Source organism: Pseudonaja textilis, chromosome 2 (assembly GCF_049901715.1).
Source record: "Pseudonaja textilis isolate UNSWEBS1 chromosome 2, rPseTex1.2, whole genome shotgun sequence".
Taxonomy (NCBI): Eukaryota; Metazoa; Chordata; class Lepidosauria; order Squamata; family Elapidae; genus Pseudonaja; species Pseudonaja textilis.
Genome location: NC_141991.1, coordinates 102,061,471 through 102,133,559, shown reverse-complemented (window position 1 = coordinate 102,133,559; position 72,089 = coordinate 102,061,471). Strand labels below are relative to the sequence as shown.

The 72,089-nt window shown below is 38.4% G+C and overlaps 1 long non-coding RNA gene across 1 annotated transcript; it reads left to right on the top strand.

The window, feature by feature from the left end:
* The first annotated feature begins 26,592 nt into the window (after positions 1–26,592).
* LOC148126980 (uncharacterized) lies at positions 26,593–48,629 on the top strand. The gene is made up of 3 exons (XR_015741780.1): positions 26,593–27,027; positions 41,529–41,616; positions 48,348–48,629. It is a non-coding gene; the product is annotated as an uncharacterized LOC148126980 (long non-coding RNA).
* Positions 48,630–72,089: the final 23,460 nt, after the last annotated feature.

Below are 72,089 nucleotides of genomic sequence, written 5' to 3'. Positions count from 1 at the left end.
ACGTCATTATAGTTGTGCTTTTAAAGTTGTAGCAATGTTTCAGCAGAATCTCATCTGCCATCATCAGTCAGTATGTTGGTTTACATGGCAGTCTCTAGATTGTAGAGCCTAGTTTGCATAAAATAGAGGGATCATGCATGGGGTAAAATTGCATTTCAGTTGCACTTTGTCAATAGTCCAAAATGTACCAGACTGACCAGAACTGCAGTGTTAGGTCATCAGCCTTAGTCTACATCCACAGGAGTCTCTGAGTCTACAAACTTGCTTGCATCACCAGAAAAAAACCCAAGTATTTTCTGATACAATCTATTTTTAATTAACCCATACTGGTTTCTACTAATCACCTTGCTCCTTGAGTGCTTCAGTGCTTCCAAACCTTTTCTAAAATTTTGCTGGTACTATTGTAAAGCTGCTTGAGCAACCTAACCCTTTAAAAAAGACTGTAATAACATTAACCTGTTTGCCAATCTTTTAGCATCTTCTGTATTTCAACCCATATATGGGCTCAGGAGAGGGAATTTAACACAATTGAAAAGATTGGCATTTCATGTCATGTGGAAGAAGGATCAAAGCATCAGGACTGGGATGGGCTATGAGATATGGATCAGCAAGTAAGATTGCTGTCATTTCTTACCTGAATCACTCTAAATGAGCCAGCAAACAAAATTTATTCAGAAATGGGTCTCTTAGAACAAAATTGCCTGGACTGATGTTTGAAGTCAGAGCACTGGAGCAGTACCATGTGATTAAGCACCCTTCATTAGCCTCACCATACCTTAAATAGTCTTTTAAAATTAAACCCTTGTGTTTCATTTCCAAATATTCATTTCTGAATATTGCCATTTAGTTTTTCCAATGACCTAAATCTGGTGATTATTTTTTTAAAGGAATCCTGTGAATAAATGGAAAAAATATTTATGTTTTATTCATTGCAGCCTCTATCCCTGGCTAATTTACTTACATTATTTACAGAATTGTATTAGTAGTTAGGGCAACATCCCTTGTCCTATTAAATGTTAATTTCAAGCTATATCATTGCCTAAAATCTTTACTGCATCTTGAGGCAGGCAGCAGGTCATTCCCATTTTCCATCAGTTGTTAATGATTCCCTGTCTAAATGAAATAACCTCTCTCCACTCACTTCTTCTTTAGCCAGCTCAGTTTGGTATGCTATTCACTATCTTTGGTGCAGCGTGTTTCATTTTTGATCTAGCATGTAACTTTCTAACTGCTATAAGTCACTGGTTGTCAGTTCTCTTTTTAGCTTATAACAACTTTTTTTCTTCTTCTATTTTTCTTACTGGGATTATAAATAGAGCAATTAACTCTTGTTAGGCTCTCCTTTAGTTCCATGGGACAAACCAAATGAATTCCCCTTGCTTCAATAAACATTTTCTTGTCCAGAGGAGACATTGCCCACAGTTTCTTCCTACTGTATAATCATTTAGCCATTTAGATAGGTGTGTACATGCCTACATAATATAATATTATATATGGAACCTTTTCTTAGATAACAGTGTTCTGCTGGAGCTTTAGAAATGAATCAGAGATTACAGAACAATAACAATGAAATGAATGCAGTAAGAAATACAGAAACAAGAATGCAGGGGTTCCATATGCCTTGTCATCGATAGTAATATTCTGCAATCTATTAATCTAGCTACTCTACTGTCACACACGGAATCAGGATAAACTGATCTGCTCTTGCTCTTCATTCATCAGGAGTTGGCTTTCTAAAATGCTTTTGGATCTGTTGGGAATGAGCCTATGGATCCTTTGTCCAGGCAATATGAGAATAGAGACTACCCAGTAAAAAACAAACAAACCCATCACTCTATTTCTTCCGAAATTACGGTATTTTATAGCTTCTCATCTGTCAGTATTTTTCTTCCATGCAGATTCCTTTACATTTCTTATGGACAAAGCTTATGTGATAAAATATTACATAAAAATGTTTTAAAGGAAGCAGAAATGCTTTGGTTTCCTATAAGCTCCTCTTCATAAAAGAGCCTGCCAGTAATTGTACCTGTCAGGATGATACTGCCTATATGCTGTATATGATTAAGAGATGCTGGCTTACTGGCAAATTTAATTTCAGTCTTCATAGCCACATGGATGAGTTTCTCTTTTTATTGTAAACACATGGTTTGTCTGATTGCTTTCTAGTTTTTGGATCGTAAACAGCTTTTTCATTAATTAGAATGTAGAGGCTTGGCATATTTTTCTGCATTTAGTATCTTGGCAGTGGAGGCCTTGTCTACATGGAGGACTTCAATAACCATCAGAATGCCTCCCTGAAAATATCTACTAAAGGCGTATAACTATTATGAGTTAGTAGATCAGAGATGTATTTGTATATGTTTATGTTTGCCCTGTTTGGAGTAAAGGACTTCAGAAGAATTTAGTGAGAATTTACCCTTTGATTTACCCCCATTAGAAGACCATTGCACCAATGAAAAGAGGTTCCTTGCCAAGAAAATTGCATGGGTTTGCCCAGACAGTGTCTGAAAATCAGGCATGATTGAATGGAAGAAAAAAAAATCCATCCCTCCATGTAAACTTGTTTTCAGAAGAGAGGTAAACACAAATGTATATGATGGATCACCCACTAAGAAACAGTATACCCCCATTCTGGATGGGAGTGGTAACCTAGAAGAATGTGATAGTGTAATGTGTCAATTTGAAATGGAGGAAATGGGATAACATATACCCAAAAACTGAATAGGAAGTCACAAGGCTTAGCAACAGTGGTAGAATACCCACATATGGATCAATTGCAGAAACTCCAAGTAAGGGCAAAAGGACATTTGGATTAAAATAAGGTATAACTCCATAAAAAGTAATAGCTTTGTGAAATTTTTATTTCTCTATTTCTGGTATCCAATTGTATAAAAGATCATGCTTTGCTATTGTTCAGGGTCTCAGCTCCTTTTTATGGCTGGGACCCTTTTGCTAAAGCACTTCAATAAAAGTTTTGTGAAAGTCCATCACTCATGTCTGGGTCTGAATGGCTTCTGCGTCAGGCTGACCCATTTTTTGGACAACATAAATATTCGTCTTGAGGAATCATTCCAATAAGGTAAACAGGTCAGACTTCTGAATCTTTTTCTTTCTCTTTTTGTATAAAAAGGCAAAAGTTTCAAGTGCTTAAAAATTCCAGTTTTTTAAGAATAGAATAATAGAATACTTTATTGGCCGAGTGTGATTGGACACACAAGGAATTTGTCTTGGTGTAAATACTCTCTGTATACAGAAAGGAAAAGATACATTAGCCAAGAGTCGAGAATCATAAGGTACGACACTTAATGAAAGTCACAGGGTACAATAAGCAATCAAATCATACTAGGAAACAGTCAATATAAATCGTAAGGATACAAGCGACAAAGTTACAGTCATACAGTCACAAATGGGAGGGGATGGGTGATAAGGAGTGATGGGAAGATTAATAGTAATAGTAGTGCAGATTTGTAAATAGTTGGACAGTGTTGAGGGAATTATTTGTTTAGCAGAGTGATGGCTTTGGGGAAAAAAACTGTTCTTGTGTCTAGTTGTTCTGGTATGCAGTGCTCTATAGCGTTGTTTTGAGGGAAGGAGTTGAAACAGTTTATGTCCGGGGTGTGAGGGGTCTGTAAATATTTTCAGAGCCCTCTTTTTGACTCATGCAGTATACAGGTCCTCGATGGAAGGCAGGTTGGTAATAATTGTTTTTTCTGCAGTCCTAATTATCCTGTGAAGTCTGTGTCTGTCCTGTTGGGTTACAGAACTAAACCAGACAGTTATAGAGGTACAAATGATAGACTCAATAATTCCTCTGTAGAACTGTATCAGCAGCTCCTTGGGCAGTTTGAGCTTTCCGAGTTGGCACAGAAAGAACATTCTTTGTTGTGTTTTTTGATGATGTTTTTGATGTTAGGTGTCCATTTTGGGTCATGTGATATAGTAGAACCTAGAAATTTGAAGGTCTCTACTCTGGATACTGTGTTGTCTAGTATTGTAAGAGGTGGTAGTATGGGAGGGTTTCTTCTAAAGTCTACCACCATTTCTACAGTTTTGACTGTGTTCTACTCTACTGGTCCCCAAATCTATTATCTTTCCTGAACAAGGTGTTTCATCCGTACCAGTTATCAGAACACATTTTAGAAGGAAAGAAAATACCTGGCAGGCTTGTTTGGGGCCATCACTGGCCTAATGATTATGATGTGCAGTACACCTACCCCAAACCTCACATGTGTTCATAGAACATGGAGGCATTCACCTGAGAACCCCGATAGAGAAGGATAGGCATTTTATTTCATTATTGGTGAGAATAAGCAATGGCTGTAACAGTTCTCTAACACCAAATTGGCAGAATACACATGAAATGGATACTCAAGAGGAAGAGCCACATATCAGTGGGAAAAGGGAAGATCAATACCAGAGTATCTGAATAGACAAGAACCCATCTGGAATCCTCACAGTGTTTCTGCGCACTGGCTCTCAGCTGGCTTGGAAACTCAGTGTTGTACATCATTCCAGCTTTTCTGAAAAAAATAATTCTAGGACATGGTTTAAAAAAACACTCTCTTTTATTGCACACACAGGTGTGCTGCAAGATTAAGTTATTTTTGTGGCACAAGCATGCTGAGTATTTGCTTTTTCAAGATCATCCAGGAAAGCATAAAGCAAACGGAATAATTCATCCATATCCAATATGGTCAGAGATTGCTCATCTCCTCTCAGCCTCCAACTTTAATTACAAACTCATGCATCAGGAGCTGTAAAGGAGATTGTAGAAAATCTACACACCATCCAGGACTGTGTTAACCACTAACCACAAGTAAGCCCATAATATATTCCAAGTTTAAATCTGCCATCACATCATTCCAATTGCCCTTGCAGAATTTTATTGTGCTTCCACAATGTAATTTACTTCAGCAAAATTGTCATTTTTATTCCTAAATAGTAAGCTGCCACAGAGCTAAAAACAACGCTTCACAGGGTGACCCTGAGGTTCACACATCATTACTGAGGTCCTGTTTGAATTGTGCAAGAACACGGGGGCTGCATAATAAAATCTTGATTGCCCGCCGAAGAGAGCCATAGAGAGACAAGCAATTTCTTATTGTGCTTCTGGAGTGCTGCATTTTGATTGCCTTGCCATTGATGGCAGAACTGGGAATCTTTTCTTCAGGTGGATGGTACCTTTGTGCTGCAGCCCAATCCAAACACTCTGCAGCCTAGCTGTGCTTTGCCAGACAGTGTACATCTGCAGTGCGGTGTAAATCCTTCCTCCTTCTGAGTCTAGACCTGGTACACTCATCTCTGGCTTGCTTACTCTGGCTGATGCAGAGGTGGTATTCAGCAGGTTCTGACCAGTTCTGGAGAACTGGTAGCAGAAATTTTGAGTAGTTCAGAGAACCAGCAAATACCACCTCTTACTGGCCCCGCTCCCATCTATTCTCTGCCTCCCGAGTCCCAGCTGATCGACTGGGTCTTCTTTTGTTGCCCTGCACAGGAGAACAGAGCTGGCAAGCAGGTCAGTGGGGTGGGGAGGGAATTGGGATTTTGCAGTATATCCTTCCCCTGCCATGCACCAAGCCATGCCCACTGAGCCAAGCCACGCCCACCAAGCCAAGCCAAGCCACGCCCACCAAGCCAAGCCACGCCCATCAAGCCACAGCCACAGAACCAGGAGTAAAAATTTTGAATCCCACTACTGGGCTGATAGCATTATTTTGACTGTGTTGGTTAATTATACCCTTAATGAGGTCATTTGGCTGATGCAAGTGATGCATCTGCCACAGTTCTATTTCTCTAAAGGTAGCATATATCTCCTTCCTGTTAATCTGATAGCCTTCATTTACACTCTCAACGCCAGGCATTTATGGTCTTCAGGAAAACCCTGCTGTCCAAGGCATGACTTGTGAATTGTGACTTGGCAAAAGAACACTGTTAAGCTTTCTTGGTGATGATATCTGTCCTTTGGAATGATCTACCCTTGCTGCATAAAAATCCCAATATCTGGATGTTTTAGAGATTCTGTAAACACTTTTCACTCTTAGGTTGGTCTACTTCAGTCCATCATTCCCCATTAGAAAATTCCCATTAGTACTGGTCTCTTTAATAGTTTGTTTTTACCGTCTGGCATTTAAGGCTATTTTAAAATTCATGTATGTGAATGTGGTTTTTCCCCCCAATTAATAAAAGAGACATCCTTATTAAAAAAAAACATATGCAGGAGGCAGTAGCAAAGAGATGAAACACCTTCTTAGTAATTCCAAAACAAATGTTACATATTATTCTATGCATATGTGACATTCCCATTTGCCTATTTACTTGACACATGATCATGCAATAGGCATCAAAGGAAAACTCTGGAAATGTAATACACAATGGTTTATTGATGTAATATCTGAGAAGATAGCCCTGTATGCAGATGATGTAGTAATTTTGTCTATCTCCCAGGTGGGAATAAGAAAGGCATTGAGAGCATTGGCTTCCTATTGCTTAAAAGAACGACATGTTGTAAATTATTAAGAAAACTAAAGTACTGGTCTTTGTACAACACAACAATAGAATACATAAATGGCAAATTAATAGACCCCCAGTAGATTACGTACATTTTTATGACTATCTTGGGGTGCAGTTCCAGGCTTCCTTATCTTGAAGCACACATTTCACTTTTGGGGCAAATGTTATCCCCAGTGTAGCTCCACGGGCATCTTAGGATTCTTCCATTCCAAGGAGGCACATTTTATTTCTGGGGTTTTTTTTTCTGTAAAGGTTGTTTCTCAGTTTCTTTATTGTGTTCAGATTTTTTTTTCACAGACTTAAATACCCTGGAAGCTCTCTGTTCTAAATGAGTAAGAGCTCTCCTTGTAGTTGCAAGATGCATCAAGAATACCACGTTACAGTTAGAGATAGTTTTGGTTTTGCCACAGCTTGATTTTATCTCCTTAATTTATGGTTAAATTTTTTTTCCTCCTGTAGGTCTGGTTCCACTGGTTTTCCCGATACTATTTTACATCAACTTGGTTAACTAAAATTCATAGCAAATTTCAGTCCTTAGGACTTTTTTTTGCCCATTGAGATTTGAAAATGCCAGGACTTCCACGTTAAGCAAAAGCCAGTTTGGTGTATTAGTTAAGGTATCAGGCTAGAAACCAGGAGACCAAGTTCTAGTCCCATCTTGGAAAGAAAGCCAGCTAAATGACAGTGGACCAATCATTTTCTCTCAGCTCTAGGAGGCACCTTTGAAAGACAAGTCCAAGCAGTCACCAGGAGTTAAAAACTGATTTGAAATTATACATGTATGTGTGTGTGCATGTGTGAGTGCGTGTTGTCCCCCAAATGAAAGTATACTGTTGTCTTATCTCTCCTCAGTTCTAGTTTTGAAATTTTTTCAGGTCTTCACCTTGGCTGGGTTAAATGTAGAACTCAGAGTCCATGGGGGGCAGTATAAAAACATTTCCCTTTAGCAGCATTTATGCCCCTGTGGAGATGGCTCTGTGGAATCCCTAAGCCACCTGCTGCTTTGTAGTTCTCTTTATGGGGAATCCCAGAAGACGTATCTCTATCCTATTTTAAAGAACTACCTTGCCATAAAAATCTTAAAGTTATCAGCCAATTCTTCTTTGTGACTGGGACTCTGATAGATCTTTCCAGATTTTCCACCACTATTTCTTCTAGCTATCCTATATAAACTGCCTCTTTGGAGCCACTGTGCAAAGAAGTGTGTGACATGGCTTTAAAAAAGTTTTTAAAAACTCTTCAGCATAGAAGGAACCTTACAATCCTCTCCTTGACTTTTGGGATGTTGTCATCACATTGCTGCTTGCCCCTGCACAGCCACTCAAAGAGTCACAGAAAGTTACCCCCCCCCCCACCCATTTTCTAGACATCAGGTTTATCACAGAAGACAAAGGCCAACTAGCCAAAGAAAATATGCATTGCTGAATGAAGATAGAGAACCAACAACTTGGAATCATTCAGTACTCAATGTAATAACTCACCGCCTCTGTTTAAAGGAGATTTGTATTTTCCTCCTATAGATGAACAGTAGTAGCCTTGATCTTCCAGGCTCTTGGCAGTACAGTCAAAAGCTCCACAGGTTCTGCTTCTAATTATGTTCAATTTCTCTTAAAATTGCAAATGAAGTCCCAATAAATTGCAAATGAAGCCCCAATAAGCTATCACAAATCAGGAAGAAAGGGAGATTTCCCCCCACCCCCAGAGCCAGACTGAAGAGAAGTTGGAAGCTAAATAGATAGTTTTGCCAAGAATGATTTGAGAGTCATTTTGTGGCACATATTCCTGCCATATGTAAGCATATCCTGAAGGCTTGGCTTTACCAGTGAAATGGAAGCTGTGCATTCTAGTCAGCTGAATCCTAGCTTAGTGCAAAGTTTTATTCCTTCACCCTGTGAACTGGACAATTTAGAACAAGTCAAGTGTTCTGTTTCTATTTAATATTTAACTCTTATTCATTAGAAAAACCCTTTGCAATGTAAAATATGGGATTTTTCTTTGTTATATTAGGAAGAAGCCAGTTCTCTGCAAGCCAGATTTAAACACATAGAACTTAAATGTTTTCTTTTCATTTCAAAATGTCACTTTGGAGTAGAATATATACATTTTGGGTTGATTATAATATTAAAAGTCTTTTTGGTGGAATAGTTCTGAGGAGCATTACAGATGCCTTCACAGGAATCCTCTATCATCCCTAACAATGCAAGAGGGTCAAGGAATACTTTTTTATTACTGGGAATGACATCTTCCTTTGCCCAGATCTACAAGTACAACTAATTAAAGAGTCATCTTTTTTCATCATACTAATGGATGGGCAACATCCTTGACTATACACAAATGTCTGACCCCCAGGATCTCATTGGCACTCACTCCTTATGACAGTTGTTCCTTGTTTTCTGTTCCAAAAATACAGCGAATATGGGAACTACAAGGGCAGCTGAATAGACTGCCTCTCTGCCTGCTTTTTCATTCAGAAGCTCATGCCACCTGGCATGTATTTGGAGAAGGTGACCTAGGCAAGCCAGACAATCCAGGGCCGTGGTAAACAAATACTGCCAGATCAAGGGCACAGAAGGTAAGAATGGTAAGTAGGTAGGTTGTTTGCATCTCTGCATTTGCAGAGGGATGCTACACTTGTCCCTCTTCCCCAATATCTTTCGCCTGAAATGGCTACTTCGTTTTTTACTCCTTTTTGGGTCAGTAGAACCAAGTACATATAAAGCACAACTGGTGTATAATTCTGTCTTCTGGAAGTAGTGGTAGAATGATGGCTGTAGACATATTGGGAACCTATGAAGTGTTAACTGTAGGGGTGAATAATGATAATCCATACTTCTATTGGGATGATTTCTCCATCATATTTGATTGTGGGTCATTGGAGGGCAGCCTCAAAGGCACCAGGGTGCAGTTCTGTCATCATTGAAGGTGATTCAGAAATAGAATCAACTGCAGCTATTTACTCTCTTTGGTTTACTAAATGGTTCAACCCAACAGATAGCAATATGCTCAAGTAAGCATGGGCTACCCTTCTTTCACATGTTTGTGTAATACAATCCCTTATCAGTCTTGCATTAGAAGAATATTCTCATCAGATCGTGGTGGTGCAATGCATAGAATACAGTATTGCAGGCTAATTCTTCCCACAGCCTGGAGTTCAATCCTGACAGTTGACTCAGCCTTCCATCTTTCCAAGGTTGGTAAAATGAGGACCCAGATTGTTGAGGTCAACATGCAAATAATGCTTCTGCATTGTAAACCACCCAGAGAGTGCCATAAAATTCTATGGAGCAACATATAAGCCTAAGTTGTATTGCTATTGCTATCTCTGCATCCCTATTTTCTTTCTTTCCCTTCCAAGTCCCTTCTTCAGCGAGAAACCCATTCCCAAACTGGTATGATTGCTCAGATCTCTGGTTTTCAGATCATATTCTACATAATTATCCACCCTGAAAATAAATACAAACTGGCTATCAAAAAAGTTTGGGATTTTCTGACAGAGAAGATAGGGGACCTGTTGCTTTTTGAATCCTGCAAATAAAACCCTAGGTGCAGGGTAGTATTTCTGCATCCACCCCTCCACTTCTTTTTTGTAGTTTATAGCCTGCCCAGAATTGGCAGAACCAAAGACATCTGACCTCGCAAATCATTGAACTGAGAAGTTACTAAATAACTGCAGAGCACCCCCCTTCATCCCAGCTCGGAGCCTGTAAATTTTGCTGAAATAGAGGCTTTGCAACAGGCCAGAAACAACACGGCAGGCTCCAAATGATTTCTGGTTTAACTTGATCTACTGAAAATACTTTATCCCAAGAAATGCCAGTTTTTTACCAGTAGTCACAAAAGACTCTTCTTAATGAGAAAGATGAGGGCTTCTATATACTGTATCTTGTAACTTAACTTTTACTTAGAAGTAAATCTCATTGGATATCCCATGCTTCGTCACCATGTACATGGGTACAGGGCTACATCCTGAGACCCTTGTATATATTTGTCCTTATTATAACAGACTTCATTATTTTCTTATTTGTTATACTTCGAATCCAACAAGACCAATCACTCTTTGTGTAAATCTCAAAAAAGCATAAAAGACAATGAAATAAAAATATATAAAGCTGAATAAATTCAACAGGGTTTCAACAGAAGAAATGAATATACAATCTGGAACTATTTTCCTAAAACTCACGCCTGCACATGGCAGCCATAATTGTTTCTTGGTAAATGCTTTACTGTGCAAAGGGGATGACACTCTATACCTCACTGAGGCATTTTGCTTCACTCCGCCAACATCTTCTTGCCCATTCTATAGCAGAAAGAGGTTTCTGCACTTGGAAGTGTCATCAAAGTGACACGAAGCAAGCTAGTGCATCAATTTCACTTTGTGTCAGAAGATGTGTGTGTATTGATTCCCTAGGCCTGTTTAAAGTGATCCTTCATGTTGTAGTAAAGAATCATTGAAGAGAAGCCCCTCCCCCTTTGAAGCTCTGTCCAGGCTTACAAAAATCCTATGTAGTACATGAAGTACATATAAAAAAGACAGTTTCATTTTCATATCTTTCTTTTCCCTTTTAAATATACATATGCAGTAGGAGCAAAGCCAAATAAATCACCATCACGCTTCCATTTGGTTGTTTATTATTGTTAGGCAGAGTTATGGAGAGAAAAGGAGAATAAGATAAGCAATAGCAGCTTTGCAAGTCTGCTGGTCCAAAAGAGTCCACAAAGTATATACGAAGTGGAAGGATTGAAACAAAAATACCAGTTTTGGTGCAGTATCTAATAAAACTGAGTAGCATCAGAAACTGATCTGCTCCCCAAAACAAATGATGACAAGAGATCAATCAGGTTTGATGCTGGTTCCAAAACACGGGTAATGCCCTCAGAGCTCACAAGGTTATTACCAGAATCAAATAGAGAGCAAAGGTTAGAGAGAAAGCCTGTAGAGACTTTGGTGGCCAGAAGAAGTTACAGAAACACACTCTCACACTCTCACACTCTTCAACATTCCAGATGAAAATGAGAACCTTGATTTCGACATGAAAAAGTGAGGTCACTTTAGGACTCATGGAGGTTTTTGGAAAGTATGAACATGGCCTCAAGAACTTTGCAAAGATGTTGCCAAAAATTGTCCTAGCACTTTCATGCCTTTAAAGATATATGAAGATGTTAAAGTAGAAGATTTTTTTTTTAAAAAAAGCAAGACACATAGTAACAGTACTTGCTGAAATACTTACCTGTAGGTTTTTTTTTTCAAGTTCATAGATGTAGCCTAATATGTAATATCAAAAAGGAGGATGACAACAAATAGGTGTTTAAGCCCACCAATAAATTATATTTCATTCTAGAAAGTTGGTTTTATTTTATGCTTATCTGCATTGCTTTTGGAAAAAATGGATTACCAATAATCAGCATAAACAACATTCCATAATGCCAAACCATGACATAATGGGAGCAAGGTTTTCAAGGATGCATTTATGACAAAATTTAGTCCCACAAATTTTCATTTTAGGACTGAAACAGTGGTTCACTGACTACACATTGGTCAGTCTGAATATCTTTCCTCCCATTGCTGGTTTTTAAATTGTTCTGTGAACATGAAAATTGGTTTCTTTGAATCATGCATCCAAAATGCAACCAGAAATTTTGCATGGTGTTTGTTTTGCAGTTCTCCAAAGAAGCCCAATTACATTCCTTGAAATTGGGATGTTTTAAAATTAGACATATCCCTTTCTAATTACAGATGTTTGAGAATACTAGGCAGGTTCTGCTTTTAGGCTGCAGGTTGTTTCGCTGATAAAGCTGACGTCAATATATAAAGTGAGGTCCAATAAATCTAATTTTGTATTTGTCTCGTCCAATGTAATGTGTATATTTTTAACATCTTCTTTCGATGTTAACTCTGTTTTGCTAATACTTTTTAATTTTTCATTTATCTCTTGTAGCACACCATGTAACTTGGAAAAAAATTTTCTCAAATACTTCCATAAGGAGTTTAGCATTAAATTCTTCTGATTCCCATCTTTCTTTTAACTCTCTCTTCAGAGAAATTATATAAATATATGCAATTTCCCTCTTATATCCAGTTGTTGACCCCCTCAACTTCCTAATTTAGCTTACTGCCTTGGGACTTCCAAGTGTTCCCCCATCAAAATACTAGCATAGTTTTGTTAGATTAGAAAGGCATTTTCAGACAGACATTAAACCCCTGCCCCCACTGTGCTATCTTTTACAGCACTCTGCTAGCTTGCTAATCTGAACATCAAGTGGTCATTATACTATTCAAGTCAGCTTGAACTTCTGGTGACTGTAAGGATAAATCCTTCCCACCTTGCTCTGTTTGTGGTAATAACCCGTAGGCCTTGGATATCCACCAGCCATTTCTTTCTTTTCCTCATTATATTGGACAGGCTGACAGAGGGTGGATGGAACTTACTGAGATAGACTCCAAAGCTAGTCTCTGAGGCCCTTGAGTGTGGCTGGTTCTCATATTATTGGAAAGGAGAAATCATTTTTTCTGCAGGCACATTAGTTGGCAGGTGGCCCTCTTTGGAGTGACTCTTTGCATTTGATTAGGCATACCCGGAGGAAGACTTCTGGTACTCTAAACAATGCCATCGTGATTTGAAGCGGCTTGCTGTGGAGGCTTATGGGATATTGCCCTATTTTTAGTGGAAGCCAACCAAATTGCTTGGCTGGCTGACTATTAGTATGAGGGCAGTTTTGCCATTTGCTATGGAAATCCCTAACAAGACAGGAACTCTGGACTGTTGCCAGTGCATTGCCCTTCTTGGCTGGTCTCCCATTTGGTCATGCTAAATGAGTAGGCAAATAAGCCTTTTCATGAAATCCAACACCCACCCCCGCTACCCTCCTCTGCTACCCCCTTTCCACTTCCTTCAAGCTGAGAGAGCTAATCAGTTGTTTTGACATTACCAAAATCCAGATTTGACAGGGAAACACCTCCAAAGTTCAAATCCAAGGACAGGATTAATGAGGACTTCAAAGAAATGTATTACAAGCCAATCTTACTAATTCAGTACACCTGATGCTGGCAACCAGTGAGCTAATTGGAAAAGATATTCTTTGGGGGCCATTATGTTTCAGTCTTTAATATTCACAAAATGGCAACTCACAGGAGGCTGGCTGCTAGGTAGATGGGGATAAAAGGGTTTTCAGGCACTATATTGTACTAAAGAACCACGCTGTTGCCTACGTAATGAGATTGTGCTGTAAGAGTGCCATAAATAATAGAGTTCAAGTGGGAGTTTCCTCCCCCCCTCCTCAAATATGAGTGTAATATTACAAATCCTTGAGAGGCTATTTGTGAATTGAATAACCTGATTAGCATGGCTATCGCATGGCCAAAAAATGCACAGCTTGCTACAGAAATGTACTTAGCACAAAAATGTATGTTCTTTTAGCAGGCACTACCCCATAACTTGTACGGTGCTTCTGCCCTTTCGGTTTGTGGGTGATTGGTACTTTCAGAGCATTGATTAGTTGCAAAAGCTCATGCTTGGCCAGCTACCAGTTGGGTGATCATTATATCCAACCAGGAATATTTTTTTTTCAAAAAATGTTTCTTGTTATTAGAAGGTATTCCCCAATAGAGACAATTTTCCAGACATCTGCCCAATACTGCAGAGATGGAGATTTGGGGTTTTTTAGGTACATCTTGTTTATGTGATGGCATGATGGGACAGATGAAGCAGGTTCTGAGACCTGATTAATTCTGAGGTTCTCTCTCCAAATTCCTGTTGTCACCATCATGTTTCCTCTTGCTAAACTGGGCTGTGAAATGTATGTGAGCTTGGGTCTCCCTCAATCTGCTTCCTATCCAGATGCTTTCAAATCCATCCTAGCCAAATCCATAGTTGATATAAGTGAAAACTTTCCAAACAGTCTAGCAAATGGTTATTGCAATTCTGATAACTTGCTATCAATGTATTGCTTTATCAGATTTGGAAAAGAAGTTATGGATGGAAAGATGCATCTGGTTTTCTGATTTTTTTTGGGGGGGGGGGGGTAATAAAAAACAATGATAGCCACTAGCACCATTTTTTTTTACACTGGCTTTCCTGATCTGGGTAAACACGTCCTGAAAGTTTTTACAGTAGTTAAAAAGCAAAACCTTTTGGGAGAATTTATACTTGTCATCCAAAACAAGCTTGTTCTACACTGTCAGCTTTATTATTAGAGATTTTCTCAGTCTTACTTGAAAACTCTACATCTCTGTGAGACAGAGAATTTGGTTATATCTGTCTCCAACTGTCTTTTTGCTATGGTGACCTCATGCTTTTACTATTAAATTGTTCGTGGATAAATATAAAACTATTCTGATGCTAGTTGTTGTGACCTGCCAGAGGCCAGCGGAGCTGGTGGCAGACTTGGACAGTGAGGAGGTTGGGGAGGACCAGTCCTGGAGTCTGGGGAAGGTCTGAAGAGTGCTCTGCATCAGAGGCAGAGATGGGGCCAGGGCCATCTGACAGTTATCAGCTGCCTTCAGAGTCAGAGATCAATGGGGCAGAAGAACAGTTGGAGCCTATTCCCAGTGTGCGCATGTACAGAGCTGCCAGAAAAAGAGAACAGTTAAGAAACAAGGGTCGACTTGGGAGTAAGGGCACAGGTGGACATTGAATGGCCCTCCCATAGGGAATAAAGAGGAGTGAAAGGGGAGTAGGGTTTGCAGGAGACAATTAGTTCAATTTATTAGGGTGAGGATCTGTTCCTGACTTCTTCCCAAGTAATTTCTGCTACAGCGTGGCATTTGGAAGATATCGGCCTGGCAACTCTCCAAGCCTGATAAAGGTCTGTAATTGTGAAATCTCATGAATGAAAGACTGTTTGCTAGGACTTTGCTAGAGAGGAATTCACTTTAACCTAAATAAAAGGGACAAGGAGTCTGCTTCATGATCTTGAGAAGCCTAGGTCAGAACACTAGTAGAGAACAATATTACAATACTATAATGTGAAAAAAACATGCATATACGTTACCTTCCTAATAGTTTCCCTTTCTCCTTAAAAGAAGATAAAGAAATATGTAAGTCAGTTGCTAGCTGCATGTGGCAAAGAGGTATTTTGGAACTTAATCAACATTTTCCTTAAATATGATTTTTGTATCTCGAATGAGTACAAGCTCCAGAATCAAATAGGTTGCATCATAGGATATTGAAGGAACTTGTGGCTCATCTAATAGTACCTATCCATTATCTTTGATAAATCCTGAAAGATAAGATATCTGCTGATTGGGGGTGGACAAATATTCCCAATTTCAAAAAGGGAAAAATTCTGAACTATAAAACTATTAACATTGATAACAGAGGATCTTCCTCCATGTATAATGAACAGATAAATTTGAAAGCAAATTGAAAATAATACACTTATTAAAATTCAGCATGGATACTTTTTTTTAAAATAGTCCTGTCAGACTCATTTTATTTCATGTTTTGATCAGTTAATCATTTTGTAAGATTGTAGGAATCCTATAGTCAGAACATGTCTTGATTTCAGAGAAGTATTTGAAAATCTACCCATGATATGCTGATTAACAAGCTCATTAAGTACAGCTGTTAGTGATCTTGAAAAAGCTTGGATGATCTTGAAAAAGCTATGCAGGGCTGGATCTGGGTAATACTTGAATGGGAGATCATGAGGAAATATGAAGCATGTAGGGTAGGCATATTACCCTGTCTCCAGCCCAGCAGAGTTGGGTCACATTGTTTAAAAAAATTCAGAAGCAATCATTCCACAGTATAAGTGTTTAAGGCTTTTGCAAGACAATATAAGAAAACAACATAACAGGAGAAATTAATTGAACTATGTCACCTACCTTTGGACTTAAGTGTAGAACACAAAATTATCTGCTACAATGTCCTACCAGTCAATGACTACTTCAGCTTCAACCACAACAACACAAGAGCACACAACAGATGCAAACTCAATGTAAACCACTCCAAACTTGATTGCAGAAAGTACGACTTCAGCAACAGAATGGTCAATGCCCGGAATGCACTACCTGACACTGTTGTTACATCCTCTAACCCCCACTCCTTTAACCTTAAACTATCCACTATTGACCTCACCCCATTCCTAAGAGGTCTGTAAGAAGCATGCATAAGTATACCATCGTGCCTACAGTCCCTGTCCTATTGTCCCCATTTATTCATACCTAAATTTCCTGTATTCTTACTCATGTTTAAACTCATGCCTATTATCTTGTAAGTGATTGACAAATCAAATAAATCAAATAAATCAAATAAAATAAATAAAAGAACATTCAGGAATATTGAAGAATACAATAAGATGAAAAAGGAAAAGCTTTATCTCCTTCTGCCAGTAAGAGAACCCAACAGATGATGGGATGGCAGCACAATTCTAGGTAGATCTACATCAAAGTTCTACCCTTTGGAATTTTTTGAGCAGCGTATGCAGACTCTGCATGATAATTAAGCATGCTTGCTTTTCAATAGTCTTATCTCACTGGATTTTTGCTAAGGACAAAGGAGACAAGTCTATCTTATCTTGGAATGCTTTGTCCTCCTGCCAAGAGTAAGACCATCAAGATTTAAGGTTGAAAATTTCTGTCATGAACAAGACCATTAAGGTTTCACAAAGTTAATTGGATTGGAGATGAGAAAGATCATTTCATTCTATGGGTAAAGGACAGGGCAAAACAACCTAAGTATGATAATTTAATGAGTAAAATTAATGTTTGTTCACTTTTGCATTACAAGGCTGAACTATAACATGAATATATAGAATCATATGGAGTTCTTTGTACCTAAGGGACAGAGGTATGAACCACTATATAATTCCTCCTTGCAATCTTCCAGCAAAACAACCAGCACTACAGTAAACTGAGAAGTTGGAAAAATAATCCTAGGAAAGGACAATGAAACATGACTTTTATATTGTTGCTATGGATATGTCCATGCAATCTCTAGAAATTAAGCTTGATTTAAGATGACTTTAAGTATAAGATGAATGACATATCAATTCCTTGGAATCCATAACAGGTAAGAAATACATCCAACGAGTGCTCATTATTTATTTATCCACTTGTAATATCAAGTGGGGTGCCTATTAAAAGAGTTTTCATCTTTGTATTAATGACTTGGATAAGGTGAGGGAGGTTAATCAGTGGATAGAAACAACAGTGTAGGATAGCTAATACTTAACTCCTACAATGCAGGCTATAGAATACTGAATCTGAATCATAAGAAGGAGATTCCAATTGAATGTTACAACATAATAGCATTTTGATAATGGAGTCAATTAATCAAAGATGATGGGCTTCTCTTCATTAGCTATGTTCAAACAATAGATTATCTTTCTGGATTTCTGCATGGAGCAGGGAGTTTGGCTTAAAATTGTCCTTATGATTTTTTTTATTTTATAATTCAATGGCTCTGTGATTAACTGAATGACAAGTGGGATTAGTTTCATGTGAATAACTAAACCTACTCAGATATAGGATTAGAGAAGGCTAATTTCAGCCCCAGTTTTGTGGCTGTTTAGGTTAAACTAATTTCCTCCCAATTTGCCACTGAATGTGAAGAAAGATTTACTCTTCCTTTTTCTCAGAGTGTCTAGGAGGAGTCCCACAAAAATGGAATTTCTTAAGAAGCTACTTCTCTCTGAAACAATTTTCATTCTCACTGCAGCAAATGGGAGAAAGCCAGAAGTAAAGGACATTGGTAAGTGTCCTTCAAGATTTCCCATAGTGGTGGTTCTGATTGGCCATCTTGGTTGTCTAACATCAGTTTGCAGGGATACAAGCAGAGCAGGAGACTGAATTCTTCATGGTTTTGCATGAAGACTGAGGAACTCTTACCTAATAGTTGTATGAACTACATCCAAAAATAACAGAGTGTTTGCAAATGAAGGACCAATGAAGGTGATTTGAAAATAACAACTCACTATGCTGTTTGACCATCTCTTTTACAATAGGAAGAACTTTTGCAAGCTGACAGATATGAAATATGAGCATGGATAGCATTAGATTTAATTTTCTCCTAAATATGATCAAGACCTTGTATATTCCTGAACTAACTAAATATTTTCCTAGTGCCATGTTTTGTCTTAAATTCTAATATGGGATTTTTCTCCCTCTTGTTTGCAGTGCTACTATTCATTTTCCATATCTCATGTTGTGCTAAGTCTACAGCTTTATGAGACATTTAATATATTTTTGCCAGGGTACACTACATTTTCAGCTACATTTTCCCAAACCATTACATTTAGACAATAGATCAACCATGTACATCCACCTTGTACCATCACAAGGAAAAAAATACTATGAAACTGGCCCTTGGCTTCAAGTAGATGGACAGTTATTATGAAAGCAAGAAAATTTATTTTTCCCTGTGCAGATGTAACTAGGAAGGGAATTAAAAATTATGGCCAGTTGCCATGGTAACTGAGCTCCAAGAGTTTTGTCCTAGCAGAAGGGTGGGCTTGTCTAAGCTTTCTAGCTAGCCATTTCCATCCACTAAAACCAGGGAAAAACTTGCTGTTCATACTGGGGATAAAATTTTTATGAAGCTAAATCTAGGCTGTGTTTTAGTGTCAGTCAGCATTAACCCATAGCATGAACACATAAATAATTGAGATTCCAAGCAACCCTGTGCTCCAGATTAGAGACCTGGAGGCCTAGAGTTGTTTGCATCCAGAGCAGCTTGGATGAACTTTATAGAATGGCTTCTGAGCTCTATAGTATCCTCATCTGTGACACCATAAGGGTGCTTGTCAGCCTCTCCCATCATTTATAGCAACTTTCCTTGTGCCTTGAGTTGCATTAAAGACAGCCAGAAAATTAATCTTTGCATGGTAAATGGAAGGTGACCCCCAGGGTAATTGGGGGAAAATGATGCATTCAGATGGGATGGATATGGTTAAAGAAATATTTACACAAAGCTGACCTGCAAGGATTCTTCAAAGAAAAGACTTAGAAGAAGCATCAATTGAACGCCAGTGTAAGAAGACTCTCAGAATAGCTTATGTTCATGACCCTCAAAATAGTTCATATTCTTTAATAAAGCCCTTTGAAAGCAGAACTCTGCCTTCAATAAAATGGGGTTAATATGGAGGCTTAGTCCTTCCAATGCTAGTTACTTTTCCATTTGAGCTGTCATCTCTCCAGTAGCTATTTTTACTCTTGTTCTGGACGCAAGCTAGCTTCATCCAACTCATCCATTAGGTTGTTTGAACTGATAACCAAGTCAGTAACAGGACAACAAAGGGAGAGTTTTAATTCCAAATTCTGTCAAATTATGAATCTAACAACCCTCTTCCAGTCACCAATGTTATGGGTCTTAGAAAGCTAGTAAACTGATAATTAATGGACAAGCCTGCCTTGTCAGTTCTCCTAGGAAATGAGACAGAGGTGTAGAGTTGCTGAAAATAAAAGGACACATCCACTACAAAACTCACTGCCAAAGCTTGGCAGTTGTAGAACAAGACTCCCAAAATTGATTCATTGCAGGAACAAAGTCAGGCCAACGGCTGACTGTCTAGCCAAAGGAGAAGAAGCCATTAATGTAATGCCTGTATTCTTTCGATGCAGGGACTCATGGGATACAATGTAGGGCTAAAGGGAGTAGGTGGGGACTCATACACACTGTGTGTTGCTCAATTCCATGGCAAGGACTTACAAAGTGTTAGTGGCTGATCTGAGTGAGTGTCCTTTATGGACTTAGCCATGAAAGCTTTTAAAAAGCCATAAACTCTGTCTCTTGAATGTTGGGTCTTTTGTGATATATAATTACCCTGTGATCAGTTAAGTGGCTGTTCCTGTTACCTGGCAGCCTGAGCCAAATCATTTCTGGAGATGCAAATAAAATGTCATTGCCAATGCACACTTTTTACTCTTATTCATTAACCTACAACACTGTTTTCATATATAAAGGAGACCAAACATGATCTTTCAAATCCATTTCTCCCTCTGTGTTTCAAAGTCTCAAGTTACAGGTTTCCTCAACTGCGAGGGGCAAATCAGTGCCCTTCACTGAAAAAAAACTGTTTTAATCAGTTACATCCATTTACCGGACATTTGCAGTACAGTATTCAAGGGTTTCTCACTATTGAAGTGTCTAAGCTTTGAGTTCACTCCCTGCTTGGGTATCACAGTTGAATTTTTATAGTGGCTTGTTGGTCTGGATTACCATTCCACCCTTTAATTTATGTGTAGCACAATACTATGTTTTAGTAATGCAGAATAGTAAAATTAAGTATCATTCCTTCTTCTGCACCATCTCTTTTTATTGCCAGGCATTACCATGTTTGGGTATATGAGAAAGATACCAGTATAGATTGTATTGACACATTATAACCAGTTATTTGAAAGTCCTGATAATGGCACACATCTTTGCATGCTTGGTGAGTTTTGGGGGCCAAGGTCATTTGGTTCTGCCATATACTACAAGAATAGTCACATCCTACTAAATTTTTATTTTTTATTTTTTGCTTCTGGCTCCAGTTTTGTGGAATAGATTCCCACCAGGCTTAGATGTGGAGTCAGATCTCTGAAATTTTAAAAGTTTCATGACCTTCCCCCAAAGTTGATTTAAAATTTTAGAAGTCTTACCTGTCATTTTAAATATATAGAGGTTATTATTATCTGTTATGGATTTTTTACTTTATAGGCTCCTAATTTTGTACTATGTTATGCTGATTTATTACAATGTATTGTTTCAATTGTTATCTTATTCTATTCACTGTGTTTCATTATGCATGCTTAATAAATAAAACTACTGTTACTATGCAATATATTTAGATAAATCTGTACTGCTGTCATCTCAATTATTGTATTCATTATAATTTGCAATCAGACACCCAATACATGTAGTATAAATCCTGTGCAATTTTAAATCAGAAACCTAAGTGAATTCACCAGGAATTGCTCAAAGACAAATGCCTAGAGGATTGTAGTTTATATTTTCTATCATATTTTTAAATTCACAATTCAAGTGAATATATTGCCAAAGTTCTTTTGGTCAGCTGCCTGAATAAATTCAAAGAGACAAAGGCACCTTTAGACAGACTGATTCAACCCATTTGGAATCAGCTCTAGACATATCAAGTCTCATGGCTTCAGCTATGTCCAGATGCCTGAAATGATTTATTGATGGTTCAGTTTACGTAATAAAAGAAACACAGCAAAACTGGTCATTTCACTCAAGTATGGCTATTATTTTTCACCCTGTTTCTCTTTTCTCCTCATACAAGTTCAGCCATGAAAGCATTGTAGTCAACAATTGGAGATTAGCAGAAATAAGACTAGACCATCTGAAAGCAATTGAACTGAAATAATACAATACTTGGCTAGGAGTGCCTTAAATATTAGCATCTGCCATAATGTTACCAAAGTGACTAAATATATGATGATATAATGACCCAGGCCTGCCCTTTGACACAATGTCACATATAGGTATGAAGAGATGCAACTCTTCATCCTTCTTTGACCTCCAGTTATGCGGAGTCCCATGTCCCAATCAGAATAGTGCCAAGCCCAGGAATTATCCTCAGTGGACATGGAGTATAATGAGAGACGCTTTGATGAACTATACTGATGAATGAAACATTGAAAAGCTGCTCCCTTTGACCATCAAGCTAAATGAAGTATGCTACTTGGGTATGGCAGCCCACCAGGGATTTGATAAACTTTCTGCTTTAACGGCTTGCCTGAGACTGCAAAAACAGGAGTGTTGTCAAGTACTTGGCAGAGCACAATATGTAGCTGATGAAGTGCTTGCTTGGAAAGCATAAGAAGACTCATTCAGGTTATGAAAAGCTCTCTGTGGAATGTTCTTTTATTTTTTGGAATAAAGTTAAAATACAGGAAACAGAAAAGGCAAGCAAATATAACAAACTCTCACTGGCTTTACCTATGACAAGACGGCAGAACATTGGCAGACCTCACATCCTCCTGATTGCCAGCCAGGTCTTCCACCCAGGTGTTCCCTAGATGTGTTAGAAGACCAATCCTGTCATTCAGAGATAGCAAGCTATTGACAATACTGATTGGGAGCTCTGGGAGTTATAATGCAAGAATATGGACAGCTCAAGATTAGAAAAATTGGCTCAATGAATTTTTTTCTTCTCAGGTAAAAGAACATCAATGAGAAGTCCATGCCCTCCTTTTATGTCTCCTTGTATTTTCAGGAGTGAACTCAACTGGGATATCATGGGCCAAGTTTCTCTTCACTTCCTAATTGCCATTGCATTTCCCAGTTATTCTGCTTTGAGTTATAGTAGCTGTGGCATTTTGCACTTTAACCACAGAATGAGAAGACTTTTGTTCACGTGCATTTTTCAATCCAAATTAAAAAACAATGGTTGAAATAGTTGCGGTTTTAATCAACCTTGCTCCCATATTTAAGGCAGATTATTATTATTTTTGGAAAATGTAGTCATTTTATCATTTTAAAGCATTTCATCTCTGCTCAGTTTTGATGCTCTATAGCAGTTTTTAATTTTTATTGATTTTAAAGTGACCATGCAATAAATCTCAGTTGTCTTAGCCTACATGCCAAATTGTGCATCTCCCTTATCCCACTATAGCCTGAGGTTGCACCTATGAATAGAAATTATATTTAAGTTTTGAGGAGAATAAAGTGGATGGGAGGAAAGTAACATAGTGATGTCACACCTGTGTAGATTGCCTATGTATTTGGGGCACAGAATTTTACCAAGTTGACTCAAAACTTGGAGAGTGCTCTAGGAAAGAATAAAAAGGAGGGTGCAGTGAAGAAACATAAGAAAGTATTATAAGTTAACAAATTCCAGAGAAATGTTGGTGCTTGCTTGATAGAGAGCCAATCCCTGCCAGATTCCATAACAGATCCTTAGGAAAATTTTTAGACTGGGTTCATAAACTGTATTGAAACATAATATTTGGGTTTACCATCTGATGTTTGATAGGCTGTGTTCAGCTTTCATGTGTGGTTTTGTTATCCTTGGCTGGGGTGGAATACCTCCAGCCAATCCCTCTAGCCTTCCAATTTAATTGATGGACGTGCTTTATCTCTTTCTTTAAAAACGTGCATGAAAATAATTGTATTAAGCTTTGGTTTGATCTAAGTTCTTCTGCCCACCTAGCAGTTTGAAAACATGCAAGTGCGAGTAGGTTGATAGATATCCCTTTGATGGGAAGGTAATAGTGTTCCATGCACATTTGGCATATAGCAATGCTGGCCACATGGAATGGAGATGAGCACCATGTCCTAGAGCTGGACATGACTGACAGGATAACCTTTACCTTTACATTGAAGGGTCCTAATTTCCTTCATTTACAAATCTCCTGCACAATAGTGAAAAAATTGCATCAATTTAGACTGAAAATTCTGACCTTGCCTCTTCTGGAAGCATTTGTGCATTATGACTATTGTGACCCAATAGTGTAGTTGAAAACACTAGTAATTTTTTTTTCAAAATGTGGTCCCCAGATGTAACAAAATTGTTTACCTGTCAATCATGGCTTAAAAACTATTATGGCTAGATTCACAGAACCAAAGACAGAACCAAACTAATCTGATCATACATTAAAGTGATATATAGGAACCCAGTGTGGATTTTGAGTTGCTGAACTAAAATGTGATAAGGGGCAAAGGATTTAGGATGATTTTAAATCAAGAAGGTCCAGGTTGAAGGATAATAAAAGGAAAATCCTTTGAATTCATGGCTGTTCAACTGTAACTTAGCATTATAATAGCCAGGTTTTGAGAGAGAATTTGAAAACAAAAAAGCAACTGTGAGAATACCCAGTTTATAAGTTATCTTGCTAATCTACTTTGAGGCAAGGATGATTCAAGATTGCATCATATTTCTCACCAAGGTTACAGACTGGCCCATTTTAAGGTTCCCTCATGGGTTGCATAATTAAAGTGGTGGCCTGAAAATAGGATGGGATTTGCATTTATGTGGTGTTCTCATGATTTACACACTGCAAAAGCCATCTCCTTTCAGCCCAAGTTAGAGAACAAACAAGCCATGAATTCCAATTATGGAAGGTAGCTGGGCAAGCTACCTTGAGGTTTTTATTCTTTTCCTCCACAAGTCCCTCGCCTTTGCAGATTTTCCAAGAACAAAGACTTAATAGACCTATGATGCCAGTAAAAATAGAAAACACAAGTTACACTTGTAGCTATTCCTACCAACAATAAATCTAAACGTCTGGAAAGCTGACAAAAACTCATACCCATTACCACTGTTCTTACTGATATATCTTGTACAAAAGTGGTTTTAATTAATAATTCCTAAAAAATTTGTAGATTACTCTCCTCCTGCATATGCATTTCTTATTCTTAATTGTTATTGCAATTGATAGTTGATGTTTATATGACATTGACGTTTATAGCTGATATTTATATGACTTTGAAATCCAATTTTTGCATTTTTTTTGAGTATTCATTTTGTTATTACTGGAAGGGAAGTTATTCATAAAGCAAAAACAAATAAACTGACAAGTCAATTGGTCAATAAATGAATAAAATTACAGTACAATTCTCCAACTTTGAAGACAGGCTTTGATATTGTTTTAAATTGTAAAGGCCTTTGATTCTCTTGGGAAACATGGATAAATCATGAAATCTTGACAAATTATAATACATCTTATAATATAGATAATAACTTTTTTGTTACTTAAAACTAATATCATGACCATAATTGCTCTGGAAAATTAAAGTAATAAGTAAGTGATACAAAAGTAAAATGAAATAACACCACAATTTATCCAGGATATCTTGGTAAAGTATTCAGCCATCTCCAATGCTGTTTTAGGCTTCATCAGCACCTAAGCAGGAATGACAAAGCCAGGAATGACTCAAGGTTAATGAACTAAATCATTAGCAAATTACGAATTTCTGTTAGTGAATTAGGAAAATACTTCCTAACTGAGGATTTATTACAGTTCATTTTCAGATCTTTGTTTCTACTGCTGTAGGGATGATTAACTCTTAGTAAGGTCCTTCCCACCCTCATTCATGAACCTGCATAGAATTAATCATTAATGGAATTGTATTTATTGTGAGGTTGAAGGAACATTTAGTCTTGCAAAAATATCAACAGAGCCAGCATGAAGGAAGAGTATGGCATAGTTTTGAATTTTAAAACAGGGCTTTGGAAGCGATTCTATACTTGGCATGATGAAATGCCTGTTGACTTGCTTTTATGGGATGATGTAGTATTGCCACTTCTGATAATTGGGCTTTGTGAGATGCCCAGAGATTTGGCATAGAAGCTTAATCCTTCCTAGGCAAAACTCCCTCAACGCTGACTTTGGTGGGGAGCCAAGCTAAACTGTACATTGGCAAAACATGGTTTCTTCAGGGTAAAACCCATTTTTAATAGTGTTGGACTGATATGATAAGATACAAAGTCAAAGTGATAACCAAGCTTCCGACAAATATGCTGGTCCAAAACAGCCATGCAGTTTCTTTATTCTTAATAGCAATAAACAGACCTATGGTAGGCTAGTAAATAATTGGCAATGCTACAAAAAACTCATGATTGGCCACAATCAAGTGACAAGCTAAGAACGTGAATAGAGTAAGTTAGTCTTTTTTAAGGGTTATTATTAATGCACTAGATTAGAAGTTTAGTGGTGCAGGGAGGTGATGAAGAAGGAAGTGAAGTGTCCAATGTGTAAACATTCACAGAAGAGAGTTTGTGATATACTATGTATACTGTGCAATGTCAGGTTACCAATCATATGATCATTATGAAATATGTTCAAAGTACTGCTAATCTTAAACCCAGTGAGCCAAGTAGGGGAGGTTGAAATTCAAAAGTTATCAGATGGTAAAAACAAATACCCTACAAGTGTGGTACCAAATTTGTTTTCAAATTCCAAACAAACTGGTTAGGTTTTTTTTAATGTTTGTTTGAATACTTGCTTCACATCTCTGGAAAGTGGAAAGACACATTAATGTCTGCATTGAGAATATCCAGCCTCTGATGTGTTTAAAAGTGGAACTGTGGCTTCTAACTCATGCTAGGGTTCTGCCTTTCCTCTGCCCCCCCACCCCCTGTTTTGTTACCACCCCCCAATCTCTCCTCATTGTAAAAGGAGAAGGCAAGCTGACCCTGAACACTATAGCAAGAACTTCCTGTTGCTCTGGACTCGAGCATATGTTTGATTTGGCAGATCTTTCTGCAGTGCAGATCTTTGAGGACTTATTCGGTTTGTTTTTCTCTGAAGATAAAATGCCCAAACAAACCTTGGGATCTGGTCTCTAGTCAAAGGAATCCAACTGTGAAAAAGGACAGGTGTGGGTTATATGAGAGGAGGATGCTGATCAGTCAGCCTGAAGTACCCGGCCTGGAGGGTGTTATTCAAAGAAGTCTACCCATGACATTCCAATTAAGGAGATATTTTTATTACTAGCTGTGGTTGGCAGGACAGAAATACAGCAAAGACCATGTGAAAGAGAAAAGCCTCAGCCTCAGCTATGCACAAGAAGGACCTTCCTCCAGCCCTTCTAAAAAGAAAGAAAGATGAGATGATGCAAAGATCTTTTCCTTGACGTATGTAGACCGATGATGAATTAATGAAAGTATTGTATAGATATTTATTAGAATACAAACTTGAGGAAGAACATGTAAAAGAAACAATGGTGGCATGGGCAAAATTTTTTGGCTATAATATTGAATTGGCTAAATGGCAAAAGCTTTGGACCACCAATAAAAAAATAACATTGGCCACGGCATACAAGGAAAACCTGTATAAGATATTTTACAGGTGGCATCTTCCACCAGAAAGGCTTTCCATAACGTTCAAAAGTCTATCTTCAAATTGTTGGAAGTGCAAAGATGTATCAGGCACATTTTTTCACATGTGGTGGACCTGCAATGCTGCAAAAAAGTATTGGAAACCGATCCAGACATGGGTGGAACAAATGGTGGGAGAGTGTATTCCATTTAGGCCGGAATTTTTTCTCCTATGGATAATACCAGAAAGATATAGGAAGGATTTAATTTATCAAATAGTAAATGTGTTGACAGTGGCTAGAATAATATATGTGCAATACTGGAAGAAGAAAAGCATACTGCCAGAAGCAGAGATAATAAGGAAAATTATGGCCTGTGCAGAATCTGGACAGGTTAACCCTAGAATTAAAAAACAAGGGAGAATCTGAATATTATGAAACATGGAATAAATTTTATCAGTGGTTTCATAGAAGAAGGCAAGGTCGGAACATAAGTAGCTACGATGATTAGAATAATTAGTAAACAATGTATCAAACAAGAGGATTGTAAATGGTGAAGTAACATTTATATATGTATAGCAATTGTAACGTCAGTACGGCTGCACCGTGTTGTATTCTTATTAATAAAATTAAAAAATAAATACATTTAAAAAATAAGAAAACATAATCAGCATGAGAGTAAAAAGTGGAAAAGAGAATTCCACTTCCTGCTAGAGAAACCTAAATGAATTAATTAATTCTATTAAATAAATTAATGACAGTTCTAACTTACTGAAAAGGTGTTTGAAAATAGAAAGAAAGGTTTTCAAATCAGGGCTGGCTCCAGTGGCTGGGAAAAAAAAATTACATCAACATAACCATGCAGGATTTTTGGAAACAGGATAAGAGTGGTTTCCCATTATCTTTTGCTCAGATGGTTTTGGATTCCCATTCAAGAACTAATAGGTCAGAGACTGCTTAAACTTTTTAAGATCAGCCCAGATCAGATGGGTGTTGCTTACCTTATGTGGCCTATTAATTCTGGTTTCTGAATTTACCGGGGTAGGATACATGGACCTTTGTTTCTGGGCTTCACACGACTCATTATGTGGCTCTTTCTTCTTGTGCCATATCAACCATTGGACATTGGCAATCATGTTGCTGATCTTATTATCAACAGCTGTGTGAAAAAGTGCTGTTGACTTTTATCTAACTCTAAACAGTTCCTTAGATTTTGAAGCCAGGATGTTCTTCTTCTGGACCACATTTGCCTTCAATATTTCCTTGAAGGATTAAGTGAAGTGTGGCATATTTTTCTGGGTGTTGCATCACATGTTCAAAGTATTTTAGCTTTCCCTTTTTTATGGTCCTGATGATTGCCCTTGGCTTTCCCAGACCTTAGCTTATCATCTCCTCATTTCTGAGTTTCTCAACCCAACATATACATAATAGCTGCCTGAGAATCCACATTTCAAATACTTCTAGTCTCTTAAAGTGACTTTCTGTCAGAGACCAACTCTCCACTCTATTATGTGGCTGGATAAAAGTAAATCACAGAGTAACCATCAATGCTCAATGCTAAACATTCACTACTGTACATAGAGAAAAAGATAAATGATACCTGCCCCTATTTTTATGCCATGACTCAAAGTATTGCTTGAGACCATATTTTGAATAAGACTGAGAAGAATCAGGCTTAAATTGGTAGATTTCAATAAAGAAATACTAATGTATTCTTATAATTAAAGCACTGTGAATTGTAAAGACTTGATCAAAGAGTCTTCATAATACTGTCTTTTTGTTAAAAAAAACCCTTGACACCTGCAAAATCTATAGACCAGGCATTCTTCTTTGAAAACATAAAGAAGATGTACACTGATGCCCTCTGTGACAAAATATAAATCAACTAAAAAAACAAAGATCATTTTGGGTATATAAAGATAATGAAAATTAATCCACTCTTATATAATTAATAAAATTAATTAATTGGGAATTAACAAGCAGCATGCATATTTCTGATCTGTCTGCTTGCTACTAGAATAAGAGAATATATAAGTTTAAAGATGTTTCACTTCTCAGCTAAGAAGCTTCTTCAGTTTGGACTGAAGAAACTTCTTGGATGAGAAGTGAAACGTCTTCAAGGAAAAAAAGAATAGAAAAGAAAGCCCAGTTGTGTTTTGAAAAAGCACCTTTGCCACAATCATGACCTGGATGACTGAAAATCTCCAAAGAGTTTAAAGGCACTTTATTTACTCCAACTTCATGGTCATTACACTACACTATCCTTGCTACATCTTCCTCATAAGACCAGCTAACCAATGATGAATAACAGCACCAACAATAAAGAATATTAATTTCCAAATGGTTGTGATGTGTAATAAATCTAATAACTAAATAACTAACTATAGATTCTTCCTCTATTTATTGCTGGTATGGAATTGGCAATAATTCAAGATGTCATTCTCTGCATGCTTTTCTTATATTTCTTATAATTATACAAAAATAATACTCTGCAAATTTAACATATACACATATTAATCTAGTTTTGTCTTATTAAGTTCAAATTCTTATCTTTCCCTGAAGATACTTCCTTCTGAGTTTTGATACCATTTGTGTTGGGGGCAGGTCTGCTTGAAGTTTATGTCAAAAAATGATCTTGTATATTAAATTGTTACAATTGACCATGAACTCAGGCACGTTGCTTGCCAAAAATATTAACATCTCAAAGACCGGATGTTGCATCTTGTCAGTGTAAACAATTCATTACTGAACATTCATAATTAGGGGAAGTCAGCTAAATCTCTTGGCTTGAGTTAAGTATCTCCATTTTAAATGAGTTTCACTAGGATAAATCTTTTGAAATAGAAAACTGACAGTAGGCACGCCAGCATTATTCTACCACTGTAGATCAGGTCATTGCCAGCTGGTTGACAAAAAGGCTCATTTTTTGTCTCCATCCAGTTTCAGTTGTGATACATACATGCATCATCACTTTAATCCAGCTAAACAGAAGCTCTCAGAATGGTAGTTCTCCTAAACACAACCATCAGATATATTATCAAGAGAAACATGTGGCCCAATAAAGCAATGATAAAAAGTAAGATGCTTACGCTTGCCCATTGAAGTTCTGGGTTTGCCCTTTGTTCTTTCCTTTTGCCTCTCCATTTCCTCTTTTTGGTCTTTCCTCCACCTTAAAAACTGAATGAGTTAAGAATTGCTCAGGATAATAATAGGGCTATTAAGTTTCTTTTGATGATTGCCTTTGCTCTAAAAGAGCTAGGAACAAAATTCAATCAGCTCTTTTGAAAAGAGGATGTAGTCAAGCACAAAGCACTGGAAAAGAGAGGCCTGGAAGAAAGGAAAGAAGCTCTTGCTTTCACACTGTTAGGTGTTTAAAGGAAGATGAGCCCAGGATACAGATGACTAATTCTAGCTAATTGCAACCTGCATGGGTCAAGGCCTGGAGGCCTTGTTGTTGTTAGGTCAGGGCAACATCCATCACCAGCCTCACCACTCAAAGGTGGATCAGCAGCAATTCAGGACAATAGAAAATACAATGGTAGCCTGAGAGTTCTTAACAACAGCCTGATCATCGCAGAAGCTGACTTCTTTCAGTCCAATTCACATTCTGATTAGCAGGTTACTGTAGTGCTGGGATTCTCAAACTTGTTTAGTAACCTTCATAACCTTCATTAAATTAATTCAATATTTTGTGCATGAATAAAAGTATCAATTGGCTCTCCACCCTCCCAACAATCTGCCACACAACTTCCAATTAACTAGTTCTTCTCCAATTTTCCAGCTTGTTGATCTTCCATCCTATTTTCACAGCACTTTCTCCCATCTTTCTAAAAGTTCACATAGCCCTGCTGCACCCCAATCTTCTCAGCACATTATCTCCCTCATTGTCATCACTTAACCCAGTCAATCCTGATCTTCTCATTCTGCACATTGCAATTTTTCAAGGAATTCCTATCTATCAGCTCCCACCAAATCGATTTTTTCCATCAGATCCTCATTTGAAAGGAGGCATCCTTCCATTTTTTTTTTAAAGCATCCTCATGTTTCTTATGTTTCCTTGAAATTCCTTCACCTTCCCCAACGGGGTGTTTCTCTCTGATTTGGAAAACCTAATCTAAGGGAAGATGCTCCAAAGAAAGAAACACCCAACAAAGTCTCCATCTTTTCCTGCTCTTCACCTTTGTCCAAGGGCACTTTTTGCATATCATCCTAGATTTAATTCTTATCTGCAGTTCCAACAGGAAGGATGCCTTCCCACATCTGTCAAAATATATTATTCCAGAGCAGCCAAAATAGGAAACTTTTATTCATGCACAAAATGTTGAATTAATTTGTTCTTAAAGTGTCTTCAAAATACATGTATTGGCATGGAAAGGCTTCCCTCACATATATCAAGGACAGCTGTGTAAATCAACTAGGATGGGGTGAAAAAGAGGGAGAATTATAAGTATGTGGGAAACATTTCTATGAGAAATCATAATCCTATTTGGAAACCATCATCATGACATATCTTTGGAAAAGCAGAGAGAAGATGAAAGTATTGAAAAACAGTTGATGTACAGTTGATGTAATTGCTTTGTGTCCTTGTTTCTTCAGGATATATTTTATTTATTTTATTCATTTCTATTGCTTTTAACAACAAAAAATAAAAGCAATAAAACACAACCATAGGCCTAATGCAAATAGGTTTTCAAAGAAAAAACTGAATGTTAAAAATGGTTTAAAAAGTGAAAAATAGGAAAACATATATTATACAACAGTTATACCAATAATTATTATTTGGTTAATAACCAACAAAATTTAAAAGAATAAAACCAAAGTGAAACAAATACAGTAATATACTAACAACTAGCCAAACAAATCACATAGTATAACATTCATTTTAATATAAATAATTTTCAAGTATGTATATATTAATTTTGAATTCAAATTTTTTATAACCCTAGCTATCATTTTTAACCTATTGTATTTTATATAAATGAGTTTCAGATTTCATTACACTTGTCCATACAAAGTTTACTCATTCATAAATTTCATTATGAATGAAGATTATGAAGCTTTAGTATTGGAGACATTTTGGAGCAAGTGAGATGACACTATTTTATTTCAAAACCACTCTAAGTTGCCCCATTCCATTCCAAGATGGTCCACAACAGTATTCTTTTAAAAATACTTCTGACGGTTTGGAGAAAGACTACATGAAGGACATAATGAAATTTTTAGAGCATACAATGGCATTTGATTTTTATGAAATATAAATGGAATTGTTAGGAAATATTGTTGCAAATCAGGAAAGCAGAAGCTTCTGAGGAAATAAGCGTATTTTTCATTAAGAGGTTGAAGCATGCAAACTGACCTGGATCTGTTTGAATTGAATAATGACTATATACTCTATGCAAAATAGATTTTTTCACTATTAAATATTGTATCATTATATCTTATTAAGGTTCAGGTTTCACTATTCAGCATTTTGAGATTTGCTGGCAACATGTACTCTGCATAATGACAATATACATGCCTTTCTTTGGAGTTTAATAAAAATAAATGCAAGCCCTCCAGAGTAAAGATTTAGAAATATGTATATTTGTACACGCACACATACACACACACCACATAAACATTATTATTAGCAACAAATGGATTCAATGTAGGAATTGAAACCTTTTCTTTGAACTTTTTGGGTTGTAATTCAATGAGGGTTAGTAGACAGATGTCTTTTGACTTTTCAAACTAGAGCTGAGAGAAAATGCTTAATCCAAAATCCCATCTATGGGAAACATAGAAGCCTGCTTCAAAAACAATACCACAGTCACTAAACCACACTGGCTGTCCTGCCTTACAAACGAAGCCAGCTGGGTGATTGGGCCAGTTACTTTTTCTCAGCCCTAGAAAGAAGTCAAGGGAAAACCACTTCCAAAAATGTTGCTGAGAAAACTTGTCTTTTAATCAAAAATAGGGAATTATTTTTGTGAAGTTTATTTTAAAAACCTAAACCACACCACTAACTTCTGAGCATAAAAAATAGACTATTACATTTTTTAATAGGACCTGAAAACGCACACACACTCCTTTTGGAGAAGCATGAATTTTAGGAATCGGGTAACTGCAAAATTATTTTCCTTTCAGAAATATTACAGAAATATTGAACTATTCTTTCAGGATTTGTCAGACTATCCTGTTACAAATCTGGAAAAACTGTTATTCTGTGCAAGAATCTAAAGCAATGTTTTCTTTCTTGCTGTCCCGTCTTTTCATTTAAGTGGCAACATTCAGTGGAGCAAGGTTTTTGTTTTTGTTTTACTAAAAGTCATAAGGGTAATAGGAATTTTCTTCTTGGCCTAAAAATCCTCCCTTAAAATCCTCCCACCCTTCTGGAAAATGAGCTGAAATTACACTGCTGTATGTATCTCAGTGCAAAATAGCTGGATTTGGATGAGATGATTTTCAGCTTATAAAGGCCACAATTAGAGCTCAAAGTGATTTTAAAAGAGATTCCAGATCACTGGAAGTCCTTTTGCAGTCCATCTATTGATCAAGAGGCCAATGTTTGCCCCTTTGTCCAAAAGCATTGCCCTAAATAGTTCTTTTCCTAGTGGAAGGATCAGACATTTCCAATATAACAGGCCCCACTCAATCCCTGGGCCACAGACCAGTAGAGGTCTGAGGCCTGTTAGGATCCAGGCCACAGAGCTGGAGGTGAGTGGTGGGTGAGTGAGCAAATTTCATAGGTATTTACAGTTGCTCCACAGCATTTGAGCATCACTGACTTAGCCCCATCTTAGATCATCAGGCATTAGATTCTCATAGGAATGTAAACCTAACTGTAAACTGCACATGTGAGGGATCTAGGTTGTGTGCTCATCCTACCACCACCACCACCACCAGTCTGTGGAAAAATTGTCCCTGGTTGCCAAAAAGGTTGGGGACTGCTGAAATATAATATTTTCATCTTAGAATTGCTGACCAAGATTTATCCCATACAAAGGGATAAACCCAGTTAGAAGTAACTTCAGTATCCTCTCAGTTAAATTGAGCAGCCTGCTATTTAAAATCAGAGAACCTGAAAATGCTCTTTGAGCATAGCAGAGGCTTGCCAACAAAGAATACTATGCTCCTTTTTCTGTTTTACCTCACACTCGATATTGTATGGTTTCTGCCAGTTTGTCTTTAGACCATAGTCCCAATAATGACATTATCTTTCAAAGTAGAACCCAGAAAGGAACTGGCCTGTTTCCATGGGAACAGTAAGTCTTGCCTAGCTGTGTACAGGGACTTCAGACAGCATGCATTAGCACAATGTTAGCAGACAGACCTGATCTATAGTCAATCCACACTGAATCCTAAGTGATCATTTTTGCCATCAAGGCAGCAGGTCTGAACTGTCTACTTTGATACAGCAGATGAAGGTCATGGATAAGGGAATTGTTTTTAAAAAATGTTCAGCAGAACATTTGGGCCATCCTTGGGGCATTTCGTGTTATAAAGCCTTATACTTTTCAGTCCCCCTTTTGTTTTTTTTTCAGAATGACGTGTAGATCTGAAGTGTTTCTCCTAACACTGGGATAGAACACACACACATACTTTGGCCCCAATCCTTGCCAATCTCCCCAAAGTCAAGGTCCAGCTATGTGTTTGACTGAATCAGCTTCCTTCCTTTCTTTTTTCTCCCTCAGCAGTCTTCTTAACATCAGGAGGAGGATAATATATTGTCCAGCTGCTGGTATCATTTCCTCTAAAAGCCAAATCTTATCTTTAAGGATGATTGAGATGTTTTCCAGTGGACATTCTTGGTTTGAAATATAGGCTCCCAGGGAGGTTAAACAATTTGTGAAAGAGCAATGCCCTCAAAGTTTTATTCTCATGCCCTGTTTTTTGTTGGTGTTTCTGCTTCATTCCAAGTCTTCTTATCTCACTACCAGGAACCAAAGCAAGCTTTTCCTTTTTTGCAAACATTGTGTGCTATCTTTATACTCAGCTCCATAGATTTATTTCTTTGCACTACCGGCATTGCAGATGATTAGCAATTTTCTGCTCTATCCTCTTCCTGGTCCATAAAGTAGTATTGCTGCTTAAACGACAACCCATCTGCCTACCAGCAGCAGCTATTTCTCAGGGGCAGCTATTTTTTCAGAGTATTTTTCCCTCACTGATAAGGAAGGGAGCTGCCTTACCTGCTTATTTTGCTTTCTCTCACATTCAGAGTTAGGCCAAAGTAATTTGGGATTGGATTTGTAAACATATATAGGTACACATACACACATTTGTTCACAATATGAGTAAAGTTCTAATTCTTCTGAACCAGAAAGAATAGTTATTCCCAAGATGAAAGGAACACAATTTACTTCCGGTCATGAGAAGTGTCAGGGAAAAAATAAGGAGACCATCCCTTATTCAAAACAACAAACTTGGTTGAATGTTAGAACATCAAATGTAGGCGTGAAAGTGATGGATCTGCCAACTTTATTTTCTCCTACATTTCAGACATTTTAAATCATCAGGTTTTCCTCTACAATTTATAAGAAACTTTCTGAATATCGACAAACTTATATCTTAAAACACAATGAAACTTTTTACTTGTGTCTGTTCAACATACCCAATAATGTTAGACAGACAGAAGTTCAGCAGTAGCAGCAGCAATAAAAATCGAGATTCAAAATGATGACAAAGTAATAAAAGAACATTTGAACCTCCCCAGACTCTCCATTACAGATCTCAAAGTAGCCATTTTGGAAAGCCCAATGCAGTAAGTGCTTGCGAAACAAAATACATCAAAAATTTTCAGGCAACCTCAAAAGGTTTCAACAAACACAATAGGTTTTTAACTCATTGCAATTAATCAGGTACTGGTAACTGTCTCACAGGTAACCTGCATCTGCATAATCACTGTCTCCCCTCCTTCTCCCCCATCTTAATTTAAATCCTACATCAGTTTAGCAATCTGATGAAATAAGCAGTGCTTTTTGTTAGAAGAAATATTGCCAGACTTTTGATTGTTGTCTTGTATATGTGCATTATAGTTATATAAAATATGTGGCCTGCCTGTATGGAATGTACAGATATGGTCATGGATAAAAGCTATCCCCATAACCAAAACTGCTTAAAAGCTTTGGATGTTTCCTTCCCTTCCCTTCCCTTTTGGCCTTCAATTTCAGTTACACAGAAAAAAACTTCTTGTTGGATTGGGGAAGGCAGAGATATACAATTAAATTAGCCATTTGGCATGTCATGAGTTTCAGATATTTGGAAGAATGGACAGCACTTCTGCAGAATGCTTTACTGTGTTTGGGAGAGACTTGTGGCATTCTGTCATCTCTTGGTGTCCCGGCCCCCCAACATCTTACTTTCAGCCAGAAAAGTCTAATAAAAAGCCTTCCACATCAACTGACTCAAGAGTGTTTCAAATGAGAGAGAGAGAGGAAAAAAAATGGGTTTTTTTTGCTCCTCTTTAAGACCTAGGTTTGCTCAGAAGTGCAGTGCATTTATCTTTGTTTGTGAAAAGTAGTACTATTTTAAAAGGCATTAAGCATGAAGTGATTAATCAAATGGCAAGAATAGGCCTTTAGGGTGCTCTGGAGAAACACAATTGAGAAATGATGCTTTCTGCTCTATTGAAATGCAAATGCTGCACCCAGCTCAGCCCCCTCACAGGGGTGGGGGAAAGCAGCATGTTATTTGTTTCTGGAAATACCTGCTTTATTTCTTCTTTTTAATCATTAAGGTAGTAAGGTAGAAAGAAATATATTTCATCTAGAACAGAGATATAATAATTAACTGAGAGATGCTTGACTAAATCACAATCTAGAGCAAGCCTTTGTTTTCCATTAGCAATCTTACCTTTCAGGCCCCTCTTTTTTCCTTCATTAGCTCAACCTGCAATGCAATATTTTTCAGAGATGAGGCTGACAGCTGTTAAAAGCCATGAGTGACAATAATTTCATCTTGTTGATAAAATTAGAAAGAATTAAAAAGAGAAAAGGTCCTTTTATCCTTTGTTACAACCCATTCCCAGTTCAATTAAATTCCCTAAATGCAACTACTATCAGAACTCGACTTAAATTACTATGGAACTTAGAGTTTATGATTGTCATGAGAAGAAGATAATAGACCTCGTGAGACAATCCTTGCAGGTACAGGAAATAAATCTGAGTTTGGCAAACTCACAAGACATTTAACCTGTGTAACTCATTCCCAGCCCTAGAACTGGCTAAATGAATTCTGTGGAATAATTTGCCTCACACTGATTTTGTTGAGATCATTTATTCATTAAACTGATTAGAGGTGCAGTGCTAACTTTACTAGTTTACTTAGTGGGGTCATGTCTTTTGATTGTCAATGCCTCTTCCAAACCTCAGGCACAGGGAAGTTTTTTCAGCATTACTACCTGGTGATTGGCATATAAGAAGTACCTAGTTTCCCATTAGTATTAACCCTACCTATTTTGATGGCAGCTATATATCATGGATTTCCCACATGCCCACCAGTATCTCAGAGAAGGTAAATTTGCTTCTCTAAATGCCATGAAGACCATGATAGATTCTCAGGTACTTCTGGTATTTGAAAGAGTTCAAGATTTCAGTGACATCATAGTTCCCTGGAAAAGTGCAGTCCTCAAAGATTCTGTAAATGCATTGAAATATCCAGAACTTCCCAACTCTTACATTTGATACAACCATCATTCCCAAATGGGTATTTTCCAAGTCATTTGACTACAATGTCTATCCCTTGCATGCAATATAACCTTTAAGAGAATGGTACTGTAGTGTATTTAAATAGAGACTTCTAGGGCGATGTTCCTATTGGTTAGCAGAAGCAATGATACAATTGGTTAGTAATGTTAGTATCTGATTGGCCGCCTATAGTGGCGGGAAGTTTAACTAAATGTCATTGGTTGTGAGCCATGGAGCAGCCGCTATAAAAAGGGCTGCTGAGGTTCAACTGCAGTTGAAGTTACTGTTTATTATTAAAGAGCTGAAGTCAACTCCGGTCTGCGAGTCTCTTTACTGACGACAGAACAATGGCAACGAAGGTGGGATTAAAGAGACAAAGACCATAAGCACGTGGCAACGACAGCCAAAGGACCAACGAGATGACCGGCAACAATTCGCCACCCGCACCATTCAACCCAGCCAAAGAAGACTGGGAGTCGTACATTGACAGATTCCTGATGTTTTTAGAAAGCAACGAGCTGCAAGGAATCACCGACCAGAGGAAGAGAGCCGTATTCCTAACACATTGCAGTCCGACTGTTTTTAAAATGGCCAAGGCATTAGCAAGACCAAATGATGTTAAACAGATGGCATGCCAGACCTGAATTGGATGTTGAGGAACCATTACGCACCAGCTGTATCCAACCTGATTAGAAGACACGAGTTTTACAAGTGCGACCAACTAGAAGGCGAGAGCATTGGAGACTTCGTTGCAGCCTTAAGAGACATGGGGGGGGGGCATGCGAATTCCTCAACATAGATGAAGCCATGAGGGATCGCATAGTCTTTGGACTAAGAGACGCAACCTTACAGAGCAAACTACTAAAATGACCAAACATCACCGTGAACGAAGCCATTACTGAAGCAACTGCCGCTGAAGCCGCAAAGAGATCTGCAGCAAAAATGAAGCAGATGAATACAACGGGCAGTCCGGGCATGAACAAAGAGAAGAAGACAGAGGGAACCCAAAAGCACGCTGCCACAACCTCTCACCATGAGGACATCAAATCATCAACCAATTCAAATGATGAAGACGAGGAAGTGAACAGACTCTACTCAGAAAGAAACTGGAGAGAGAGACGAAGCAGAAGATCCGAGTTCCAGTGTGCGGGTTGCGGCAGAAACCACCCGAGATCTGAGTGTTGATTCCTGGATGCCACATGCTGGCATTGTGAGAAACGGGGGCACATCGCAAGGGTATGCCAAAACAAAAAGAGCTATAGTTCAAGGGGACAAGGCAGTACCCCACCCCCCCACCCCCGAAACAAAGAAAGGACAACCGGAAGCCGTTAGAACCGTGACAAAAAAAGTCAACAGAAAGATGAAAAGGAAGAAACGCACCAAACTATCACAATTGGGATGGCCAGAACAACAAACACTAAGAAGGTTTGAATCAACTTCCTGACTGAAGGCGAGCCATGCGAGATGGAAGTAGACTCCGGTTTGTATTTATCAATGGTGTCATGGAACACAATAAAAAGCTTATTTCCCGATATACAACGCAGAGAACTTGAGAAGCAAAGGCTGATCATCAAGAACTACCAGGGGAACAAATTAATAATAAAGAAAATGAAAATCATCCGTTTACAAAACACCAACCAGAAACAGAGAACCCAGAAAGAAATAAAAATCACTTACCATTAGAAGACTTCGAGAAACAAGAGGAGCTGAAGGAACCTCACGGGAGAAGCAGCCAGGCCAACTCGACCTGCCCGCACACACAGCGAGGAGACCACGCTGCCCATCCAACAAACCCAGACTGCAGAGAAAGACCAATCAACCCAAGGCATGACCGAAGTGGCATGGTTGAGGCACCCTTCCAGGAGGTTCCAGAGGAAAGAGTGGAACGGACAGCTGGCCTGTCTGAACCGGCGGAGACCAACACAGGGACTGAACTGCACAGGTCAACAAGAACTCACAAGAGCCCCGTCTACCTGCACGACTACGTTACGTTGGAACGAACCAAGAGGGGAGGGGTGTAGTGTATTTAAATAGAGATGTCTAGGGCGATGTTCCTATTGGTTAGCAGAAGCAACGATACGATTGGTTAGTAACGTTAGTATCTGATTGGCCGCCTATAGTAGCGGGAAGTTTAACTAAATGTCATTGGTTGCGAGCCGTAGAGCAGCCACTATAAAAAGGGCTGCTGTGGTTCGACCACAGTTGAAGTTACTGTTTATTATTAAAGAGCTGAAGTCAACTCTGGTCTGCGAGTCTCTTTACTGGTGACAGAACAGGTACCATAGTATTGGTTCCCTTTAGGTTTCCTTTCAGTCCTCTCACAGAGATATGAGTGTTTTATTTGTTAAGGGAACAGAAGCATGTCCATAAATATCCTGTATGCAATATGGGCAACTTGCTGTGTATGTACATGGGCAAAATTTTGTATGATAGCAATTCCCTTTCTCTTAGTGAATATGGAAGGATTGATTAAAGAAGCACATATGATACATGCTTTTCAGCTGGGTGTGCATATTATTCCAGACATAATCAAAAAATACATGATGGGAGGCAAGTATATGTGAACTGCTGTCTTTTATTTGTTCAGGAAATGATGAACAGTCTTCTGGTAGTAGCAGGGAAATTATTATTGCAGATTCATTTCTGCAAAAAATGATATAATCTGGTTTGCTGATCTATTTCTGATAACCTTCCATTCACCTGACATCTGGCACTCTGCTCCTTATTTATTTAAGTTGGGAGGTGGGGGTCTTTAAAATAAATACATGTCATTTTGGTATCCCAAACATTCTTATAATCAATTATCTTTTCTAAGACCAAGCAGAGTTAGTCAACAGAATAACATATTCCTCTGACTTATATCAATGTGTAAAGTAATACCCCTGATAGCTACCCTAAAAGGCCTTTATTATTTATTCATTATACTATTTCTTCTACTGTAGTGAATGTTGCAATTCCCTGCCCAGAACTTGCAGATGGGGCGTGAGAAATCTTTGCAGACAGATGGTCTTGCATTTGGGGAAACAAATTTGTGTTATCTTCCTACTTGCTTTAATGAGCTGATTCTGTTTAGGGGGCACATAAGAGAGGGAATTTCTCAGCCTAGTAGATCTTCTGTATTTTATTTGCATTCACCAAGTGGAACAAATCCTAAAATGGCCAGTGTTCAAATAGTCCTTAGTTCTGCAAAGTAAAAACTTCTGAAGATTTTGGAACCACCAATAATTATGGAGGACTGCTTCACATGAGGCATATGTAGAATACAAAATACTCCATTGTGGCTGATTTCTTCTTCAAGGCCTACTCCTGTTCTTGTTTTCTTTGTTTTGTTTTTCCTTATGAATATTTTGAAAGAAGAGACTGTCTTTACCCAAACATGTTCTGCACATTTTTATGAGAACAGTCCTGACCTTACAGAGATTATGCTTCACAGGAATATGCTACTAAGAAATGTTTATTTGAAACTGGTAAAAGTTCATGCCTCTTTTGAGATGGGCAACTCTGTAAATTTGATTACTAAATAAATAAATGCAGACATGTATTGTTGTGGTGTTGCAGTTGTGAAAAAGAAACATATCTCAATAAATGTAGTTTGAATCTTGCCTTCACTATGAACTAATTAAATAACTTTAAGCAAGCATTTTTCTTTCAGGAAATCTCCACATGGGAACTGTTTGATAGCCTGAAAGCAGTTCCAAGTCTCTGAGCTACATTGCACAGTTAACAGAATTTATTCTCAGGTCAGTTATTGTGCTGTTGAAAATGAAGCAATGTCAGTATCTTATTTGCAATGGTTTGATGTCTGGTACTTCTACAGAGCTTGCTTCCATGTTGGAATCAGGAATTTTTGATCCTGGGCTCTGGTGTCCTGCTAGGAAATAATGGCTCAATCTATTTCATTCCAGAATCTTTAGATCAGTGGCAACAAATCTGGTTATTCACCTGAACACCGTTTTTGAGACTTTAGAGAATGAAAATGATAGTATTTGATAAATAATAAAAAAGGATAATTATTTTACAACTTGTTGACAGTTAGACCACTAGAGCTTGTAAAGAAGAGTGTCCTATGTCTATGGAGATTCTCAGTCATCCAATCGTGGTTGTCCCTGTGGTTTTTCTCTGAAGACATTTCGTTTGTTATTTTTGGGTGAGAAGCAAAATGTCTTCAAAGAAAAACAAGAAAGTCCACTTGCCTCTTGAAAAAGCACTTTTGGACAAGACTGTCCTACAAAATAGTCAACCAAATACCATGATCTGAAATTTCCATTTCTAGTAAAAGAAATTGGCCCATATAAACCTAAAATGGCTATGTGTATCTAGTGAATTCCAATAAGTATGACACTAGCTACATACTGCCTCTTGTTGGTCAGTGAGTTGCAAAAATGTACACTATAAATAAGAATCCTTAGCCTGAGGACCTGTCATGTACTACTCAACTCTCTAACTGGAAAGGTTAAAATATGTATATGTTTGCTTTATTCCTGCAACCCTACACTGAGACCAGGATAGTTCCCCTCCCTAATTCTCTGTTGCTTGGTTTAGATCAGGGGTTTCAAACTTGTGGCCTGCGGTCTGGATGCGTCACATGCTGCCCCTGCCCCTGCCCAGTCTAGTGAAGGGCAAAAAAGTCCCGACATGTCACATGATGCCACCATGAAAACACAAGTTTGACAACCCTGGCCTAGATGGTCCAGAATCTAGTCAGTGCTTGCAAATTGGCTGGCATCTTTCATAACAAGTGTATGGGAACTTGAAGTTGCTCCTCAGGTTTTCCACAAAGACCACTGTCCCTTTTCACATGGACTCTAGTGGACTTAGAAGATGGTATCTTCCACCTTTTAAGTCTACTCTATTGAAGGCACTTATCAAGCCCAGAAGCATCAAGGACAAAGCCAAAGGAAAAGTAGTGCCCCCATCTCACCTGGAGAATTGAGTAGGAGAATTGTACACCATATCTCTCAACATATGGATCCTTCTGGCCTCATCTTCTGCAATCTCTTATTTTTTCATGAATGGTTGTTGTCCAGAATAGGTAACACTACTGTCTTGGTTCCTGCTATAGATGTTTAAAAGCTTTTTAAAGAGTGACTATTTTTTGGTGACAAGTGTTCTGCTGTAAATTTATATTAATCCACACATTGTGAATCATCTATATATGGGTTTATTTCCATTGCTTTTGTTTACAATTTTTAAACTTCTCTCTGGTTACTAATATGGGAGATTGTCTTATATCTACTGTGGACACTTAGCTCCTTACTCCAACTAAGATTGGGTCTCCAGGTAACCCTTTCTGAAAGTTGATGCAGCACATTTTCAAAGCATCAACTGAACAAAAGTAGTGTGTTACGTTGGGAAGATGCTTTCCCATCACTTTCCATTGGATGGTTCTCCTCTATTCTACGTGAACAGATTTCTCATGCTGTACTAAATATAATTCTGTACATGCAATTTAAGTAGAACATTGCTGAAGAGGTTTGGGCCCAAAATGGTAATGGAAAATAAGGTTAAGTTTGTTTAGCACAGAAAAGACATAATATAACCTTGAAGGTTTATAGATGATAGAAAATATTTAAGTGCTGGGCTTCGAATTATTGGATCCAAATCAAATGATAAACATATTACAAGAAATTGTTTAAAATATATAACTGGGAAATCCTCCTAGCAGTGTAAACTCTGAAAATGATGCCTATAGGACACTGCGCACCAGAACAACTTTGTACAACATTTTTTTCCTGAATGCCATCACTCTGTTAAACAGCTAATTCTCACAACACTGTCAAATTATTTACTAAGACTGTATTACTATTATTCTTTTCATCCTTCATAGTACCTATCTCTTTCTACTTATGACTATAACCATGTTGCTTGTATCTTTACTATTTTTATTATTTTGTTTCCTAGTATGATTTGATTGCTTATTTAGTATCCTATGACTATCACTAAGTGTATCTTATGATTCTTGATGAATGTATTTTTTTTATGTACACTGAGAGCATATGCACCAAAGATAAATTCCTTGTGTGTCCAATTGGCCAATAAAGAATTCTATTCTATTCTATTGTGTTTGACTGAAAATCTCAAAAAATGCAGACTTCCATCTTCAGAAGTGCTTAAGCAGAGATAAAGTGGTCACCCATAAAGGATGATGATACTGTTAATTTGTATCGACTCCATATCTTTTTCATCTCTGTGAATTTATATTTTCCACTTGGATGTTCCAGACTGGAATTGATGCATATTCAAAGTAAGTCTTCCCCTAATAGTTTTGAGAGAGTGATGAGTTTCCTCTTATAAAACATGATTATTCTCCACATTTCATTATGGTTGATTAAAAAGGGAACCAATCTGGAAATGTCTGGGGTTATTGATAAAATAATTGCATATTTTCATTTTATTTTTGTCTCTTTGGATACAGATGATTGTTTTGATTCATTGGTTCCTTAAGTATATAGTTTGAGCAACTAGGGCAACTAGGAAGAGGACTTTAGGAATAAATAATAAAAAATTAAAAGCCTTTCTGCCTTTCAAGAATATCATAGTCAAGCCAGGTATACCCATTTTCAAGCAGGGTTTAATTTTGATCTGATTTCATGTGCAAGATTTCCATTAGGATACTTAATCTTCCATCTGTTTCAGCTGGAGCTATTTTCTACCCCTATTTCCTATTTACAAATAATTAATTTGATGCATACTGGGAAATTCCTTAGATACCAGGAGGCTTCACACTATTTTTTCCCATCAAGTCCTTACAGTTTGGGAGGTGTGAGATAACAAATATGTGGAATGGAATGCTTCAATAATTTGGCCTAGATTTTATCTGTGGCTGTATCAGCTGTGGCCAGAAGATTTGTGTTCTGTTTCTAAACTGAGGATGATGCAAAGGGCCACGAGGACTTTTTGTAAAGAGAGTCAACCATAGTCCTCTCTAAATAACCTTATCTTGAAATAATTTCCTGTATCCACAAAGAACATATGCACCAAAGTATCATTTATCTAAAAACACAATCTTTCCAGTCTGTTGCTTTATAGAGTGTTAGGGCTATCCCATCCAAAATTCCTAGCCATCATAGGCAATAATCATGTCAGATATAGTAGACTTACCACTTCCTGTAGCTGTTAACTCAACTAGTGAATACCAACAGGGCTCTAATTAAAATAGCACTACTGAGAGTGAAGAGGAAAATATAAATATTTGGAGAGCTCCAAATTTTATAGAAGTATAAAAGTATACACAATAGGATACACAAAGAGAAGATAAGAAAGTTTAAACAATATTAATTCAAGTCTATAGGGCTAGATAGATTACCTCCCAGGGTACTGAAGAAACTAACCATCAATATTTTTTTTAATTGGATGGTGAGGCCCCAGAAGACTAGGGAAGAGCAAATCTTCAAAAATTGGAAGGATGGGGAACACACTGAGCAAAGGATTCAAATAAATTGCCAGGCAAAAGGTTTATGAGTACTTAGAAGACATGCTACCCTTAACAGAAACCAAACAAATCATGCCAGACTAAGTTTATTTCATTTCTTGATAGAATTATTAGGTTAAAAGACCAATAGCAAATCCATAGACAGTGCCTCATAATATTTCCCTATATAAAATGGCCAAATGTGAGTTAGCTGACACTACCCCATCCTTTGGGTCACACCCAAAGAGTGTTTGTTTCTGGAATTACCGAGTAATATCCTGGATTCTGTGCTGTTCAATATTTTCACTGATGACTTAGATGAGGGAATTGAGGGGACATATGAAATTTGTAGATGATACAAATAGGGTGGAAAATACTTTGAGATAATTGTCCATTCTCTTTTTGAAAGCCTCCAGTTATGGAGCACCCACAACTTCTGAAGGCAAGTCATTCCATTGGTTGATTGCTCTCACCATTAGGAAATTCCTCCTTAATTCTTAAATGGAATCAAGCCTTCATTGCATTGAAAAGAGAGAGAGAAAAATAAACAAAAAAGATCTACTCAGACTTGGATATCTAGGATGGAAATAAACAAGGAGAAAAGTAAAAGTCTACATCTGGATAGAAATATGTAAATAATAAGTATAGGGTGGTGCAGGGAGAAGTCTGGCCTGGCTTGTCAATAGTACATATGAAAAGGATTTGAGTGTCCTTATTGATCCACAGGTGTCAAAGAAGACTCAACAGTGCTTTTCAAGAAATGTAAATGCTAAACATTCATTCTTTTTAATTTATTTGCCAGTGAAATTATAATTATATAATATTTATCATATAAAATAAATGGAATCAAGGCTTCATTGCATTGTTGTGAGAAAATGTTAGCTCAGATTGCATCAGATCTCTTTTAAACCAGGGTCCTCCCATCTCAGCTAGAATAATTCATAAATGAAAATAAAGAAACAGGAAGGTCTCCAGATTGAAAATAAGATGCTAACCCATGCTGTAATGATCAAGCATCTTATTGTAACACTAGCCAAATTAACAGTGTAATTCTCCATCAAAACATAAAAAGTAATTTTGTCACTAAGTATAGTAGCTCAAGTAAATGAATCACTTTGTACAATGAAATTCTATTATTGGTAAATAATTGTTAACACTACATTATAATTGCTGGATGAAATTATAAGATGGTAGATGTAAAACTTCAAATCAAAATAAGCTTGAAATTGTACAATCCTAAATCTTCAGGTTAGGATTTATCTTAATTGTGTGAATATTGCTAATCTGTATATACAAAAATGGATACGTACATCTTCACACATTTAGTAGATTACATCTGACTACTATGACCCTTGTGTTATGCTAATGATACTAGTAGCTCTAACACAAAAACTGGAGCACATTCATTGATATAAGTTGTATATTTATTAATGTTAATTTGACATTCAATTTCTCAAGGCAAAAATTACACAGATTGAAAGTTAATGTTTGGAAGTAGTTCCTGTAATAAAATAGCTTCCTTAATTTCAAAGCTTCCTGTACTCTGTTAGGCTCTTATACTGTTTGCAAAGTATTTCCAAGTCAAACGAAGTTAATGGATGACTAATAAACAATGAACCCTCTATCAGTCAAGAAATTGAAAAAAAGAAAATATCTATTCTATCGCTGTCCTTTGTCTGTTGATACCTCCAAAATCATGAATGAAAGAAAACCAGGATTTATCAAGATAATCTGACTACTTGATTGCCATTTCTGTGGTATTTGTTTTCTGTGCTGTCCACCCCACCTCAAGTATTGAGAAATCTATATTAAGCTCTTAGGTGTGCACATGTGTTTGCTCTGTGCTTACATAGGGTGCAAACAAATAATCATTTGTCTGTGGATTCATTCTCATGTCCCTCTACCAGCAGTTTGAACATGCCCCATTAATCAGATTTAAATGATATGTTTCATCTCCAGTTCACAGCTAAGACAGCTTAAAGTCATAATTAATTGTTCTAGTTTTAAAGTATTCACTCTTTTCCTGACATACTTTTGGACGTTCATGATCTAGAAAGCTTGATAGACAGTTCAATTAATGATTCAGTCAGAAACTGGGATCTGTCCAGCCTCCTTTGGTTACTTTACTATATTTACTCATGTAGTATGGCTGTGTTACTATTATACTTCTCATCTGTTCCGTTACATTTTCTTATTTGTATCGTTGTTGTGATTATTATTACTTTGTTGCTATGATTATTATTGCTCTGTTTCTTTGCATGTACATGTGAGTTTCTGCACTGGAGAAAAACTTCCTTTTGTGTTGAATCCCACTTGGCCAAATATAGTATTCTATTCTATTCTTTAAATTGCAGCAGGTCCTTTCCTCCTCTCCAGTTACTGGCATCTGCCTTTCTTGACCATTATTGCTTGGGCTTCATGAGACCTTGGATGCCTGACTTCTGCAGAGGGATTGACCAATGCCATGTGCATAATTAGTGCTTTTGAAAACCTTTGTTAAAAATAAAGTGATCACCTTATCAATAAAGATTTAGCATCATTCTGAAAAAAAATATCTGCCAGTTGTATGTTTCTTAGTTCTGGGCACAGGTTGTCTGCTATTTGTGCCAGCAATGAGCTTCCTATAGCTGTATTCTTTACTGTTTTTATTAATTTGGGAGAAAAGGCAAAGAGCCATTTCAACTATTTACACATTTGACCATTCTACAGTCTAAACTTATATGGTCTGCCAGCTCCAATCACTTGATGTGAGCCCAATCATTGCCTGCAGAGTCAGTTTACTGTTTATTGTTGCTTCCTTCTGCTCTGCCTCATGCCTTTCCTCTGTCAGCCACATTATTTCTATTTAGCTATTTATCACCACATATTCCAAAAGAGACCAAATGACAAATAGGCATACAGCACCTCTGCGCCTGCCACCTGTTAGTTGAGCAACTTGATATCCAATCTAACTATCTACCTACTTTACTGATCCTTCCCCTGTGCAAGTCAACTGGTGTGTGGATGTGGTTGTATGCACACATATCAAATGTAGTCTACATGTCTTTTTGTCTTACACAGATGCAGATGACCAACTAATCCCCAAAGATGAAATACTAACCCAGGATGTCTTGCCTTTCTGAATATCTATATCAAGGCAAAATATTCACATATCAGTTCCTTTCTCCTGCTTTTTAACATCTTTATGAAGTTATTAGAAGTCGTTTGGGGTTAAGTATGTTGATGATACTCAGCTGCACACTGCTACCTTAGGCAGTGTGGGAGATGCTGCCAACATCTTTTCCTGGTGTCTGGATGGGAAAGAACAGACTGAAGTTGAACCTTAGTAAATTAAAATTCTGGGTCCTCGTTTTACTGACCTTGGAAGAGTGGAAGTCTGAGTCAACCTTGAGCTGGTGAGACCCGAACTGCCAAACTGCTGGCAGCTGATGATCAGCAGCAATAGCCTGCGGTACTTCATTCTAACCACTGCATCACCACAGCTCATTAAAGTGCTGATTTTGATCTAGAATGATCAAAATTTTGATCTAGAATGTCATTTATCTATATATCCTTGGCATACAGATTCCTGGAGGATCACCTAGCTCAGGGGTGTCAAACTTGTGGCCCTTGGGCCAGATGTGTCACATGTCGGCCCCGCCCTCACCCGGTTTAGCAAATGGAAAAAAAGTCCTGATATGTCACATAAGGCCGTTGTGATGACGTGAATTTGACACCCCTGACCTAGCTAGATCTTTTAGGGGGACATCTCTGCAAATTCTAAACTTCTGGGAGATTTGAGGAACTAAAGTGAAGGTGAAGTTTTTGGGTTTATGGCAGGATAGAAATATGACAATGTTTATGGGAAAATGTGGAAAATGTGGAAAATGTGGAAAGACTAGCAATGCAGTATCCTGACCAGAATAATAATCAGATGAAAGGATGAGAAGGTTTTAAACTTCCTGGTATTTCTTCTCTGGAAGTCCTCTTGTTATTCAGTAATTTTGTGATCACAATGCCACTATTTTGTTTCTAACAGGTCTCGAAATGTTACAACCTAATGTGTAACTGATGTGTAACTCATGCAACAACATGAAGGTTACTGTGTAAGTGTATGGGAAAGGTGATGCTTAATTAAGTGGCAGAGCAAAAGGTGGTGATGAGGCATCTGTTCAGGAAGAAAAGTACATGCCTACCTGAGCATGAAAAGAAGGGCTCATCTGAACTCTTGGGGAAGAAGCTTAATTGTTTGTTGTACTTTGGACATATGGCACTATTCTAGAGAACAGTTCAGAACAATCTTCACACTACAATGTGAACAAGATACAATCTGGTATATGTTGCTGATCCATAAACGAAAAATTGCTCATTTGTGTGACCATCATTATGGAGTTAGGTGTGTATCCATGGGTCTGTCTTTCTATATAACCTGGCAGGTTCAAGATACTTCTTTTCATGTAGACTTCCAACTTGTATCTCTTAATGTCCTAAAGAAAAACCTTACTAATGAAATGTACTAAGGGATGTGCAAACTATTTGGAAGGATCTGTTGGGAAACAAATGAAGAAGCCTCAAGGAGGCCTCTTGAAGACCTGGTGTGCTAGTGTTGAGACTCTACTTGCATCGTGTTCCCTTTCAAATGGTTTGCATGGACCTACCATTTGGGATCTCCTCAAACTATAACACACCACTACTTTCAATTCTATTGATTGCAATTGGAGTCAGTGCAATTTGAGTTGTCAATGCTTTGTAATCCTCATAGCTATATTATTTTATAGGCATGGTGCTTCCTTTTATTTTAGTATATTTATAATAAGAAAGCCCATAATTTAATTACATGTAAGAAATGATGTAAATGTACAATCTCCCATTTACATGCACACCTGTCTGTTTTCATCCTGATCCATTTTTAATGGCATTCAAAAGCCTGCTTTAAGGTCCTGGTTTAATGCCAGCTTGTAGAACAGTTACTCCCCGCCTTCCCTTTCAGATTTGGTGTTGATAGCTTATTCATCTGGATAACACATCTATTTGATTGCCATAATGTGGTGTAAAAGCATCTCAGAAGACACATAAGATTGAAAATGAGACACAGCTACCTTAATTTCAGGTACCCAATAGGACGTGGGGAGATTAGTAGACTTTTGTTTCTAGAGAAACACAGCCTCATTAACCACCAGTGAAAATACTTGACATGTGTCCAACATTTGCTTGGATTTGAGAATAATTCTGGGAGCTTATAGTTATTTAGAGGATATCTGCTTCATAAAGTCTGCTCAGATTTTAAATTATTACAAGTTGTTCAGTAGCAATATAATAGGAATAATTAGAACTACCGTAGCTGGTCTGCAGAAATTTAGGTCACCACTCAGGGGCAGCAAAGAGAATGTTCAGTATGTCTTTGCTCTCATCTAGTGGCTGTCCAGAATGTCCAGATATAATAGCCTTTTGGCAATGGTGTCAACAAATAAGTTACCCAAAGTTAGTGGCATAGTTGATCCAATGTAATGGTATGTTGGAATGGCCTTGGGAGACAGAAGGAAGAGATAAAGATTAGATAACTGTAATGTAAAATATATTTCAGTCCACAAAAGGAGAGGAGGCATGGAAAGCATTTCAGTGAGGCCATCTCTATTTTTCCAAAGAGTAAAAGGAAAGGAGGGGAGGAATACTTTCAGACTTTCAAGAATTTTGTAAATATAATCTTTCAATAAAAATAAAGCTAGTACTCATTGTTGTGCTTCTTGTCTGGACTGTCTTGAAGGGCAATATCCATTCATCCATTTCATCTCTCACCCAAGCATTTCAGATATTCTCTAAAAAGTACAGCATTAAAAGTGGGTCTGATAACTTCTAGAATTGCACTAGGTTGAAATAGCTTTTTTTGTTGTTGTTGCTGTGGGATGGGAGGCCCCATGAAATATTTTGGTTGATGGCAAGTGAAAGGGGGCCTCTGCTCTCTCTCTCTTTCCTATACACATAATTTTACCTGAAGTATTTCTATCAGACATTCACCCAGCCTTCTTTTCATTCTGCACTGGAGAAACTTAGGTTGTTCAAGAAGATAATAAGTTACTAATTTAACTAGACGGGGTTGATTTTATTTGAAATTCTATTTATGTAACCTTTTCTTGTTTTCCCTATATTTTGCTTTTGCAACAAATTGGATTTTTTTAAAACATTAAAAAAACATTTTTAAACATTTTTTTACATTTGGCTTCATTGATTTAATAAATGCATTTCTTATTAAAAACTTACATACTTGCAAGATCACATGCCACCTCTTGTGCTTCAGGATTGGCCCAAAGCATACTATATTTTGCATTTCTCTGCTCTGGGAAGGAAGATCCAGTTACTTTATCTTACTTTCTGGTTTTATAAAGCTGGGCTGCAGAGAGATGTTTTGTAAGAAGACCATATGCATAGGCCTCTTGCAGAAGTCAGAGTGACATCAAAATGATATTGTGCCTGTTGGGATTTTCCAAATGGTGAAAGTATGCAATACTTCACTTGTGTGAAGATATCATAGCACATGCAATGTTACTTCCCCCCACGAGCATCTATTGCTAAGATCTACCCAACAGGACAGATTAGGAGATGAATCTTTTCCACTGGTGGCAATATATCATATTGGGAAACTCTTGGAAGAGAGGGAAAGTCTTGGAAGTAAATTTTTACATTGTCCCTCCCACCCCGGTTTGTAACAAAGGATTCCCACCTCTGTTCCTATTCAGTGCACACTTGGCCAGACATACCATGAACACAGATAAAATACTGAACATTTAATATAGCCTTTCCTTTGTTGCATTTCTTTTAAAAACAACCTTTCCCAGCTGTGTAAAACGGAAACAGCCCTCTATCTACCAAATCCAAATGATCTCGGATGGCTAAAGTTGTTTCTCAGAGGAACTGTAATGGTTTTCTAACCCACAAGGCTTTGCTTCAGACAGATACAGTGACTGTTCTTTCACCCTATTATCTGCCTGGACTTTCAGCAAATGTTATTTGTTTGTCAAAACAGTACCGTCAAAGGGGCCCGTGTTCTCAATTAAAACCTTGACCCTCTTCTAACCTTCTCTGGGAAATGCTCATTAGTGAACTACTCTGCTGCAGGCTGCCGAAAAAGTTGGAGACAGCACTATAAACATGGAGATTCCAAAGCGCTTCACGTAAGACTAAGTAATTTCCCTCTGTGGGAGTCAGAAGAAGCTCATAAGTTTGATCCTAGGATGAGTGCTTTACGAAGTTTAACCCCAGAATTTCAAGGCTGTTCACCTGGGGAAGGGGCTTGCCATCAGAAGGGTGAAAAAATGCCTATAAACAGATCAACAATAAAACAGTGCTTCCTCTTTCCCACTAGTTTATGGAAGACACGAAGGCTGACTAGGGCAAGAAAACAGGCTGTTTGACTCTCTAGCTGATTCCCAGATTAAATGAATATAATGAACTGAACTGTTTCCTTGCACTCATCATCTTTGTATGTGCCTGGCTATTAGCAATTTGCAGAGATGGGCTGAAGACACATGTGCCTGCTATTTGACTCCTGCTATTCTACAAAGAAAAATACATACATGGTGGAACACTCCAGCAGAAGTTCATCTCCCAGGAATTCTTTTCAGTCCTTGACCGCAGAAGCAACGAGACTCCATGGTAACAAGAGACGATGCTTCATACATGCTACTTTCAGATAATGCTCCAGGTCAAAGATCTATTCAGCTGAATGAAGTTCCATTCAAGGGGGGAACCTCTTTTCTTAATCTCTCTCCTAAACTCCCAAGGTTGCTTTCCTCTTCATGCCTCTCTACCTGAGATATGGGATTATTTACCTGTACATTGACACTCTTAAATGCTCTATCATCTGCCAAAAACTTAGATCTGTCTTTCACAGAATCCAGCCCTGACTCAGCTGTTTCCAAAAAGATATTGTAGTCCTATCCTAACAACTTGCAGTTGCTTTTTAGAGCTGAGGCATAAAAGGAACGGTGATAGGGCTTGCCTAATTAGAAAGCTAGATGAATGCAACTTTTTGTTGAGGTAAAATGCAGGCATGTTTTAACATTCTGCTTTTGGTGTGTTAATTTATAACTGTTGCAGATAATTCAAGTTCTGGCTCTTTAAAGAAGTTTTGTTCAACCTTGACAACTTTAAGATATGTGGACATTCAGTCCCAGAATTCCCCAGCCAGCCATATCTGGAAAATGTAAATCTTAACTTGTCTTCTAGCTCATATACAATTTGGAGAAGATGTTTATGTTCCAAGACATTTTATGCCGATAACATACACTAATATCTGCTGGACTTTAATAAAGGTTTCTGATTTAGTTAGGCATTTGTCAGTTAAATCTACATTGTTTAAACATAAAGACATGTTCTTGTTTACCTGTTATATCATGGTCCTAAATATCATCAGGAAGAAGAAGAATTGATTAGGCATTCACATAATTTCTTGTTCTTCCTTGGTTTCCAGAATATACTCTCTCCAAGTGTGTTCAGTATTTTTTTTCTCCTGGCATTTCCTTTTGATGAACTACTCCCCTCCTCTCCATATTTTAGGCCTTTAGTTTGGTCCTGCCCTTTTCCCTGCAGCACCAGAGAAACAGTTAGCCTCCAGACTTGAATAACAGCAAGCTTTTGCTTAGGAAACACACTATGAAATTGTATGACTCCTAGGAAGAAGCAGTTACTGCATGTACCCCACTTTTGGGGATTTCTTTTTCAACATAACTTTGTACTGTTGTTTTTACACCCATTTTTCTGCTAATATTTTTGGCCTAATAAAATGTAATAATGCTAAAACAAAAATTAAGCAACTCTAGGGGGGCACTCAGTTTCCTTAGAATGATGCTATAATGCAATGAACCAATTTAAAACTCTTCTGCTTATCAAACACCTCGTTTTGTTTCCTTTACAGTTGTGTAAACCTTAATAGCCCAAAGTGTTCCTGTGTGGAGTATAATGCTGAAAGAGATCATCCTGGATCTATACCTTTTACTTTTTGCTAATCTGTTTCTAATTTACATAGAATGTGATTCAAAGCAGAACTCTGCACCTTGGGCTCCATTCCATAGCAGGCCACAGTTCAAATGTCATGTCTCAAGACTGAAACAAGGGCCTCTCTTTTTCTGTAAAACTATGAGGATCAGATTCAAGCAGTTTCAGTCTTCAGTTAAGTTTTGAATTTAGCAATGCCTTTATTCTTGTTGTCTATAAACAGACTGCATTTTTAAGTGAGTCCCCTCCCACTTAACACTTAGACAAGAGTAACTGGACTCCACTTGTTGCTCAGAATTTCTTTCCCACTTGTAAGATCCCTGACTTTCTTACTACTTTTCCAGATTCTCTTTTTTGTTTATTTGGTGGCTGAGAAGGGGGTAATCTTAAGGGTAGAAATAAATTTGACATCAAAACTGCTTTGTTTTCATTGGATTGTCGAGAAATATAAGAGATTGGCCTCAGCAAGCCTTGGGAGCTGTTTATAAAATTTTTATCTAAAAAATTATCCAGTTTTGAATAGCTAAGAAAACGTATGTTCATCTCCTCTTTATCCAATATGCACCCCTTTCCTTCAGTATGTTCTGGTTACACCCTATATAAACTGTACCCAAACTGTTAGACACGCTCTTTCAAAGAAAGAAGCTGTTGTAGCCTATAGATAAACACATAAAAGTAGCTCACAAACTAGTTTTGACTTTGATATTATATCCCCAGTGCTCGCTTCGGCAGCACATATACTAAAAAAGATATTATATCCCCATTGACATATTGCTGTCGAGGGGAAATGTAGGATGCAAAAAAAGGATGTGCTCATACCACTTCAGAGCTGATAAAGACATGGGCTTGGTAGAGCTCATCTAATTCACTTTCTCAGAAGATCTTATTGGATGAGGAATAAAGTACAATCATATACCAACCCATTTTTTCTCTCCTCCGCCCCATAATACGAAGCATTCTTTTAGCAGAACAATAAAGGAAACTGTGATGTCTAGAACAACACAAAGAAACAGAAGATTCCAATCAGGGAAAAATGTTCATATGCTTCAGCGACTGTCAGTGGTGAATTTGGAGCTTGGGATGGAGCCAAAATTGTAATTGAATGTAGTCCAGATTCCAGGATGGAGGAGGAGTATTTTTTCCTTGTTTTCAAGACTTTAAAAACAGTAACAGCATCATTTCTTCTCTTGGCAAGTTTATTCTCTTCCTCCCCCCAAACAAAAGATAAAATGGTTGATTCCAGAGGAACAAGAGACAAATTGGTTCAGATAGATTTTGTGAAAAAAAAGAGTAAAGGTGGTTCCTTTCTAATAATCTCCAGAATGTATGCTTTATAGCGGTGATAGCAGTGGTAGAATTCAATTTTTTTTACTACTGGTTCTGTGGGCATGACTTGGTGGGTGTTGCAGGAGAAGGATACTGTTAAATCTCCAGTCAGAGGTGGTATTTACTGGTTCTCCAAACTATTCAAAATTTCCGCTACCAGTTCTCCAGAACTGGTCAGAATCTGCTGAATACTACCTCTGGGTGATAGCATGCTCTGTTTTTAAGTGAGGAACAATAAAGAATTGTAACATTCACAATGTTTCTTTCTTGATTTTTGGAACCTGACAAAAGTTGAGGAAATAAGCCTAAAGTAAAAAAAGGAAAAGGTTGGTTTCCAACTCAAGGGTCTTACCAGTTTTAGCAAACCCAGAGAAATAAGCTATATGTCAGATTCAGCTTGTTAAAAAGGGGAAAGAAAGGAACAAAACAAAGCTGGTAATAAAACAAATATATAAAGACACTCTACTCCAGAGTTGTCAAACTCATGGCCCATGGGCCGGATGCGTCATAAGCTGGCTATGCCCACACCCATTTTAGCTAAGGGTTAGTTGTGATACATCACATGACACTGCTGTGATAACACAAGTTTGACACCCCTGTTCTATCTGTATATGCTTCTTTGCTTCTAATAGAAAATAATATATCTAGCTGAGAATTGAACTGTGGAGTCCTTGGTACTCTCTAAGCACCAAGCTCAAAGTGGACCAAGGATTCCCATTCTTTGCTTTCCTATGCCTAACAACGATGGATGGGAGTATTAACAGGTTACTGGGAGAGACCTAACCCCCTGTGTCCTTGAAGCAAAATTCAGAAACCCTTATGTAAACAAAAAGGACAGAAGCATTAAAATGGTAAGGACAGCACCAGCTCCAGTGTTTCTCTTTATTGAGGTAAGCAGTCAGAAGAGCATGTTTACTGCCAGCATACCATTTCATCAACTCTACAACTGCAGGATAGCATGTTAATGAGAGTTGTTGACTGTTGGAGACCAGCATTTTGTAGAGTTAACCTTTTAAAGAACTGCTTATGGCCAACAGCCGAAGAGAAGAGACTTAACCCTTTGACCTTTTTTGAGGGGGGAGAATAAACTTGCCAAGTGAAGAAATGGTGCTGCTGTTATTGATGATTTTACAATCTTGAAAACAAGGAAAAATATTCCACATAGACATTCAGCAAAACTATACCCAAGAATTGATTAGAAAAGTATAGTGTGGTTGTTTTATTGCATTGTGACTTTCAGACAGATGTTTAAAGGGAAGGATCAGCCTATTGAGAAAATTTTGGTGGGTAGGTGCAGGATAGGTGCAGGGTGATGATGAACCTTGGCTGGCTACATTCTGTCCACATGATTATTTTTGCATGTATATGTCAAGTTAACTGAAGAATTAAGAAATATAGTTTGCTGTAATTGTGGAGACTCTTTGCATGACCATCTTGGCAGCTTGGGTCATCTGAAAGGGCAAATGGCCAAGGCCTTGTTTCAGAGAGCATACAGGGAACAAAATATAAATGTCCTTACGGCAGGTGCAGCTGGATTGCCTGTCATTTAAGCACCTCTGCAATCGTCAATTGTGCATAAATATAAAGCTGTATGGCATAGAGAGGAGCTCCATACATCAGATCTGCCCTAGATAGTATAAAGGTCAACTTCAAATAATTCCATGGGTTGTTATAAATTTATTGTGGATTACTTATTCTTTTTATCATCCATCCTATTGATTTTATGGTTCTGAAGTTTATGATAGTTTCCAAGACCAACTTAAGGGACACCTACTAGTGTGGTTTTCCAAAACAGAAAAATGCAATACTGTGTCTAGCTTTCTATTAATGCATAATTAGCTGAAGCTGGACACATCTGGATGTAAATTCCAAATAATCTTCAAGGGCTGTCCAAGGTAGTGTACATTGCAGCCATCCATTTGTGAGGTGACTAGAGTTTGTGTGACCATCTCAGGGAATTGGGGGAGGGGGGGAGGCAGATTTTTTTAACAAACTGACTGGCATTCAAAAACGCAGCTGGAGCCCAGGGCCCTTTAGAATCTAATAAACTAGATTCAGAGGTGAGTACAGAGAGCTAGATGATGGGACAACTCTCAGACAGAAGCCTGAGTGTCCCTGAATGCAGGCTACCCTCAGATTCCCACTATATCCATCCTGCCCATCACGACCTTGATGATATTGCCTTCCCTGTCTTCTCCCCACAATTCCCCCCAAACCACCTGGACTGCTCCTGCTTTAAATCACAAGACAGCTAGCCAGCTATGGTTTCTAGTTGCTGTGGCAAACCAAACAAGCCCTACGAAATTGCTGCCATCTTGCTGCCCTTTCTGCCCACTGCCATCCAGTTAAAATTGCAATTGGTTGGCTTTCTAACAAAACTCAGATCTGGCAGAAAGGCTTTAACAGGTTGTCTGCGGAGATTCTCAGCCATCCAGATCACGGTTGTCCCAAAGATGCTTTTTTCAAGAGATAACTGGACTTTCCATTTTTTCTTTGAAGATGTTTCGCTTCTCATCCAAGAAGCTTCTTGAAAAAGCATCTTTAGGGTTTTACTAGGTTGGTGCCAAGGCTAAAAGAGCAACAAGCCTGATAACTACAGATCTCCAGTTGGAGTAAATAGACTCTGATTTTGTTCCATTGATCCAGTTCCTCCTGCCCACCTTCTTACCAGTAAGCAGACTAGGAATCCAAAACCATCATTTTTGATCTTAGGCAAATCTCCAACCCAGTCTGGGCAAATTTAAGGGGTGGAACCAGAGGTGGTATTCAGCCAGTTCTGACAGGTTCTGGAGAAATTTTAACAGAAATTAGCAGAAATTTTGAGTAGTTTGAAGAACTGGTAAATACCATCTCATCTATTTGCTGCCTCCCAAGCCCCAGATGATCAGCTGTGTCTTTGTCTGTTGCCCTGCACAGGAGAATGGAGCTGGAAAACAGGTTAGTGGGGTGGGGAGGGAATGGGATTTTGCAGTAACCTTCCTCAAGGAGTTGGTGGAAATGGGGATTTTACAGTATCCTTCTCTTGCTATGTCCACAAAGCCACGCCCACAAAGCCACGCCTCACCCACCAAGCCACACCCACAGAACCATAGTAAAAAAATTGAATACCACCACTGGGTGGAACTGTTGCTGAATCTAATATTTATATGCTGAATTGTGCAAAATGGCTAATTAGACTTACTTCCCCCTTTTGTAGTACACTGAGACTGGGAGCTGCATAAAAGTAACCCCTCAGGAATAGCCAGAGGTTCAGAATTTGCCATGCTAATGCTCAGAACCTTTTGCGCAAATAAACCTGTATTCTCCTACTCTTCGTGGTCTTGTGTCCTGATCTGGAAACAGGATCTACTGCAACATTTATGGTGATTCCGCCGGAACACAAGAGGCCCTGAGGCCCGCTGGAGGGTCCACCCCAGGTGCCAGTGCTTCGGTGAGTTGAAGGGAACATCCCAGGTGCCATCAATCTTTTGAATCCGAGGGACTTCCCGATACTGCTGGGTTCTGGCAACGGCAGTTGATACCTCCAAGAACCACTGGTAAAGGGTAAGGAGACCAGGACATTTTCCAGCCATCCAGTGGAGAAGGAACATGCCTGAAAGCAAGTATTGGACTTGAGAAGCAATCCCTCCCTGTAAGCAGGGACGGAGGAGAGGACTGATCACCCTCTCTTAAGCAAAGGTGGGAGGAGTTGTCTGGAATGGTTGTGGTGAGCGGCTACTGCAGTTCCCATTGGTGACTGTGAGTGTCCAGCACCGTGGGCCGGTAGGAGGCGAGTGGTGTCCACAGTTGTCATCGGAGACCGTGTGTACCCGGCTCCCTGGGTTGGATGTGCGTGTGTGGAAATCCCTGGTGTTACCAAAAGAGGAAGGATCCCATACCTTCTTCTAAACCCTCTTCCCAATTGTCTTGTCTGGTGACCTGGGTGGCTCATGAGAGGTGGAGAAAGTGTGCCCCTAACCCCATTGGGTTGTATGCTAAAACCTTTTAAGGAAGTATATGAATCTCAGGACTATGGTCTTAAGTGGAGTAGACATAAACTGCAGGTGTTTTATGAGGGAGAATGGCCAACATTTGGAGGTTACAGGGAAGAATTTGAAAGAACCCCCCTGAACTGAAACCAACCGGGTTCAGATCACCTCCCAGAGGTGGCTAAACGTAGGAGGCAAACCTATTACCTTCCTAGTAGATACTGGAGCCACAAGGTCAGTCCTAACCCAGCCCCTAACACAGGCCTCCCCCCACACTATTAACATCCAGGGGGTAACAGGAAGTATTTTACAGCGCCCTTTTTGGAGCCCCTCGTTTGCACAACTAAAGGACAAACCATAACACATCAATTTCTGTATATGTCAGACTGTCCTATCCCACTCCTGGGGAGGGATTTGTTGTGCAAACTTCGAGCTCAGATCTCCTTTGAAGAGGATGGATCAATGACACTGGGATATGGGAAGATAAACATAACAATACCCAGAGAAGAAGAGTGGAGGCTCATGGTGGCCAGGGACAAGGGACGGGGAGATGAGGTTGAATGGAAGCAATTCAATGTTCCACATTTGTGGGCTGAGGATAACCACCCCCCCAGGCTTTGCCAGTCACCACCTTCCGATCATAGTGGAAGAGCTATGTGGATGATCTGTTGGTTACTGGCCACACAAAAGATAATTGCTGGAAAAACACGAGTTGTTATTTCTATTGCAAGACCTGGGATATAAGGCCTCTAAGAAAAAAGCACAGTTGGTTTTAGAAAAGGTCCGATATTTGGGCTATGATATAGAACAGAGGAAACGTACCTTAGATCATGAACGTAAAGAGGCTATATGTCAGCTCCCAACTCCTAACAACAGGAGAGATTTGAGAGGGTTTTTGGGTGCCGCTGGTTTTTGTCGAATCTGGATCCCGAATTTCAGTCTAATTGCCAAGCTGCTTTATGAAGCTACCAAAGGACAGGATAAGGAGCCGCTACAGTGGGGAACACAGGAAGCAACTAGTTTCCAATTGCTCAATCAGGCACTGTTGCAAGCCCCCAGTTTAGGCCTCCCAGATTTGGATAAACCATTTCAATTATTTGTAGATACTAAACAGAATGTAGCAGTGAGTGTCCTCACCCGGAAAATGGGAACATGGCATTGCCCTGTAGCTTATCTCTCTAAACAGCTGGATAATGTTGCAAATGGATGGCCTGCGTGCCTTAAGGCTGTGGCTTTGGCTACTGTCTTAACTCATGAAGCAAGTAAACTGACTTTTGGACAAGAACTTGACATTTATACTCCATATGCCCTTAAAGTAGTTCTGGAAACGAAGGGCCATTTGTGGCTAACCAACCCTCGAATGCTGAAGTACCAAGGCTTAATCACTCATAACCCTATGATTAATATTATACAATCCACTGCATTAAATCCTGCTACATTATTGCCTGAACCAAACTCAGCAACCATTCACGAATGTATCCACACAATAGTGGAAACATATGCCAGCCGCCCTGACATTCCTTCTCTGAATTACACCCTATATACGGACGGTACCAGCTTCGTACAGGAAGGAATTAGAGAAGGCAGGGTATGCAGTGGTGACTTTGGATGATGTTTGGGAAGCAGAACCCCTCCCTTCAGGCACGAGTGCGCAGTTAGCTGAATTGCATGCATTAACTAGAGCTTTAGAGCTGGCAAAAGGCAAATGTATCAACATATATACAGACTCTAAATATGTTTTCCTCACAGTCCAAGTCCATGGTGCCTTATATAAGGAAAGAGGACTTATCACTGAAGAAGGCAAGGATATTAAGTATGGCCCCCAAATACTATACCTCCTAGAAAGTTCATGGGCCCCACAGAAGGTTGCAGTTATACACTGCTGAGGACATCAAAAAGTGGCCTCTGATATACAAAAAGGCAATGATAAAGCAGATAGAATGGCATGAAAGGTGGCTCAAAGGACTTCAACAATACAAGCACAATGCCTTACTGTATGGACACCACACAAACACCACCAACCACATTACTCCCAGGAAGACATGAACCAAATTGAAGCATTTGAGGCTCAACTGGAAAGAGGCTGGTGGATCCTACCAGACAACTGGGTTTTCGTGCCAGGGCATATGGCTTGGGACATAGTACAGTAAGTACACAAGCAGCTGCACCTAGGAAAAACGGCTTTAGCAAAGGCTTTGCAAAGGGAAGTTTATATTAACAAAATACGCAGCATTGCAGCAAACGTCTGTGCCAGGTGTGAAATTTGTGCAGCAAATAACCCTAGACAAGGGCCCCAACCTCCACTGGACCATCAACCAAGGGGCAATTACCCGTTTGATTCTCTGATGATTGACTTCACAGACATGCCCCACTCTGGCCACTGCAATGCACTGCTAGTCATTGTATGTACTTACACAGGATGGCCTGAGTGTATCCCTACCCACACAAAGAAGGCTACTGAAGTTGCCAGGGCACTGCTCCACATCATAATCCCCAGATATGGCCTGCCTTCTAGAATTTCATCAGACAATGGTCCTGAGTTTATCCACAAGGCCACTCAGCAATTAGCTAAGATATTGGGTATCACTTGGAAACTCCATTGTAGCTTCCATGCCCCCTCTGGAGGCAAGGTTGAGAGAATTAATAGAACTATTAAGGAAAAATTGGGCAAAATATGTCAGGAAACCCACCTTAAATGGCCAGATGCTTTGAGTTTGGCTATGGTTGCTGTCAGGTGTGCTCCTCAGAAAGGTGTCTCATTTTCACTATTTGAGTTATTGTATGGTCAGGTCCCCAATCTACTTCGTCTAAATATTCACAATACTATACAAATTTCTGATACAGTTAGAATACAGCAATTACAAGCTCTTAGTACAACAGTCCAAAGATTGCAACAATATGTATTAACCTGTAAACCCCATGTCCTAGTGACCTCCCCTCATAACATACATCCAGGACAGGAGGTATGGGTTAAAAATTGGAAAAGGGAAGTATTGAGCCCAAAGGGCCATATACTGTTGTTATGTGTTCTCCCCTTGCTGTTAAGATAGCTGAAATAAAACCGTGGATTCACTGGTCTTGAGTTAAGTTGGCTGCACCTACCCAGTGGAAAGTAGAATCCCACCCGACTCATCCATTAAAGGTAACTCTCCGAAGGACTACGTGGGATATCTCCCCTTTTGGTGACATGCCGGAAACTGTCCCTCTACAAACAGATGAAGAGGAACAGACCCCTGCAGGTGTTACCCCGGAAGCTAACACCCGACACACGGGTCTCCCCTGGAAACTCCAATCGCAAGTCAAGCATACCTAAGGATTGGAATTCTTTAGAAAGGGAGGAATTGGTGGTGATGGGAGACATACCCCATTGCAATATGGAGGCTAATCAAAGGATGCGGGAGACCACATGCATCCACAGAGGCCTTATGCCCTCCATCTGGATTGTAACCATCCTGTTAGTAATAAGTGTTGTCCTTAACTTCATGTACTTATATGAGCTGTTAGTGGCTAAAAAGGGAAGTACAAACAAAGAAATACCCCTTGATAAGGATGCAGTTGATGAGTGGTATTCACCAGACCCCATTGACCTGGAGGAACCCCAGGATCTGGAGGAAGACCAGGATAAGGGAAGGGAAACCAGGCCATGTGACATGTGCTTTAGGGTACTACCCACAGGCAGGCATTTTACCTATAGCATAACCAGGTTTCCATAGTGGCACTCATTGGAATGATAGCAGCAGGATGTGTTATTCTACCATGTATTCTCCCCATCTTTGTGCGAGTGATCTCTAACAGTCTTTCATGCTGGTAGAAAAGAAGGCTGCAGACAAGGCTATGTTTTTGTGGGAATATGAGAAATTAAACACAGTGGAAGATATCACCCCCATCTATGAAACTCCACAGTAATCTAGGGATTTAAGTGCAGTTTCAAAGGGGGGAATGAAGCAGAATGGAAAGTTACCAGAAAATCATTCTTATAATTAGCAGAAGTTTCTTAGCTTATATCAAAAATATTATAGAAGTTGCTTAATATGATATTGTGAAAACCAGAAAATTGCTGAATCTAAGTCTAAGAATAATGACTAGATATGTTCTTGTAAACAGCTAAATGGCAAGGGTGGCAAGGGTGGGTATGGAAAATAACAGATGGTGTAAGATAAGTATTTATATGCTGAATTGTGCAAAATGGCTAATTAGACTTACTTCCCCCTTTTGTAGTACACTGAGACTGGGAGCTGCATAAAAGTAACCCCTCAGGAATAGCCGGGGGTTTAGAATTTGCCATGCTAATGCTCTGAACCTTTTGCGCAAATAAACCTGTATTCTCCTACTCTTCGTGGTCTTGTGTCCTGATCTGGAAACAGGATCTGCTGCAACAATACTATCCCACAAACCTTATCATATCTAGCTGAGAAGGATACGGAGCAGCAAATCTCCCCTTCACAAATCATACATTCCCACATTTTCCACATCAACCTCTACCCTCACTCCTTGGCCCACCAGATCTCCAGACCATACCAGTCCCCACTGGAATCACAACTTCTGTCTGTGGCAATGCTTGTTTCCCATGAACTTGATCTGTCTTCAATATGAGTGCTGTAAGATTTTAGTAACATCTGGATCAGTGGTGGTATTCACTTTTGTTTACTACCGATTCTGTGGGCATGGCTTAGTGGTGGGGCAGGGGAACGATATTGTAAAATCTCCATTTCCATCCTTCTCCAGGGGAAGGATACTGTAAAATCCCCATTCCCTCCCCACCCCACTAGCCTACTTTCTAGCTTCGTTCTCCTTTGTAGGGCAACAAAAAAAGACCCAGCTAATCAGCTGGGACTCGGGAGACAGCAAATAGATGAGGGTGGGGCCAACCAGAGGTGGTATTTACCAGTTCTGTGAACTACTCAAAATTTCCTCTCCTGATTCTCCAGAACCTGTCAGAATTGGCTGAACACTACCTCTGATCTGGATGTAGGTGTTATATAGGTAGTCTTTACTACCATTCATTTAGTGACAGTTTGAAGTTGCAAGAGCATTGCAAAGCTGACCATTTTCACATTTGCAACCATTCCAGCATCTCCAGGGTTATGTGATCAAAATTCAAACACTTGGAAACTGACTCATATATATGATGGTTGCAGTGTCCCTGGGTCATGTGATCACATTTTGCACCCTTCTGATAAGCAAAGTCAATGGTGAATCCAGATTCACTTTACAACCATGTTACTAATTTAACAGCTGCAATGATTCACTTAAAACTGCGGCAAGGAAGAGCATAAAATGGGTCAAAACTCATTTAACAACTGTCTTACTTAGCAACAGAAATTTTGGACTCAATTGTGGTAATAAGGTAAGGACTACCCATAAAAGCCTTTATTCGCAATTCACAATTGAGCAACAGCTTCTGGTTATGATGATTAGCTGTAGCCTCCTTCATTCATCCTTCCAAATTTACACTTCACATACTCCATATATTGTTAGATTACGATTTCAAGGCTGACAATCTTAGTATCAATCAGTCTTATTTAGCCTGACTGTGGGGATGAAAAGAAAGCATACCAAGTGGCTGGTAGAACACACTCACAGGTAAATGAGGAAAAAATTGGCCTGATCTCTTCATTGGAATGTTAAAAAAAAAAGACTTGAAATCAAGGTTGTTGTGGTCTTTCTTATTCCATTGAATGTCATGCCAGCAGTCAGTTGGTGCATTTATAGTACTTGGATGGTGCATTAATACCCACAGGCTGAACTGAACGCCTGTCTAGGTCATAGCTTTTTAATCCAACCCTGTCTCTTTTAATCCCATCCTGTTTGCATGTTGTTGCTGTTGTGTTTATAGTTTTCAGAGTAACCAGATGCTCAAGGAAAAAAGGGAGTTGCATGGATGCAAAAATATCTAAGCAAATTAAATAGGTTTGTCCCAGAAAATGCATATCGTTATTGCAAGTTGCACTTATTTCCCTAAAATACATTGTTTTTATGGTTTTTATCTGTAAACTACCCAGAGTCACTTAGGTGAGATGGGCAATGTAGAAATTTGATAAATAAATAAATGAAATGGAAAAACTGCCCTTTTGGAGACTCCAGTAGTCTTGGCCTAATTAATCTGGGAAGATTAATTTAGGCAAGGGAAAAAAAAACACAAATGCACAGGTATAGTATAGTTGCTCCCTGACTCAACAGTAGTAGCTGTGAGAAGAATCTTGGAGTCCTAGTGGACTTAAATATAAGCCTGCAGTGTGCTGAAGCTGCCAAAAAAGTCAACACTGTATTAGTCTGCATTATTACAGGGATAAAATCAAGATCATGTGAAATATTAGTATAACATTATAATGCCTCTGGTAAGACCATGCTTGGAATATTGCATCCAGTTTTGGTTATTATGATATAAAAAAAGATGTTGAGAGTCTAGAAAGAGTGCAGAGAAGAGCAATTGGGGACTAAAGGCTAAAATATATGAAGAATGGCAGCAGGAATTGGGTATGTCTAGTTTAATCAAAAGAAGGACTAGGGATGACATGTTAGCAGTGTTCCAATATTTAAGGGGCTGCCACAAAGAAGAGGGGCTCAACCTATTCTCCAAAGCACCTGAAGGCAGGACAAGAAGCAATGGGTGGAAACTAATCAAGGAGAGAAGCAACCTAGAACTAAGGAGAAATTTCCTGACAATTAGAACAATTAATCAGTGGAACAACTTGCCTCCAGAAGTTGTGGGTGCTCCATCATTGGAGGCTTTAAAGAAGACATTGGACATTTACTTGCCTGAAATGGTGTAGGGTTTCCTGCTTGAGCAGAGGGCTTGGAGTAGAAGACTTCCAAAGTCCCTTCCAACTTTGTTATTCTGTTATTCTGAAAATTCTAAAAAGCAATGTAAATGTACTTATAATCTATCTTTTTCTTTATTGACTGATTTATTTTCCAAAAAACATTCCAGAAACATAAGCGAAGTTGCAGCCAGCGTAGTCTCAGATAGTGGATAAGGACGGGCAACTAAGCTTACCACGAAGCTGTCTTTGTTTTAGCTCAATCTATCAATCAAACTATGGTATATAAAATCATACATTGCAATGTCCTACCTGTCGATGAATACTTCAGCGTCAGCCATAACAATACAAGAGCAAACAATAGATACAAACTCAAGGTTAATCGCACCAAACTCGATTGCAGGAAATACGACTTTAGCAACAGAGTGATCAATGTCTGGAATACTCTACCTGACTCTGTGGTTTCTTCCTCAAACCCCAAAACCTTTAACCTTAGACTTTCTACGATTGACCTCACCCCTTTCCTGTAGGGGGTGTGCATAAGCGCACCAACATGCCTACGGTCCCTGTCCTATTGATTCTTTTTATTTTTCTTATATGTACCCATTTCATGTATTCGTAACTATGCATATACTTATACCTATTATCTTGTAAGCGATTGACAAATCAAAATAAATAAATAAATAAAAAATACTTGACAGTGTCATTGTTGTGAGGATAAAATGAAGGAAGACCCCTTCATGTATGTATGGGTAAAAGGAGGGACACTAAAGTATATTTTTCAGTGGTGGGAGGAAGGGAAATCAAGCTTCTCCTGGGTATAGACACTATGCTTTTCCCAGGGTTCAGCTCAAAGACTGTATTTCACCAAAAGGAGAGGTGGAACATTCTCATGTGAACTATGAGAAAGAAATGAGGGGTTTCATTCCACTCTAATTATTCTCAAAATACTACGTTATTCTACAGCCTCAGTTTACTTCCTTGGGGCTCTTGCTACTTGGCAAGGAGAGAGATGTGTGGCTTTTGTTACTACATAGGTTGTTGAGTGTGGATTTGTGATTCTGCCCACCTGCCTGTCTTCCCCCTCCCTCCTTCCCTCCTGTGAAAACAGCAGCTTCCTTTCCCAGAAACAGCCTATTGGTTACCATCATCACTTTCACACGCTTGCTTGGCCAGTGATGTCCTTAGATATTAACTCCAAACATTTTTTTTATACCAGAGGCCCCTAATAAAATTACAGGCCAAGGGCAGAAGTCAACAAATATGGTTGAACCCCATATTTTGAAGCATACACATTGCCATCTAAAGAAACTCTCTAAGTCTATTAAACCGGGAGTCTAAAATGACCTAACTGCACTATTGAAAAAAACTCAGCAGGAGCCAATGCAAATCCTGCTGGTGAGCTCATATCCTCAGTTTCATTAGTTCATTAGCTTGATGGGGTGGCAGCAGCAGCTAATTTCTAATGCATAAAGATGGACCAAATGCAAGTCTTTTGTAAGATACTTATTGGAAAGGGGCCAACTGCAAAAGGGCTTTTATATGGCTACATAACGTCTACTCTATGAAGTTTCCCTCACCTGCAACTAACCTTTTCAAATGAAACAATAAAATATTTTCCTTCAGGCAGCTGGAGGGAAAGCAACCTTGAAAGATTTCTAATTTTGGATGTTGAAAAATCAGCTATTTCCTGTGCTGTATATTTCACTAGAACATATATTACGTTCAGTTTCAACCTCTGGAAATGCACATAAAAATGACCCCCTTTGGACACAATCAACACTGGAAAGTATTCTGAAAATTTGCCCAAATGCTAGAGCAGAAGGAATTCTAAATCATGGTCATCCATTTAGATGACATTTTTGTAGATTCAAAGTATTAGATATCCTTGGGCTGACCATTTGCATTTAAGATTAAATATTCCCCAATGACTTTATGAATACTTATATCACTTTGGTGTCAATAGGTTGATCCTTGTGCAATTCATTAGTGAATCCTTTATTTTTGTTGACTTTATAACCCTGATTTAATGCCTTGGCAAAGACTTACCAACACTTTTTTTGAGTTGCATGAAAATGGGCTGTTTTTAAAAGAATCATAATTAGGTCTCACTTTAAATCAAGGGCACACTCTCATTACCTCAGATAGGTTAAGCTATCAAGACTATAAGCCACCATCCATTTGAATAATAGGCTTGGATCACATCATCTTCTAGATACTGCCAGACTGTATCTACCCATGGTTTCCACTCTGAGGTAAAAGTAGTACATACCTCTTTTACACTGGTTCAGACTATGCTATCCAGTTTGCCTGTTGTGCATTATTTTGTTAGGGTAAACTTCTGCAGTTATGGTAGATTGGGTACTGTGCAGAATGTAGGAATGATATTTATTATAAGTCAGTGATTGCTACAATGCATGTCTCTGAATGATGTATGCTGCAGGCATTTTAAGAACTAGGAATCTCAGTAGCATAGTTGTTATAACATTTGTCTGATATATAGAACTCCCTGGTTTGAAACCTGACCTTTTTAAAAAAAAAATATTATTCTTTTTTTCAGTTCTCTAGTTTCCCCCCATTGGATATTTATTTATTTATGGAAGTCCACCACAGTACCATTTAAAACATTTTAAACTATGACATGCTTCTATCTTAAGAGATGGAAAAACAAGGTAATGTTGCTCCAATGGACACCCACACAACACCCACACACCCACAACTTGTAGAAAAGTAAATAGCTCAGGAAATGAATAACAATTGTTAGTTGTTTCTGCTGGATCTTTAATCTGTGACATTCTACATGTGAGGCAAGTTCTTGCTTTTTAAAAAAAATAACAGCATTATCAGACCTTATTAAAGTAAATTAGGAAAATGGAAGAAATAAAATTTTATTTTAAAGCTGTTTTTTGTCCCTAAATATATGCACATATTGATTGCTTAATTGTGTGTATGTGAGTGATTTAGCAAAATGTACACAATTTTGTATATTTATCTGTGATTGTGTGTGTATACACACAAATATATGTATACAGAGATCCAGTAAGAGTCACCCATCATTGCTTTCTTGGAACATTAATTTGGAAGGGCATATAAGCAGAGGAATTGTCTCATGCAAAGCTGTGATAGTTTGCAGTCTGGATTAAATACTTTGCAAGCAGTTGCCAGAGTATTTTAGTGTAGAGAGGATTTTTTTTAAAAAAAACCAGATCAAAGTTGAGTCAGGACAGGACAGGACAGGAACACCTTAAGAGTACAATAGATAGGCTCCAAGTCAGACAACTGACTGTTCTGCTCAGTATTACTTACACTGACTGGCAGCTCTCCAGGGTTTCTGGCAGGAGGTTTTCCCAATTGTGTTTGGAGATGCTAAGAATTTAACCTGAGAACCTCTGCAAAGCACATGATCTGCCATGAAGTACAGGACTCTCTCAGTAGAGGATCTAGTTGAGAGAAGAACAATTATGATAGCATGTTGCCATAAAAACCAAAACTATGCTTGCTTTAAGTTCTACCAGGTCTGGTTTAGAAGGAAATTCTTGGAAAACCAAAATGTAATGTGGTCTGTCTTGAAAAGACTTCCAGCTCTGTAATTCTACAGTTTAAGTAAAGTATGAATTATCTTTAGAGGCCATAGCTTTCATTTGCTGCTTTTAACATTTGTATGTCACATAAAATTGTGTGGGCATAAATTAAAAAGTAATAATAATCCAAATCCATAATTAGGGGGAACAAAAGTAAATTTAGGATTAAGATTGAGTCCTGTTGATGGCATCCATGGCATTAAATCAGTTTTCATTATTAAAGAATAATGTTAAAGCTTTCAGGTTTCTAGGAATTTTTTGGCTGAAAAAAAGTTCAGAGGAAAAACAGTTTGCTTTTTGTATGATTTTAAGATAAATAAGTAAACAAGATGCCTCCATAGATAGAAGAAAAGCAGTCCCTGTTTACAACTTTATGTCCATCAAATTCCATTTAACACTGGATGGATATGCCCTTCACGACCTCTTTCGTTCTATAATTTCTGTCCTTTATATAGTCAGCAGATGCTCCCTGTCTATGCTTTGGTCATCCATACATGGAGCAGAATTTTGAGCATATTTTTTTCCTTTGATGGCAAACCAAAAGAGTGAATACAGAGGCAATGGAGATAACAGACTTGAGTCAGAGGGTGGTATAGTTTGTTCGGACACTGACCAAGCAACCTGTTACTGATGCTTTAAAAAATAAATAAACCTCCCTCCCCTGTGTTCTCAGGTATCTTTGTTTCTCTTGTGGTGTTAGGTTTGTGTTGTCCCCCCATGTTGTATTTTTTTTTTAATGCTTTTACCTTTTTGTAAACTGCCCAGAATCAGTAGCAGTCAGGTGGCATATAATTTCAGATGATGGTGATGGTGATGATGATGATTTTTGTTGTTTCATGAAGATGCACCAGCACTTATACTTTCACAATACTCACCTATCATGTTGGATAGCTAGAGGATGCCAGTTTCCTGGCATTGTGCACTTATCCATACAATTAGAACTTCTCATAATGTGTCCAACAAAACATATTTTGTACCTGGTCATTTAAGCCACAAGTGAGGACTCTAGTACAATATGATCTATCTATTTATTTGTTTTCTTGGCTACCCATGATATTTTCAGGAGTCTTCTCCAACACCAAAGTTCAAAAGCAGCTGTTGCTTTCTCAGAGTGTCAACAATTTTCTGTGTGATTCTAATCTTTGTACATGTAAACACATCACAGCATCTAACTATACTTTCTAATGTCTTTGTGACTACTCTACAAAGTGCTAGTCTGTGGCAGATTTAACAATAAATTAGGCATATCAGAACTCAGTGAGACCAATTGAGTCAACAAACTGAAACTGGATTGGACTGCATCCCAAAGGAAAGGTGTAGCTTGGTTGGCTTTATTAAAAAAAAAAACCAAGATTTTTGTCTTTGTTGCTGTGTAAATGCATAATGATCATAATGATAGTATTATGAAAGCTTCCAGTCACATACACTGAATCCAAATGCTTCTTTATGAGAAAATACATTTTACAGGTAGGAATTATTAAGAGAAATGGATTATTAGTGTTTGGGAAGCCAGGAGTAAAACAATAGCCCCCTATAGAAAATCAATTTCTTATCAGTCAGGACGGACAAAAACTAACAAAAAAGTTCAGATTGTTTATAAAGCCACAGGGCAGTTTCAAGGACAGCATCTCTTATCAGGAATTGTACCAGATACTACATTCTGCCTACAGTTCAGAGTGCATCAGGAACCAAAATTAATGAAAAGGTTGAACAATTAGAATAAGCCTTTACGCTTCACACACCTCTATCAAAGCTACAGTGTTGGGAAGAGGATCTTCCCTCTTTTGACTGACCAAGTATTTGGCACTTTAGCTTTAGCATAAGTGTAATAGATCTGGGGCCTTTCATTTAGTTGTATGCAAAAGAAATCATAAAAGGAGAGAAAAAAGAGGGCTAGAAGCTGGTATTTTGAAAAGTCTGCTTTACTAGACGGTTTGGCTCTGTTGAATCATCATTTCAGAGATATGTTCTTACCTAAACAGAGAAATGGAATGACAACAGGTGGGCAAAAAAGCAATGGGAGCAGGATTAATTGGCCTTTGTAAGCCAATTTACTTTGCATTAAAGGCAGATTTTGTTCGGGGAGGAGGATGTCCATGGAGGGTTACATGCTCATTCTAATTTATATCTTCCTCTCCTCCTCTCTTATACAAAACAATTTTTCTCCCTTTTTCTCATCCTTCTGCTGTTACAGAA